Below are 72,089 nucleotides of genomic sequence, written 5' to 3'. Positions count from 1 at the left end.
GGGTTAGCTTCACCCGATATAAAGGAAGTGAACCCTGTTGCGCCACAGGGCTGCGATACTGCACAGAGAGCACAAGTAAAGGGTCACAGAACTCTGTCCCAAGACACCGGGAAAGAGTTCCTCAAGACCTCTTACGCTTGACACCGTTACTGTGGTGTCAAGGGTAGAACTGAACTAAAAATAATAATTTATTGTACAAGAGTCCATACAACGCTGCTCTGGCGGACGCCACTAACCGCCCTAACCAGTGCCCGGAAAACGCACTAAGCGCACGGCGCCGCACTGGTGGTCGCTGCTGAGAGATGCTGATTTGTGTGCTGGATGTGCAGAGTAGCACTGTCTGGCGTTAGGTACCTTCCACCATTTGCGAGCAGGCAACACTAGTGATGGGAATGATTCAGAGCTTTCATCCATCGACAGGCATTCATCTACACACACACAAGTAAATAAGTTTACACTAGCGCATGGCCGAGCGGCCATGCAAACCTTTTATAGAAGTAGCGCTCCAGGACCTTCCTGTTGGTCCAATAGGAGCAGAAACAGGACCTGAGCATGTGACCCCCGACCTCCAATGGGAGGTCGTCCTATGGGCATGTCAGTATGGGAAAAGCAGGACTTAGTCCCAGAAAGGCCTGCTTGCTGCTGATCAGTGCTGGCTACAAAGTCAGAGCCTGGAAAGGCAGCAGTAACCATTCGCACAGTATCAGCTTGAGCCAGATGTTGGGACTGATGTCTCTGCTGAGCAGGTTCCACTGTGGCTGGAGGAGAATGGGAGACCACAGCGGACATGGTTCGAGATTCCCCCTGTGCAGTGGTAGGAACTCGACTCCTAACACATACAGTAAAAATGGTGCTACATACAGTATAATGGGCCCCACATAGTGCTTCATACAGTATAATTGGCTGCATATATTGCTCCATTCATTATAATGGACCACATATATTGCTCCATACAGTATAACGGGCTCCATATATTGTTTCATACAGTATAATTGCTCCATACAGAATAATGGCCCTGTATATTGCTCCCTACAGTATAATGGCTATATATTGCTACATACAGTGTAATGTTCCCAATATATTGCTCCATACAGTGTAATGGGCTCAATACAGAATAATGTCCCTACATAGTGCTACATAAAGTATGATTGGCCCTATATAATGCTCCATACAGTATAAAGGAGGAATTAGCGTTTTGGAATAGAGATAAAATTACAATTTCAATGCTTTATTAGATATGTTTAAAAAACTTACCGTAATCAACGAAGAGGTGTACGAACACAAACAAACAGTTAAACATAGGCATTAGGGTTACTGCACTAAGGATACAGGATATCTAGGGCTCCTAAAGATCCCCAAACCAAGCTGGTGTAGTCAAGAATCAGTGTTTATGTGCAAACAATAAAGAGAGAGGTCACAGGTGTCTGACACAACCCTGACAAAACACCATTTAACATCCCAGAAGGTGGGTGTCCTGGTTTGTCTGGGTCAGTTTTTCTAGGGTTAATTCCTGTAGCCTCACACTGATCCTGGGTGGACTTTTTATAGCCTCCATCTGGGAGTTTCCTTTGTCAGTGATACCTCTGCCCTTGGCTAAGTGTATTGACCCCTGAGTGAGTTTTGTGCTGTGTGCTGGTTTGCTTGATCCCTTGGCTTTTTGACTCGGTCTTTTCTCTGGATACTCTTTGTTGAATTCCGTCTCTGTACTTTCTTTGTCCATTTTGTATTGACCTCTGCTTGGACCCTACGATCCTCTCTGTCTAGTCGCTTGGTGCCATTATGCTATCCCGTGCTCTGACCATGGACTGGAGTTGAGAAATACTGCTTTAAACAATTCCACACTTGGGAATCAAGCATTTGATCTGTGATTGCCAAAATCAGTCTCTATCAAGATCATGTGTGACAAGAAAAATGGAACAATCTCATCAGTATTTAGAATCTATGGTGGACCCCATTCTCTTTGATGTCTTCCCTCTTCTAATGAGGATGCATATATTGTTTTGCATCATTATATAACTTTTTAACACTCTATTAGGCCTAAAGGTACCGTCACATTTAGCCACGCTGCAGCGATATAGACAACGAGCCGATCGCTGCAGCGTCGCTGTTTAGGTCGCTAGGAGACGTCAAACACCGTCAACAGCTGAAAGATGCAGGAGCAATCCAGTGATGTACTTATCGTTCTCGCTGGTTGCTCGCTCCATGAAAAACCATTGCAGGCATCGTTGCTTTTGCTGTCAAACATGACGAATCACGCCGACCTGACGACCAAATAAAGTTCCGGACTTTCAGCTACGACCAGCGATGTCACAGCAGGATCCTGATCGCTGCTGCATGTCAAACACAACGAGATCGCTATCCAGGACGCTGCAACGTCATGGATCGCTGTCGTTCTCGTTGGAAAGTTGCTCAGTGTGAAGGTACCTTAACTGCAATAGAATAACCAGGAGATCTAAGCTCATATGGCTATTTGAATCTAGCAGAATGCCTATGTGTATGGGGACTGTTAAATGGTGTTTTGTCAGCTTTTGTTTAGACACCTTTGACCTCTCTCTTTATTGTTTGTATATAAGTACTGATTCTTGACTAAACCAGCTTGGTTTGGGCATCTTTAGGAGCCCTAGATATCCTGGATCCTTAGTGCAGTAACTAGTGTTGAGCGATACCTTCTGATATTTGAAAGTATTGGTATCGGATTGTATCGGCCGATATCTGAAAAATATCGGATATCGCCGATACCGATACCCGATACCAATACAAGTCAATGGGACACAAATATCGGAATGTATCCTGGAATGGTTCCCAGGGTCTGAAGGAGAGGAAACTCTCCTTCAGGCCCTGGGATCCATATTCATGTAAAGAATAAAAATAAAAAATATGGATATACTCACCCCTCCGGCGGACCCTGGACCTTAGCGGTGTAACCGACAGCCTCCGTTCCTAAGAATGAGCGGGTGAAGGACCTTCGATGACGTTGCAGCTTGTGATTGGTCACGTGACCGCTCATGTGACCGCTCACGCAACCAATCACAAGCCTCAACATCATCGCAGGTCCTTCACTCGCTCATTCTTAGGAACGGAGGCTGCCGGTTGCAGCGGTTACAACCAGGGCGCATCCGAGGGTGAGTATATTCATATTTTTTTTTTTTATTCTTTATTTTACACATAAATATTCATCCTGATCCCGATTACCGATATCGCAACAATATCGGAACTCGGGATCGGAATTCCGATACTGCAAATATCGGCCAATACCCGATACTTGCTGTATCGGAATGCTCAACACTAGCAGTAACCTGAGGCCTAGGTTTAACTGTTTGTTTGTGTACGTGCACCTTTTCGTTGATTAAGTTTGTTAAAGCATATCTAATAAAGTATTGAAATTTTAATTTTATCTCTATTCCAAAATGCTAATTCCTACTTACTCTAATTGAAATACAATCTAGCTAATTTATTATTATACAGTATAAAGGCCCCGCATAGTTTAAAATACAATATCATGGGCCCCATATAGTGCTCCATACAGTAAAATAGGCCCCATGCATTGCTCCATACAATATAATTTACACAATATAATGGCCCACATAGTGCTACATACAGTCTAATAGGCCCCATACATTGCTCCATACAGTATAATGGCCCCATATAGTGCTCCATACAGTATAATTGGCCCCAAATATTGCTTCATACAGTATAATGGGCCTCATATATTGACCCATGCAGTGTAATGGCCACACATATTGCTGCATATAGTGTGATGAGTCCTATATAGTGCTCCATCCAGTATCATGGGCCCCATATATTGCTCTATACAGTATAATGGCCCCACATAGTGCTACATTCAGTATAATGGACCTCCTATATTACACCATGCAGTACAATGGGGCCTAAATATTGCTCCATACAATATAATAGGCCCCAAATAATGATCTATTCATAAAATAATGAAATGCTCACTTCTCCCCATTCCTTGCTGTTACCGTCTATACTGCTCCGATCTTCTCAGCGTCTTCTTACTGCCTGCACAGAGATTGCGCTGTATTGACGTCATCACGCCCTCTGCACTCAGAAGACGTAAAGATTTAGAGGATGCAGAGGAGACCAGAACAGCAATGACCATAGCATCAGGGAAAGGGGAGAGGTGAATTTTTTAAACAGTTTAAGGTGTGGTTAGGGGACCCGATGCCAGCGCTGGCACCAGGCCTCCCAACTCAATGGACTCATAGCATGCCAGTGTTCCCATCGATGATCAGGGACCCTTCTTTCCAGTGCTCCAGCACTTTCCCGAGTGTGACAGTTGAGGATGTCGGCTCTGAAGTGACATTACTTTTGCTGAAAGCGGCAGTCTTCCTTTGGAATGTTTCACATCAGTGCAGCCTGCCAGCTTGAAGTATATGTTAAACTATATAATCCTAATAGAGACCCTAATTTACTCTGGTGACAGATTTATAGACCTGTGCCATTCTGTCAAGCAGCTTCATCAAGTAGTCACCTTGAGTGGTTTTCCAACAGACTGCAAGGAGTTCCCAAAATGCTGAGCATTTGTTGGCTGCTTTGCTATTACTCTGCAGGCCAACTAACAACTAATCCCAAATTATCTCAATTAGGTTGACATTGGGTTATTGTTGAGGCCATGTCATATAATGCAACACTCCATTTTTTTTCTTTTTGGATCCTTAGTCTGTAGGTGTGTTTTGGGGAACTGTCCTGTTGATGCTCCCACTAACTTCAAACCAGATTGGATGACATGTTGTTGCAGAATACTGTTGTAATCACACTAGGTGTTTTGAATTTTGAATAAATCACCAACAATGTCACCAGCAAAGCACTCTGACACCATCACATATACTTTTCTATGCTTTATGGTGAAAATCACAAAAATAGAGACAATTCGCTCCCTTTTTTAGTGCCACATAAAAACATCACGGTTGGTACCAGAAATCTCAGATTTTCACTGAATTAATTTCTAGTTCTTATGTTGCTTGGTATAAACACATCTCGTCTTCTTGCTTGCATTCCTTAATAGTGGCTTCTTTATAACATTTTGATCAGAAAGGTCTTCCTCTCAGTCTCCTTTAGACAGTTGATGTTGATATGTTTCTGCTTTGATTTCTGTGCAATATTTATGAGGGATGTTATTCGAGTTGCTGTCAATTTTTAGTTGCTGAGATGAACTCTGATGAACTTATTCTCTTTAGATGAGGTAATTTTTGGTCGTTGAGCGCAATCATGTAAGTGAATTTCATGAGAGCGAGTTTCATCATAACAATTGATGATTTTCATGACCGCACTTGCCAAGGTTCTGGCAAATTTTTAGATTAACTGACATTAATGTCTTATAGTAATGATGGACTGTCATTTCTCTATACTTAATTGAGTTGTTCTTGCAATATTCTGTCTTAGAACATTTACAAATCACATTATATGGAACTGTGTACTAACAATATTGTAGAACACACCAGTGGGTTGCAAACACTTCCTATGTCCTCCATCACATGTCCGTGTAAGGGGTACGGGGGCCAGTTCAATGCCCTGCACTGGATACATACATCCCTAGTAGAATGACATGTGGCATGTAAATATGTTCCTGATAGAAACAGTGTATTTCTTATGTCATGTAACATATATATATATATATATATATATATATATTGCAAATATACTGATGTTCATGTGCTGTATAGATATAGGGATAGCGTAGGACTTAGCCCAGAAGGGGGAGCACAATAGAATAGAGTAAGAAAGGAGTAGGTTAGACCGATAGGATTTAGTGAGTTGGGGGGGGGGGCAACTGGAAGTAGCTGGGGAGCTTCCTGGAGTAAGTCAGTAAGAGCTGGGAGCCAGGACAGGACAGTTGTGTCCCGTAACGTTTGAGCTGGGGAGCCACACTATAGTCACACAGCAGTGGAGGAATACAGGGCAGCATCAAGATGGTAGCAGCTAACTTTGTTGGAGCAACCCTAAACGTCTGGGGTCTGCGACCTAGCAGGGAATGGAAGAGCCATACTTGTACTTCAGCTCTGGAGAGGGAAGCGGACTTCTGAAGCGGATTAGTCTGACCAGTCAGGAAGCTGCGGTACCAAAGGTGACGGTACAACCCTGCGATCTATTGTGAAGAACCTTGTGTTGCTTCGGTGACTAAACTGGACGAGCTGAGTAAAGTTGTTTTGTTGAAACTGAATTTGGACTCTGACTGTCACTGTGTAGTACTGAAGGAAAAAAAGGCCTGCAGTCCAAGGAGGACCCTGCCTTACAATTAAGTGCACTACAGAAGGGACAGTGTGCTTATGTGACAGAGGGTCAGGGTGCGACAAAGCAGCCATTGTTAGCCACGAATACCCCCCTGGCCTCCATTTCATCTGTATAAAACATGTACATGAAAAAACAGCACCGGTGTCATTAGTGTTTTCCAAAAGTGTGTCATCAGTGTGCCATCAGTATGTCATCAGTGTGCCATATGTATTTTAATTTTTAACTTCATTATGATATTAATGTGCTTCCAGTATGGATAAAGAAAGAATGAAATTACAAAGCTTCTCCTATACTTTGCAATGTTAAACACTATCAGCAAACGGATGGCACACACATACAGGTCCTTCTCAAAAAATTAGCATATAGTGTTAAATTTCATTATTTACCATAATGTAATGATTACAATTAAACTTTCATATATTATAGATTCATTATCCACCAACTGAAATTTGTCAGGTCTTTTATTGTTTTAATACTGATGATTTTGGCATACAACTCCTGATAACCCAAAAAACCTGTCTCAATAAATTAGCATATTTCACCCATCCAATCAAATAAAAGTGTTTTTTAATAACAAACAAAAAAACCATCAAATAATAATGTTCAGTTATGCACTCAATACTTGGTCGGGAATCCTTTGGCAGAAATGACTGCTTCAATGCGGCGTGGCATGGAGGCAATCAGCCTGTGACACTGCTGAGATGTTATGGAGGCCCAGGATGCTTCAATAGCGGCCTTAAGCTCATCCAGAGTGTTGGGTCTTGCGTCTCTCAACTTTCTCTTCACAATATCCCACAGATTCTCTATGGGGTTCAGGTCAGGAGAGTTGGCAGGCCAATTGAGCACAGTAATACCATGGTCAGTAAACCATTTACCAGTGGTTTTGGCACTGTGAGCAGGTGCCAGGTCGTGCTGAAAAATGAAATCTTCATCTCCATAAAGCATTTCAGCCGATGGAAGCATGAAGTGCTCCAAAATCTCCTGATAGCTAGCTGCATTGACCCTGCCCTTGATGAAACACAGTGGACCAACACCAGCAGCTGACATGGCACCCCACACCATCACTGACTGTGGGTACTTGACACTGGACTTCAGGCATTTTGGCATTTCCTTCTCCCCAGTCTTCCTCCAGACTCTGGCACCTTGATTTCCGAATGACATGCAAAATTTGCTTTCATCAGAAAAAAGTACTTGGGACCACTTAGCAACAGTCCAGTGCTGCTTCTCTGTAGCCCAGGTCAGGCGCTTCTGCCGCTGTTTATGGTTCAAAAGTGGCTTTACCTGGGGAATGCGGCACCTGTAGCCCATTTCCTGCACACGCCTGTGCACGGTGGCTCTGGATGTTTCCACACCAGACTCAGTCCACTGCTTCCTCAGGTTCCCCAAGGTCTGGAATCAGTCCTTCTCCACAATCTTCCTCAGGGTCCGGTCTCCTCTTCTCGTTGTACAGCGTTTTCTGCCACATTGTTTCCTTCCAACAGACTTACCATTGAGGTGCCTTGATACAGCACTCTGGGAACAGCCTATTTGTTGAGAAATTTCTTTCTGGGTCTTACCCTCTTGCTTGAGGGTGTCAATGATGGCCTTCTTGACATCTGTCAGGTCGCTAGTCTTACCCATGATGGGGGTTTTGAGTAATGAACCAGGCAGGGAGTTTATAAAAGCCTCAGGTATCTTTTGCATGTGTTTAGAGTTAATTAGTTGATTCAGAAGATTAGGGTAATAGGTCGTTTAGAGAACCTTTTCTTGATATGCTAATTTATTGAGACAGGTTTTTTGGGTTATCAGGAGTTGTATGCCAAAATCATCAGTATTTAAACAATAAAAGACCTGACAAATTTCAGTTGGTGGATAATGAATCTATAATATATGAAAGTTTAATTGTAATCATTATATTATGGTAAATAATGAAATTTAACACTATATGCTAATTTTTTGAGAAGGACCTGTACAGTACCAACCATGTGCTGTAAATGTATTCACATACCCAAAGACTTTTATTGGCCCCTGTCATCCATGCTAACAGAAAAAACGGACATGTCTCTGTGTGTTTTCCACAGACATATGGTCCATTTAAAAACATGGACAAGTACATAGCAGTGTAGTTTATAATAGGTACATGTAGTGTCCGTGAAAAAAATGCATATCACACATACTGTAAACACGGACGTGTGGAGGAGGCTTTAAAAAATGTGATTCTCAACAGATTAACTCTTGATGAGGCACACTTGTTCATTGGGGCCCTATTCAAGTGACTAAGAGATGATGCTGCATGAGAGAATGCTAAGGATATGTACAGCCATTATAAAAGTATAAAGTGATTATTCTGAGGAATCTACATTTTAAGGCTATATTTCCATCTTTAATATTTGGTCAGAATTTTACCTCAGTATTTGTAGCCAAAACCAGGAACGGGTGATACATACAGAAGTGGTGACGTGCTTCTATTATACTTTTTCTCTGATTGCTCCATTCCTGGTTTTGGTTTCCAAGCCGTGTTACTGTTCATGTTCGGCTGCCTGAACACCAGGTGTTAGTCATGCATGTGACAGCGCAGCAAACACTGATTCTGATAGGCGGTAAAATCGTCACTGCCGGTCAGAGACCCGCAGCTCCCACGCTGTCAAATGACATCGTGAGCCCACAGCTATGATCGGAGGTATAAAGTTTACCTCCTGTCACTGATGTTGGCTGATGGGACTACTGCTCCCATCAGCCGATGCCTGCTGCCGCTAATAACAGTGAGAGCAAGAGCAGGAGCAGCTGATGGGAGTATGCACCATTCACATGATATCATGGCAAACACTGGATATTCGGGCCCCCCTTCAAGTGAATGGTGTCTGGGTTTGGGTACTGTTCTGGTACCCAAATCCGAACTTTTTGAAACTGGCCAAACCCACCTGACCCAAACATCCAGGTGTCTCTAGTAGCCTATCTCCTAACAAGTAAGTGACGTGTTCTATCGATATTGTGTATGTCGCAGATTTTTTTGGTCTGCATGCTCACAGGGCATCATATGAACAGGTCCATAGTCTTTTATGCTTTGTGTCCATACAACAGCTATTCTTCCTGTAAGTTGCATTTTATTTCTGGAGAATATCAGTCTTATAATAAACATAGATGTGCTGATTTGATATTTTTGTAACAGGGATCAGGCAACACTAGCCTGTAGCTGAATGTATGTTCCAAGAATGGTCCTTATAATGAAAAAAGATTGCCATATAGCATTTTTGTGCTGAATGTGTGCCTTAAACAGAGAGAAAAGCTCTTGTAGTCAGCAAACCTGTCAGCATTGTACACGACAATGAGGTGATAGGAAAAGATGGTAATTCCACTGCAACAGATCTTGCAGCAAAATTTGTTTATTCACACATGTGAAGACATAATTACAAGTTTCCAGACCTCAGAGGTGATTTCTCAAGCAAGACATAACACATACTGTACCAAGTGATAAACACTCTAGATAAAGGAAGTGTGACATGATTGAAGGTATAAAGCATAAAGTGGTTATAGGTGAAAGATGGGTAAACATAAAATTTTCCTATCAAGAATATAGTTAAGAATAAATTGAAAATTGTAATAACTTTTATTTACATTGGACAACGGTAAAAATATATATAGAAAAGAGTTTATTTGTAACAACAAAAATTGGCTTTAGGGTGAATTTAATTGTATCATTTCATAGAAATAATATTTTTGTTTGTTGCATTTTTACAGCATTTTTAAGGATGTTTTATCGTCTGTGTTCAAAAGTTACAGATGGGCCCATCCTTACCTCTACTCTTGGCTCAACGTATGATAAAATGTGCGGCTCGAGATGACTAGATTTGAAAAAAGTATTAAATTAAAATATACTGTTATAAGACTTCTACTGTATACTGTACATGCCCTTTTGTGGACACCAGGTATTTTGTTTTTTAAGCGTATTGAAGAATGTTAATGATTTTAATTGCATATTCTGAAATTGCATCAATTTTGTTTAATGAGAAATTCAAGAAAAGAATAAAAGCAAACAGACATGTACAGTATGTTCAAGTCTGTAATGCATTCTAAAAAGTATTACATGGAAAATGTTTTGGATTGACATTTGTTGGCTTTTTTGAGTTAGTGGTTTCTTAAAGTTGACTTAGTTTTCTTAAGGCACAGCATGATTTTTCACAAAGGCTTCTTTAAAGGTCTTTAAAAAATGCCAGCCAGCCATTCCACTAAAAATACCTTGAACATACTTGTTGTACATAAAATGCTGCCTTAAAGTTGTAACATTTTTCATTTATTGTAAGGTGCAAGAAAACAAGACTTTGAATGAATCCTAAAAAAAACCCTACAGAATAGAACAGAGAAAAATCAATACGTATTGTGGAAGGAAGATTTATCATGACAGAACTTTTTTAAACCAGTTTTGCTTGAAGCTGACTTGATGCTATTTGCGCAAAATTTGTTAATACGGCACATGATATTCAATAAATGTTAAGATGCGTCTAAATATAACATATCTGACAAGGGTTATGTCCCCACATTTTATGCTATCACCCTACTGGAGTTAAAATTGCCAATTTTATTGGCCCTTTTTTCCATTAATGCCTTTTTGCTAAACAGTAAAAACAAGATATAAATTGGCATACAGGTTACAGATAGTAAGAAAAATATGGATAACTACCAGAGACATGTTAAGACATTGGAGAGTTACAACGTGAGGTCTAGTAGGTTTAGTAGGTAGATGTCATTATGCCAGTTGTAGCTTGTATAATAAACTACATAAGGAAATCAGTGTAAGAGAACAATTCAACAATCTAAGTCACAATTCATAAATTCATATTCTTGGTACCCATTTATTCTGCTGGCTTTGTCCCGCCGTGTACAATTTATATCATAAAAGTATAAAAGTTAAGTGTACAATAAATAAAGTCACACATTTTTTTCATTTGTACCGACACATTTCGCCTAAAATTATATTCTCGAATTGCTGAAAAATGTAAGGTTCACGTCTGCTACACCCGTAAATAGTAAAAGTATGTTAATGTGTGATTCACAGGACATCTATTTGTATATAATGCATAATGGACAAAAATTTAAGACAAATCTTGAAGAGATATACAGCTCTGGCAAAAATTAAGAGACCACCACATCAAAACCCTGTCATGGGCAGCCCAATCTCCATATTTGAACCCCATTGAAAACCTCAGGAATGTAATCAAGAGGATGATGCATAGTTACAAGCCATCAAACAAAGAACTGCTTAAATGTTTATTCCAGAAGCAGTGTGAAAGACTGGTGGAAAGCATGCCAAGACGCAGGAAAGCTGTGATTAACAATTATGGCTATTCCACAAAATATTGATTTCTGAACTCTTCCTGAGTTAAAACATTAGTATTGTTGTTTCTAAATGATTATGAACTTGTTTTCTTTGCATTATTCAAGGTCTAAAAGCACTGGATTTTTTTTGTTGTCATTTTGACCATTTCTCCTTTTCAGAAAAAAAAATACAAAATATATTGCTTGGAACTTCGGAGACATGCTGTCAGAAGTTTATAGAATAAATTAACAATTTACATTTAACTCAAAAATTAACCTATAAAGAGAAAAATCAGACAAACTGAACATTTTGCAATGGTCTCTAAATTTTTGCCAGAGCTGTATATACACCGCTCAAAAATGTTAAGAAACACTTGTGCTTCACAACATATTGCATAGTCAATTAAACTTTAGGGACATCAAACCATCCAGTTAAGAAGCATCAGTGATTGTATATTACTTTCGCATGATTTGGTGCAGCTGAAAGTGACAGACCTGAAGAGACATTAGAAAGACACTGACAAAAAATAAAAGATTTTCAGGTACCAGCCACATACAATTACTCTCTTTTTATACTTCTGACTGATTCTTCTCTAGTTTGACATTTTACCACTGTCCCTGTCACTACTGATAGCATGAGACAGGTCATAAAGCCCATTCAGGTTTCAGAGGTAGTACAGTGTAGCTATCATAGAGGGTGGAGCGGCACTAGGACTCTTGTTGTGGTTCTATGCCCCTATGCTCATTCCATGGGTTTCTACCACTTGCGGTTCCCAGAATAGCCACTTTTGTCCACCTTCACTCCCCGCACCCTCATAATCACCTGCAATGTGTCTGTACAACCTGTAACATGGACTGAGGATACATTAAAGACACTATTTTCAGCAAACTGGTGAGTGCCACTACTTTTTTTTATCTTTTTGAGTATGAAGAGGTAGTACAGTTCCTACAAGATGGCACATCGTTATATGCTGGGGCAAAATGGTTTTCTGTGTATCCCAGCAAATTCTCAAGATCATGGAGCAAATAACAAGACTCAGGCCATTGCAAAAGAAAGTCTGACAAAGTAGTAGACTTTTGTGTGAGGGGGAATAGGAAGAGCACTCCCAAAACTTTACAAAATGTCCTCCAAGTACTGAGCTTGTTTCTAAACAAAATTTCAGAAACAGACTCTTTGAGGTTGGTATGATGACCTGACATGCTATAGTGAGACCTGTGATCAAAGCACCATGCAGCTACATTGGTATTTCACTTATTCATTCTCGTCTGGACTATTGTAACTCTCTACTAATCGGCCTCCCTCTTACCAAACTCTCCCCTCTCCAATCTGTCCTGAATGCTGCTGCCAGGATCATATTCCTCACCAACCGTTACACCGATGACTCTACCTTGTGCCAGTCATTACACTGGCTACCCATCCACTCCAGAATCCAGTACAAAACTACTACCCTCATCCACAAAGCACTCCATGGCTCTGCACCACCCTACATCTCCTCTCTGGTCTCAGTCTACCACCCTACCCGTGCCCTCCGCTCCGCTAATGACCTCAGGTTAGCATCCTCAATAATCAGAACCTCCCACTCCCGTCTCCAAGACTTTACACGTGCTGCGCCGATTCTTTGGAATGCACTACCTAGGTTAATACGATTAATCCCCAATCCCCACAGTTTTAAGCATACCCTAAAAACTCATTTGTTCAGACTGGCCTACCGCCTCAATGCATTAACCTAACGATCCCTGTGTGGCCTATTTATAAAAAAAAAAAAAAAAAAAAGGTTCCTCGCATCATGTTCTCATACACTTTATGCAGTATTAGCCCTCTGTGTATGTACTGCTACATACTTAGGCAGTTAACTGGTTCATGCAGCTTTACATGAACACCTGAGCCTTACACTATGGCTGGTCCGAATAACTAAAGCAATTGTTACCATCCACCTCTCGTGTCTCCCCTTTTCCATATAGTTTGTAAGCTCGCGAGCAGGGCCCTCACTCCTCCTGGTATCTGTATTGAACTATATTTCTGTTATGCTGTAATGTCTATTGTCTGTACAATTCCCGTCTATAATTTGTAAAGCGCTGCGGAATATGTTGGCGCTATATAAATAAAAATTATTATTATTATTATATATTATTATTAAAAGGGCAGCATCTATTTTGGTGTACCGACATGCACTTATGTAGATGTTTTGAATCTTGAACTGGTCCGACCAATCGGGAGCTCATTTGTTTAATTTGAATTCCGGCTCTGATCATGTGATCACAGAGCCGACCATGACGTTTATGGGCCAGGTCACCATCTGTTTCTGCTTACCGGAAACGATGGGTGCACTCCCAAACACCCGCCTACCTTGGCTTTGCAGTGTCATGTGGCACGGCAAAACGTGCGGCATACAGCGCGCGCTCGAATGGCCGGAAGTGATTTGCCGGCGACCGGAAGCGCGCAGCTCCGAGATGCACAGGGTGGTTACGTCACACAAGCTTCACAGTGCGATAGCAACAGGAGCTGGAAATGAGTCACCGGCGTCCACGTGCACGCTGCACAGAAGAACATATGGAGTCTATTTAAGACAGGTGAAAGACACATGGTTTAGCAATGCTCGTACATGCGGTAGTACGTATATCATCACTCTCCTGATGAATCAAAAGAGGAAAGGCATCGGGAGACATAGGCACTAAACGGGATCAGTGGATAGAACTGCATGATCCGCATCTAGATCCCGGACTCTCTGAGGAGGCACCGCTGACAGTATCGGTCCCACAGATGAGTATAAACCAAGACGCTATAAATAAATGCACCCACGCATAAACACCTGCTGAACATATCCTGATATGCACAAATAGGTTTGTGAGGCATATATGTATTCCGGTGTTATCGGTGGTTTAAATAAAACAGGACGGGGTTCGGCCTGCTCCATATTTTTGCTGAGCTTGCTCATTTTTTGTTAAACACCATATGCATAAAACCCTTGAGACATATGAGTGGTTTACAAATACTGTTCCATTTGGTTTTTACCTGTGTTCTGCTTTGTGGTTGTTTTCTGTTTTCGTTGTTGGTTTTAAACACTGGCACTTTGTTCACCTATGGTCACTATTGTGATTTTAATTAATGAAAGTAAAAGTTAAGTTTTAATATTTAATCTCTAACCAGCTGCTAAGATTTAGGAATATATTGGTTATTGTGAGTTTTGTACTTGCTGGTAAAACATTAGCAGAGAGGCGGCAAGTGGAGGAGAGGGTGCGGGGAGTGAGGAGAGGACGAGGGCTGTTTCGCGCAAATGCGCTTCTACGGGTCCAGGTGCAAAATTAAGAATGTAATTTCCTTCCTCTCTGCTAATGTCCATTACTGCATATCTACTATATAGGGTCACTTCCGTCTGTCTGTTTGTCTGTCACAGATGTCTGTCATGGAAATCCAAATTGCTGATTGGTCGTGGCAAAACAGCCATGACCAATCAGCGATGGGCACAGTCCGGAAGAAAATGGCCACTCCTTCCTCCCCGCAGTCAGTGCCCGTCGTCCGCATACTCCCCTCTGATCAGCGCTCACACAGGGTTAATGGCAGCGTTGACCGCGGTGTAACGCACTCGGTTAACGCTGCTATTAACCCTGTGTGACCAACTTTTTACTATTCATGTGGCCTATGCAGCATGAATAGTAAAAAGATCTAATGTTAAAAATAATAAAAAAATAAAAAATAAGTTATACACTCTCCGTCCGTCGTCCCCTTGGATCCACAACAGGTCTTTCCCGCTCACGATGCTCCGGTAAACGGTGCATGCTGTGATCTCGCGAGATGATGACGTAGCGGTCTCGCGAGACCGCTACCTCATCATCTCGTAAGACCGCAATGCACTCTTGGGACCGGAGCGCATGAGGACCATCGGTAACCGGGCGCTTTGATCGGGAGGCTCCAGAAGGTGAGTATGTAACTATTTTTTATTTTAATTCTTTTTTTTTAACAGGGATATGGTGCATACTAGGTGACTGGCCAAAATACTATGTGACTGGGCAATATACAACGTGTCTGTGCTGTATACTACGTGACTGGGCAATATACTACGTGACTGAGCAATATACTATGTGGCTGGGCAATATACTATGGGGCTGGGCAATATACTACGTGACTGGGCAGTATACTACATGGCTGAGCAGTATACTATGTGGCTGGGCAATATACTATGTGGCTGGGCAATATACTACGTGTCTGTGCTGTATACTACGTGAATGGGCAATATACTGCATGACTGGGCAATATACTATGTGTTTGGGCAATATACTATGTGGCTGGGCAATATACTATGTGGCTGGGCAATATACTACGTGGCTAGGCAATATACTATGTGGCTGGGCAACAAAATACGTGACTGGGCAGTATACTACGTGACTGGGCAATATACTACGTGGCTGGGCAATATACTACGTGGCTGGGCAATATATGACGTGGCTGGGCAATATACTACGTGGCTCTGTGCTGTATACTACGTCACTGGGCAATATACTACGTGGCTGGGCAATATACTATTTGGCTGGGCAATATACTACGTGGCTGGGCAGTATACTACGTGGCTGGGCAGTATACTACGTGTCTGCGCTGTATACTACGTGACTGGGCAATATACTACGTGACTGGGCAATATACTATGTGGCTGGGCAATATACTATGTGGCTGTGCAATATACTATGTGGCTGGGCAATATACTATATGACTGGGCATTATACTATGTGTCTGGGCAGTATACTACGTGACTGGGCAATATACTATGTGGCTGGGCAATATACTATGTGGCTGAGCAATATACTACGTGGCTGGACAATATACGACGTGGTTGGGCAATATACTACGTGGCTCTGTGCTGTATACTATGTCACTGGGCAATATACTATGTGGCTGGGCAATATACTACGTGGCTGGGCAATATACAACGTGGCTGGGCAATATACTATGTGGCTGGGCAATATCCTACGTGGCTGGGCAATATACTATGTGGCTGGGCAAAATACTACGTGGCTGGGCAATATACTACGTGGTTAGGCAATATACTACGTGGACATGCATATTCTAGAATGCCCGATGCGTTAGAATCGGGCCACCATCTAGTGGGTGAATAACAGACATTGATTCCAGCATACTTTGGGTGAGTGCCACGTCTGTTTTATCTCAGCATAAACAATGGAAACCCCTTAAAGTGACCCCATTTTGAAATCGACACATATTGCAGAATTTTTTTTAAGGGATAGTGAGTAATTGTAACCCTCAGGCAACTCACAAAATTGTATAGCATTAGGGTGAGTAAATTTAAAATGACTATTTTTCCACTATTAAAATTTGGTTTGACTTCAAGTTTCAAGAGATAATTGAAGAAAAATAAAGGTATAATTTGTTACGCAATTTCTCCTGTGTACGCCAAAACTACTTTTTCAGCACAGTGCAAAACTCATAAACGAAGGAACACTTTATTATACTGCAGATTTTCCTGCACTGGCTTGCTAATGCCATGTCACAAAAATATTTTCTTTCAAAATTATTATGGATACAGTACAATCAGATACAGTTAAGCTGTATGTACAGATACATACAGTTTAACAGTTATTGTTGCATTATAGTAGTATGTGAAACTTACAAAAAGTTTAGAAAAATATTTCAGGATTAGATTACACATCCTTAGAGTATTATGTGCTTTCGATCCCATTTTGGTTATTTATAACAGTACAAAAAAGCATTTGAGAATTTAGCTTGTTTGTTCACATTTCTTACCCATACTCTATTCTGTGTTCTGGGGTACATTTTTGTGATATATAAGACTCAAAAAAACAAAAAATTTTTAAAAAAATTTGGGTTACATTTCTCAGCCATACAGTATTATGTGTTCTTGGGTACGTTTCATTGGTATGTAACCCTCAAAAACTTGTTCAAAATTTTATTGCTATTATATTGATCATCACTAATAGACTATGCCATGGTCTGGAGTACATGTCCTTGTTTTATAACCATCAAAAAATTTGTTGTTATTATATTGCTCATCCATAGGGTATTACATTGTCTTGGGTACATTTCGTGGTAATATAATCCATAAAAAACTTGCTAAAAATGTTTTGGTATTGTATTGTTAACTCAGAGACTAATCCGTGGTCTGAAGTCCTTTTTGTTGTTATAAAAGCCTCCAAAAACGTGTTAAAAAATGTATTGTATTATATTGCTCACCCATAGCCTATTACATTGTCTGGGTACATTTTGTTGGTATATATCCCTCCAAAAATTGTTCAAAAATGTATTTGTATTATATTATCACCCATAGACTATTCCGCCATTTGGAGTCCATTTAGTCAGTATAAAAGCCTCCAAAAACTTGTTCAAAATGTTATTGGTATTATATTGCTCATCCATAGACTATTCCATGGAGTACATTTTCTTGGCATATAACCCTCACAAAATGTGTTCAAAATCAGCACATGTTGCTGATTTGGTGCATGTTTGTCTAGTTTTTTCTGCTTGGATTTGTCACAAAACCTGATGCCAGGAAAGTGTATGAGAAACCTGAGATGTCATGCACACGATGAGTATTTTTTTACTTCCAGATTTGGTGCAGAAAATAATCTGCAGCATGTCAATTGTCTGGGTTTTTTTGCCCTGCGTTTTTCACCATTGACTTCACTCAAATCAATAAAAAACACAGGCAAAAATGCACCAAAAATGAACGTTTTTGAAGCTAGGCTTTTCCTGTCAAGAGATGCAGAAATTTGACTCTACGTGTGCACATACCATTATCGGTGTCAGCCCACATTCACACATTCAGTATTTGGTAAATATTTTACATCAGTATTTGTAAGCCAAAACCAGGAGTGGGTGATAAATACAGAAGTGGTGACGTATTTCTATAATACCTTTCCTCTGCTTGTTCCTCTCCTGATTTTGGCTACAAATACTGATGTAAAATACTGACCAAATTATTATTATTATTATTATTATTATTATTATTTATTTATATAGCACCATTGATTCCATGGTGCTGTACATGAGAAGGGGTTACATACAAGTTACAAATATCACATACAGTAAACAAACTAACAATGACGGACTGATACAAAGGGGCGAGGACCCTGCCCTTGCGGGCTTACATTCTACAGGATTATGGGGAAGGAGACAGTAGGTTGAGGGTTGCAGGAGCTCCGGTGTTGGTGAGGCGGTAGCTCCGGTGTTGGTGAGGCGGTAGCTCCGGTGTTGGTGAGGCGGTAGCTCCGGTGTTGGTGAGGCGGTAGCTTCGATAGTGATGAGGCAGCAGCGGTGTCAGTGCAGGCTGTAGGCTTTCCTGAAGAGATGAGTTTTCAGGTTCCGTCTGAAGGATCCGACTGTGGTTGATAGTCGGACGTGTTGGGGCAGAGAGTTCCAGAGGATGGGGGATATTCGGGAGAAGTCTTGGAGGCGATTGGATGAGGAGCGAATAAGTGTGGAGGAGAGAAGGAGGTCTTGGGAGGACCGGAGATCACGTGAGGGAAGAAATCGAGAGATTAGTTCAGAGATATATGGAGGAGACAGGTTGTGGATGGCTTTGAAGGTCAGTATTAGCAATTTGAACTGGATACGCTGAGGGAATGGGAGCCAGTGAAGAGATTTGCAGAGGGGGGAAGCGGAGGAGTAGCGAGGAGAGAGATGGATTAGTCGGGCAGCAGAGTTAAGGATGGACTGGAGAGGTGCAAGGGTGTTAGCAGGGAGGCCACAGAAAAGGATGTTGCAGTAGTCAAGGCCGGAAATGATGAGGGCGTGCACAAGCATTTTAGTAGATTGGGGGTTGAGGAAAGGACGGATCCTGGAGATATTTTTGAGCTGGAGGCGACAGGAGGTGGAAAGAGCTTGGATGTGTGGTTTGAAGGACAGGGCAGAGTCGAAGGTTACTCCGAGGCAGCGGACTTCGGGTACAGGGGAAAGCATGATGTCATTGACTGCGATAGATAGGTCAGGTAAGGAAGATCTATGGGATGGAGGAAAGATGATGAGTTCAGATTTGTCCACATTGAGTTTGACAGTGTGAACGTCACCTTATATTGTTCACCCACAGACTATTCCATGGTCTAGAATACATTTCCTTGATATATAACCCTCAAAAGTGCATAGCCTTTATGAGTCTAGGAGTACCAATACATGACAATTTGAGCAGAATGTGTATAATGCCCTCCTTTGTGTCTAATACAGGACGTGTCCCTTATTTTTTGTAGTTCTTGCTTCCATCATAAATTACACTGAAATTTCCTTTTTTTAATTAAAAAAATAATTTTGGTTTACTTTACTCCTGAACAACCAGAGGTATTTTTTGTTTTTGCATTATCGTTTTTTGCTTCCCTTTTGACAAAGCAGTAACTTTTTTTTATTTTTTGTCCATATGAGAGCTTTTTTTGCAGGATAAGTTGTACTTTTGAAGAGCACCATTGGTTTTAACATATCGTGTACTGGAAAATGGGGAAAAAAAATCAAACTGCAGTGAAATTGCAAAAGTGCAATCCAACAGTTGATATTTTTTTTGCCATGTTCACTAAATGCTAATAATGACCTGCCATTATGTTTCTCCAGTTCATTACGAGTTCATTGACACTAAACATGTATAGGTTCTTTCTTATTTAAATGGTGAAAACAAATTCCAAAGTTTAAAAAAAAAAACAATTGCTCCATTTTCCGATACCCATAGAGTTACCATTTTTCGTGATCTCAGGTCGTGTGAGGGTTTATTTTTAGTGTGCCGCGCTGATGCTTTTAAAAACACCATTTTGGTGCAGATATGATATTTTGATCGCCTGTTATTGCATTTTAATGGTTAATTCTTTTTTTATATTGATAGATCGGGCGATTCTGAAAGCAGCGATACCAAATATATGTATTTTCGATTTTTTTTTATTGCTTATTTTGAATGGGATGAAGAGGGGTGATTTGAACTTTTATATTTTTTTATTTTTTCAATATTTTTAAAAACTTTTTTTTTACTTTTTGCATTCTTTAATAGAATCCATGGGAGACTAGAAGCTGCAATTGTCTTATCGGCTCTGCTACATGCAGACAATGATCAGATCGCCTGTGTGTCGCAGAAATGCTCACTTGCTATGAGCGCTAACCACCGGGTGGCGCTCATAGCCATGTGGCTATTACAACGATAGAGGTCTGCTGGAGACCTCTGTTTGTCATTCCAACCCATAAGTGAGCCGCGATCATGTAATGGGTCACCGATGGGTGGGTTTAGTATCGGCTTCTAGTAAGTGCAAGTTAAATGCCGTTGTCAAACTAATTAACAACAGCGGGTTGATCGCGATTCCACCTGAGGCTGTTGCAGGTACATGTCAGCTGTATACATCAGCTGTCATGTGCCTGTAAAGGTGCAGGCTCAACGCTGGAGCTCGCATCAAACATGGGGAGTCCGGCATTGGCATACTATTACATCTGATGTCGGAAAGGGGATAAATTATATTTTTTTAAATCCTTTTAAAATATTGCCTTATATACGTCGTTATACATGAAAAAATGATTAACTTTTTTCACTTTAAAATACAATTCCTCATCGGTTTGGAATGTTTTATTGTCTCTCCTTAACCCCTTAAGCCCCAAGGGTGGTTTGCACGTTAATGAACGGGCCAATTTTTACAATTCTGACCACTGAACTTTTATGAGGTTATAACTCTGGAACGCTTCAACGGATCCTGATGATTCTGACACTGTTTTCTCGTGACATATTGTACTTCATGAGAGTGGTAAAATTTCTTCAATAAGACTTGTGTTTATTTGTGAAAAAAATGGAAATTTGGTGAAAATTTGGAAAATTTTGCAATTTTCCAACTTTGAATTTTTATGCCCTTAAATTACAGAGATATGTCACATAAAATACTTAACAAATAACATTTCTTACATGTCTACTTTACATCAGCACAATTTTGGAACCAAAATTTTTTTTGTTAGGGAGTTATAAGGGTTAAAAGTTGACCAGCAATTTCTCATTTTTACAACACCATTTTTTTTAGGCACCACATCTCATTTGAAGTCATTTTTAGGGGTCTATATGATATAATATACCCAAGAATATACTATTCTAAAAACTGCACCCCTCAAGGTGCTCAAAACCACATTCAAGAAGTTTATTAACCCTTCAGGTGTTTCACAGGAATTTTTGGAATGTTTAAATAAAAATGAACATTTAACTTTTTTCACAAAAATTTACTTCAGCTCCAATTTGTTTTATTTTACCAAGGGTAACAGGAGAAAATGGACCCCAAAAGTTGTTGTGCAATTTGTCCTGAGTACGCCGATTCCCCATATGTGGGGGTAAACCACTGTTTGGGCGCATGGGAGAGCTCGGAAGGGAAGGAGCGCTATTTGACTTTTCAATGCAAAATTGACTGGAATTGAGATGGGACACCATGTTGCGTTTGAAGAGCCCCTGATGTGCCTAAACATTGAAACCCCCCACAAGTGACACTATTTTGGAAAGTAGACCCTCTAAGGAACTTATCTAGCTGTGTGGTGAGCACTTTATCCTACCAAGTGCTACACAGAAGTTTATAATGCAGAGCCGAAAAAATAAAAATCATATTTTTTCACAAAAATGATATTTTCGCTCCCAAATTTTAATTTTCCCAATGGTAAGAGAAGAAATTGGACTGCAAAAGTTATTGTGCAATTTGTCCGGAGTATGCTGATACCCCATATGTGGGGGCAAATCACTGTTTGGGCGCATGGCAGAGCTCGGAAGGGAAGAAGCGCCATTTGACATTTCAATGCAAAATTGACAGGAATTGAGATGGGACACCATGTTGAGTTTGGAGAGCCACTGATGTGCCTAAACATTGAAACCCCTACAAGTGACACCATTTTGAAAAGTAGACCCCCTAAGGAACTTATCTAGAAGTGTTGTGAGAGCTTTGAACCCCCAAGTGTTTCACTACAGTTTATAATGCAGAGCCGTGAAAATAAAAATTATTTTTTCCCACAAAAATTATTTTTTAGCCCCCAGTTTTGTATTTTTCCAAGGGTAACAGGAGAAATTGAACACCAAAAGTTGTTGTCCAATTTGTCCTGAGTATGCTGATACCCCATATGTGGGGGGAAACTACTGTTTGAGCTCATGGCAGAGCTCAGATGGGAAGGAGCGCTATTTGGAATGCAGACTTAGATGGATTGGTCTGCAGGCATCACATTGCACTTGCAGAGCAACTAATGTACCTAAACAGTAGAAACTCCCCACAAGTGACCACATATTAGAAAGTAGGCCCCTCAAGGAACTTATCTAGATGTGTTGTCAGAAATTTGAACCCCCAAGTGTTTCACTACAGTTTATAACGCAGAGCCATGAAAATAAAAAAATCATTTTCTTCCCACAAAAATGTTCTTTAGCCCCCCAAATTTTAATTTTCCCAATGGTAACAAGAGAAATTGAACCCCAGAAGTTGTTGTCCAATTTGTCCTGAGTACGCTGATACCCCATATGTTGGGGTAAACCCCTGTTTGGGCGCACGGGAGAGCTCGGAAGGGAAGGAGCACTGTTTTATTTTTTCAACGCAGAATTGGCTGGAATTGAGATGGGATGCCATGTCGCATTTGGAGAGTCCCTGATTAGCCTAAACAGTGGAAATCCCCAATTCTAACTGAAACCCTAACCCTAGCCCCAACCCTAACCCTAACCCTAGCTCTAACCATAGCCCTAACCCTAATCCTAACCCTAGCCCTAACCCTAGACTTAACCCTACCCCTAACCCTTGTCCTAACCCTAACCCTAGTCCTAACCCTAACGCTAGACCTAACCCTACCCCTAACCCTAGCCCTAACCCTCCCCCTTAACTCTCGCCCTAATCCTAACCCTAGCCCTAACCCTAGCTCTAACCCTAATGGGGAAAAGGAAATAAATACATTTTTTTTAATTTTATTATTTTTCCCTAACTAAAAGACAGCTATAAATAGTAAATCAAACCCCCCTTCATCACCCCGATGAAGGGGGGTTTGATTTACTATTTATAGCTGTCTTTTTTAGCAGATTTTTATGATTGGCAACCGTCACAGACTAAAAGACACTTTTTATTGCAAAAAATAGTTTTTGCGTCTCCACAGTTTGAGAGCTATAATTTTTCCATATTTTGGTCGAAAGAGTCATGTGAGGTCTTCTTTCTTACGGGACGAGTTGACGTCTTTATTGGTAATATATTCGGGCAAGTGACATTTTTTGATCGTTTTTTATTCCTATTTTTGTGAGGCAGAAAAACCTGCTATTCATGAATTTCTTTTTGGGGGGACGCTTATACCGTTCCACGTTTGGTAAAATTGATAAATTGATAATTGATTGATAAAGCAGTTTAATTCTTTGGGTCAATTCGATTACAGCGATACCTGATTTATATCATTTTTTTATGTTTTGGCGTTTTTATACCATAAAAACTATTTTATAGAAAAAATAATTACTTTTGCATTGCTTTATTCTGAGGACTATAACTTTTTTATTTTTTCACTGATGATGCTGTATGGCAGTTCTTTTTTGTGGGACAAGATGACATTTTCAGCGGTACCATGGTTATTTATATCCGTCTTTTTGATTGCGTGTTATTCCACTTTTTGTTCGGCGGTATGATAATAAAGCGTTGTTTTAGGGAAACATGCAGGGAGCCACCTCCCTGCGCAATGCTTCCCTATGCCACCGGAACACTATGATCATGTTTGAGCACAGTGTGCCGGGGTTAATGTGCCAGCAGCAGTCCGTGACTGCTCCTGGCACATAGTGCTGGATGTCAGCTGCGATAGTCGGCTGACACCCAGCCGCGATCGGCAGCGCTCCCCCCGTGAGCGCGGTCGATTGCATATGACATACTATCCCGTCACTGGGAATTAAGTCCCAGGTCACCTTGACGGGATAGTACGTCATATGGGATTAAAGTGGAGTAAAAGTGTGACACCATTGTTCTCAGCAACGATCTGGGAGGCACAGATGCTTCCAGGGGTCTTCCCCAGGCTGTGCTTCTTCTATTCAGCACTATTCACATCTATTTGAAGATTTTCACTGCCCCCAGACCTCTTTGTAGGGTCTCCCAGAAAAACAATCTTAGCTTTCCCATTAACTCCAATTATACTCGTTATTTGAAGCGAGCAGCGAGTATTAGGAATTGTTCGGTTTAAGTAACGAGCACCAGGGGCGGATTATCAGAGGGTCAATCTGGGCGGTAGCCCAGGGCCCAGTGGTGTGGGGGGGCCCTGGGCTTCCGCACAGATTGCCCGCCGGCCGCCGCCATCATCATATACTACACAGTGTGGTATACTGGAGTCTGGCACCCACCAGCCGCCTGCACCGGTCAGACTGGTGGTGCCGGCGCCGCGGCGTTATTATCTCCTGTCCTGATTTATGTGCGGCCGTGCCCCTGCCGTGCCATCACTGCCGTGCCGGGAGCCCCCCCCCGGACCCGGTGGGCAGAGAGAGGGGGCCCGCATCGGGCCCCGTCTCATCTGCTCACCGAGCCCCTACCGGCGCTGCCTGCGGCGGTTTCCTATTGCCGTGCGGGCGCGCCCGCACGGCAATAGTTAACAGCCTCCAGCCAATTGGAGGCTGGCGGCCGAAGTCGGCCGCAGGCGCCGCGCAGCGCACACGTCGCCGGCGTCTGACGTCATCAGTCGCTGGCGAGTGCGCGCTGCTTGGAGAGAGCTCATCGCCTGGATCGCTGGTAAGGTGAGGAGAATTTTTTTTTTTTTTTTTATAACCTAACGGTACCGTGGAGATGGAGCGGAGGAGTCGGACACTGGGGCAGGCTGGGGGGCAGATTGCTGTACACACTGGGGGCAATGCTGGGCCTAGGAGCAGGACACAGTCTCTGGGGGCCTGGGCAGTCTGATTTCTGGACAGTGGACACACTGGGGCAGGGGCAATGATGCTGGAAGAGGACACAGTCTGGGGACTGGGGGGGACTGGGGCAAATGATTGCATTTGCTGGACACACTGGGGCAATGCAGGAGACACTGGGGGGGGGGGGGCAATGCTGGGGGACACAGTCTGTGTACACACTGAGGGCAATGCTGGGCCCGGGAGCAGGACACAGTCTCTGGGGCAGTCTGATTTCTGGACACACTGGGGCAATGATGCTGGAGGAGGACACAGTCTGGGGACTGTCTGGGGCAAATGATTGCATTTGCTGGACACACTGGGGAAATGCAGGAGACACTGGGGGGGGGGCAATGCTGGAGGACACAGTCTGGGGACTGGGGCAGATGATTGCTGGACACACTGGGGCAATGCTGGAGGACACAGTCTGGGGACTGGGGCAGATGATTGCTGGACACACTGGGGCAATGCTGGAGGACACAGTCTGGGGCAGATGATTGCTGGACACACTGGGGCAATGCTGGAGGACACAGTCTGGGGCAGATGATTGCTGGACACACTGGGGCAGATTGCTGGACAAACTGTGGGCAATGCTGGACAATTGGACATACTGGGGCATATTGCTGGACAGGACACACTGGGGGCAATGCCTGGACATACTGGGGCAGATTGCTGGATACACTGTGTGGAGGCAATATGCTGGACACACTGGGGGTAATATGCTGGCCACACTGGGGCAGATTGTTGAACACCCTGTCATGGGACAGGATGGAGACAGATGTGGCAGGATGGGGAAATCATATGGGGTAGAATGGATACTCATGAGGGCAGGATGCGAGAACATATTGCAGGAGCTAGGAATGAGATAAACGGGGGCCAGGATGGGGAATATTATTTCCGTAGGGGCTAATTAAGGGATATTATTACTGCAGTGATGTATTTATTTTATTTTTTGAGTATACTGTTTTAATTGGGGGGGTGGTCCTGTTACTGTGCAGAGTGACACTTTATCGTCTTTTTTTCTTCATGTGGTGTAATGTTGAAATTGGGAAAAATTAAGTAATGTGTTCTGCAAGCGGAGCTCGAGATAACTGTGTTATTTCCTGCAGAAACAACAAACAAGCCCTGGCTGGAATAAATGATGGCGGTCTGTGCTTCATGACAGATGAAGGACTTCACCTAGAGACGTCACTGGTGAGTCAGTGTTATCTATACTGACACTATACACTGTAAACCAGGGGTGTCAAACTGCATTCCTTGAGGGCCTCCGCTCAGACCATGAGTGTTTTCAAGATATCCTTTGTATTACACAAGGTGCTGGAATTATTCTGTGCAGGTGATTAAATTATCACCTGTGCAATACAAGGAAATCCTGAAAACATGACCTGTTTGCAGCCCTCGAGGAATGCAGTTTGACACCCCTGCTGTAAACCATATACAGCGGTCCTGTGTATAATGTCGCCAGTGATCGCTGTATTACCTCTACACAGACACTGCATACCAATTACAGATCTCCTGTGAATACTGGCACTTATGGTGACAGTATTTTGTTGTTTTATTTTTTTATTACTGATCAGTATTGTGGTACTCAGTCACTATGTGGTGGTGGTAAAATGTGGTCTGGAAATGGTGTTGTGGTATTTGTCCCTTGTATGTGCTATTTGGTCACCAAGTGGTTGTAATTTGTGGTCTGGTCATGGTGCGGTGTTCCTTGTATGTGATATTATTTGATCACTGTGGTTGTAATTTGTGGTCTGGTCATGGTAGGGTGGTATTTGTTCCTTGTATGTGATATTATTGGTCAAAATACACCTAAATTGTATTGCAGATTTTAACAAATATTTAATAGGTTACAGTAGAGTAGGGCCCGGCCATTTTTCTGGAGTAATCTGGTTCGGGTATATCATGACCCCCGTCACATGACCCCCGTCACATGACCCCCGTCACATGACCCCCGTCACATGACCCCCGTCACATGACCCCCGTCACATGACCGGGGGGGCCCACAGTGTCTGAACAGCCCGGGGCCCTGGCTACCCTTAATCCACCCCTGACGAGCACACAAGCATTTTAATGCTTGCTTATTCCTACACATTAGATTTGCAAAGAATAACTTCTAAGTGAATCGAATTTCCTGGGAAAGACCACAAATACAAATAGGTATGCTTTCTCCCTGATCAGCTCGTCTCTAGATACCACATAACTATGGGTGGCATCTCTGACTGCACCCATAAAACTGACACGGAAGCATAGCTTTATCAGACCAGCAGGAATCCTGCTAAAAATTACTTTTCTTGTACTGCATTTTATCTTAAGCATTTTTCAACCATTTTCAATTTGCCGTTTAAATGTTCTACCATCATTTTCGCTATTAAATGTGATTGTTAAATTATTTTTCATGTTCTGCCTGAGTATTAATAACTTAGCAATTATGGATTATTCTGCTCATTTCTTTTTATGCGATTCCTTTTTATGTATTTGCCTTGTAATATCGTGTCACTAAGATAAAAACAGTGCCATCTTTTATGGCGTATAATGCTAATAACTCATTTTTAATTAAGAATGGTAGAACTACTAAAAGATAAAGAGGGAAACGGTAAACAGAAGAATTAAGTGTTTAAAACCCTATAACATGCTTGCTATAATGACAAATATAAGCAGAGCTATACTAAGTACTAAATATGTTTACAGATAATAATGTCAAAATAATAGCAGCAATGGCCACACATGACATCTATCATCGGATAAATATCCTATTCCAATATGGAGCAGGTGTAATATTAATGTGGTAGAAATGTAGTATAGTTCTTCTGATTTGCTAAGTCCCAAACTCCATGTGCAAGGAATTACAGTTTATTAGTTAGTTGTTATTGGTTATAATCATGGATACCTAAGTTACTGCAATACCCCGCACATGGGGTAAGTGACTCAGCGAATCAGAAGAACTATACTATATTTCTAATATGTGCACACGTTCAGGAATCTCTGCAGAATTCTCCTGAACAAAACCAGACTTTTTCTGCAAGAAATCCGTTCAAGGATTTTTTTTTTTGCGTTTTTACGGCTTTTTTTTTCACTTTTTTTCCGGAGCTTCCCCAATGCAATAATATAGCATAAAAAACGCGAATGATAGCAAAACGAATGAACATGCTTGCGTTTTTTTACCGCAATACGTTTTTTTCACAGAAAAAAAACGCATCATGTGCACAAAAATTGCGGAATGCATTAAAAATGATGGGATGCTTATGTAAGTGGTTTTTTTTAGCATTTTTTCCCAGGGAAAATGGCCGAAAAAATGCAGAAAAAACGCAAAAAATCCTGAATGTGTGCACATAGCCTTACACCTACTACAGATATTTGCTATACTTTCCCATAGAGAAACATACACATTAACAACTTGCATTTCTAGAAAGGCCACAAAACTCTTTGTTATTTTCAGTTCATATCTGCACTGTGAATTCTGTATTTTTTGCTCCATCATAACGGATTAAAAATATCACACCTTTGGACCCAGTGACATGGAATGGTCTGCGTCATGTTTTGCCAAGGTGATAATTGTTTTGCTGAAATACGAAGCTCCTGACTTTGTTTCCGACACATACTGTATATGAATGTGAAAGTAGGTTAAAAAAAAGTCCGGCTGGCAGCATGTTATCAAGAAAGCAACTCAAACATTTATGGTCCCTACAGTTGTGTTGTAGATTTTCATCTTTCTTTGCTATAGGTAGTCCTTGATGTGACATAACCTGGCTACCTAGGTAGCTTTATTACTACGTATTTGTCATTTTAATGTATTTATGTGCCATTATATGCTAGTTTATGTGTTGCTGCACAATATTATATGTAAAAAAAAGCAAAAACACAAAATTGAGCTTAACTTAAGTTGGTATACATGCAGAGGTTAAACGCATGTTCACAATGGCCACAAAACATTAAAACCTACAAGAGAAAAAAGTAAACGAAAACCCTGATGTAACTAAGTACAAAAGCAAAAGTGCATTTAAATAACACAGAGTTTTTAGTAATACTAAATAATAATATTATATGTGCTGTGTATTACCTGCTGAAATTTACTATTATATCCTTCTAGTTAGGTATTCTGATGATACAGAATTTACATATAAAATTACCACTTTATTACCCAATAATGAATGGTTAACCTTTTAACCCTGCTGTACTGTAATTATTTTTGAGATCCTGTAGATTTTGTTATATGAGGATTTGAAACTTGTGGTACCTTGACTTCCCCTCATTTGTGGAGCTCTATATATTTTTTTTGTTGTTGTTTACTTTTTGCTACACGCTGATTGTTACACTTGTACTGTTTGGGTCAATATGACCCGATAGCATTTTATGCTGTTCTACAGGTCTCTTATTATTTCTGACTGCAAAAGTTATGTTTTTTTTATGTGTACTTCATCTCAAAATGGTGGTGGTTTCACTGTTCTTATCAGTAAACAAGTAATTATCTAGTATTATCCATTTGCTGTTTGTGAGAGAGGAGACTGGTTGTCTATCATTCAAAGGCTGGGGGTTTCACGGTCATCAGTAATCAAGTATTTATTTAGTCAAATGCATTTTCAGTTTGTGAGAGAAGACACTGTTGTCTTATAAATTGGACACCAGTCATTTGACTTACACCCTGAAGCTAAGTCCTGTGAAAGAGACACTGGAATCTGTGAGAGAGAGAGCACTGAGCTGTGAATACACATCTTTACAGGTATTCTTTTTTTTCAAAACTTGGATAAAAATGTTTCTAAAATGTCTATTGACTGACGCTGTGAATACATATCTTTACAACTATTCTTTTCTTTTCCAAACTTAGGTAATTCTAATGAGCACAATGCACCATGACAATACCCTAAGTGATAGAGAAGACAGAAAGCCTGACATTATTTTGGATTATAATGCCACAAAGGGAGCAGTTGATTCTTTAGACCAAGCAATATCAACATATCCATGCAAACGCCAAACCAATCGGTGGCCAATGATTTTATTTTATAACATACTGGACGTTTCTGCATACAATGCATTTGTCTTATGGAGAGAAATCGACCCCGATTGGAACCGGAATAAGCTGCATAAAAGAAGATTATTTCTTGAGGAATTGGGCAAATCCCTGGTTAGGCCATATATTGAGAGCAGAAAAGTGACCCCCAGAAGTGAAGGAGCAACAGCCATTGTAACAAGTGTCCAGCATGCTCAAGAAAGAGACTCCACATCCACGGCCTCCACCAGCACAGCTACCAGCAAAAAAAGGAAGAGATGTAGCTTCTGTCCATCTTCCTGTGACAATAAGACTAATCTGACATGTGCTGGATGTTCAAAATATCTGTGTAAAGGACATGTGTCTTATTATTGTGTTCAGTGTAAAAACGCATGAACATGTTCAGTTCTTCTTTTTTCTTTCTAAAAAGGTTGAAATTTTTATGATTTTTCATTTGTTGATTTATAAATATTGTTTTCAAAAAGTTATATGTCATGTTTTAGTAACAGTAATGTAAAGCTTCTTTGTTATTTGTGTGCAGAATGCCAACAATCAAAGAAAATTGTAAAAAGCCTGTGTAACCTTTTTATGAAAAAAATAAATCATTAAGTTTAAATTTAATTTTTTCATTTGTTTATGATCAACCATGTTCACATACAGCATAATAATGAAAAAAGTATTCAAATAAAACACTTAGGCTACGTTCACATTTGCGTTGTGCGATGTTGCGTCGGCGACGCAACGCACGACGCAAACAAAAGCGCACAAAAACGCACGCTAAAACGTATAGTTTTGCGACACATGCGTCCTTTTTTGCCGAATTTTTTGCGGCAAAAAAACGCATGCATCGCAAAACGCATGCAAACGCATGTCCATGCGCCCCCATGTTAAATATAGGGGCGCATGGCGCATGCATCGCCGTGGCAGCGCCCGACGCAGCCAGGCAGAACGCAAATGTGAACGTAGCCTTAGAGTATCTAAAAATCAAGAATTAATAGGTCGGGTCATATTGACCCAAGAACAGTACAAGTGTATAGCAAATTCGAACAGTACAGCAGGGTTAATGAAACAGTCTGTTATAGACATTGGGGTAAGTGCAATTCACAATTTTAAAATCTGACAGACGTTTTTTCATGATACATTATACTTCAAATTAACTCCCTCTTTTATTGCATCCCTTTATTTTTTTTTTGGCTGCAGCTGCATGAGTTTGCTGTCCACCCACATACCACAAACCTTTTTACCCAGTGTTCTGTAATTTATTACATTATTGTATGTTTTATTCCCGTAACCTAAATGCATTACCTTACATTTACCTACATTAAACTTAAATTGCCATTTTTCTGCCCAAGCCTTGAACATACATAAATCATTCTGTAATTCTGTAGTATCCTCCTCTGAGTTGATTACCTTGCAGAGTTTAATATCATCTGCAAATACTGACATTTTACTACGCATTGTCTCTACAAGGTCACTAATAAATATATTAAAAAGAAGAAGGCCCAATCCTGATGCCTGTGGCATCTTGCATACTCTCGGATACTTGTCTGGAGCGAGGCCATGCCCTCTAGTCGAAAATAATTTGCTTCATAGATTTTCCTTTTCCATCATTTTACACAATTTATATTTAGAGGGCCAACACTATTTTTAATCTCTTAATGTTTATGTAGTTGAATCATTTTGGATTATTTTTACTTTCTTTTGCAACAAGATTTCCTGTGTCATTTTTTTTTTAAAACAAGGACACGCTCCCGGAAGAGACGAGCAGCGAAAGAGACCTGTAGAGAGGTAATGAAGAGAGCAGGCTGGAACATCACCTGACAGCACACAGCCCACCCTCTTCATTATCTCATCACAGGTCCTGCAGGCACTACACTAGAAACAGTGCAACTTCCTCTTACAAGACCTGTGGTGAGGTAAGGGAGGGGGGCTCTGTGCGGTCATGTGATGCTCCAGCCATTCATTACCTCGCCCAGGAACTGTAAGCTGTAGAAAGAGACACTTTTGGTTTTCTATTGTGGCTGGTTGCAGGACCTGCACTGAGCACAGTGAGCACAGCCTGTACAAGTAAGAATTAATTAAAAGTTTAGTAATTACAACACATAAAAAAGCACTCTGACACTCTTGTGGTGAACTATAACTCCCAGCATGCCATAGGATCTGCAGGACATGATGGGAGTTATAGTTCTCCCATGGGATCTTAAAGCAGCAATCCAGTATTATTTTTCAGTGCTGGAGTGGTGCTTTAAATATAAGCCCTGTGCCCCCATTGTTATACTCACCCTCCAGCGTCTTCATTTAGTACTTTACAGACACCACACTGATCCCGCTGCACCATTTTCTACCCGTAACTTCCAACATAATAACACACTATTATATATAATAACACCACATATAATAGTATGTTATTTATGTTATTAAATATTTTACCACATTTTTTGCTTCAAATATTTTTTTCCCTGTTTTCCAGCTCTAAAACCTGGGTGCGTCTTATAGTCCAGTGCGTCTTATAGTCCGAAAAATCCATTTTTTTTTTTCATTTGTACTTTTCTGGTTAAGGTCTATTAGGTCTATTAGGTCTAAGAACGTTTTTTGCTTTACTATGCATTCGTATGTACCTACTCTCTGGCTTAATATATAATATAGTGTAATTATCTGTATTCTTCATCATTTTATTGATTTAACTGCTGTGCAACCCCCTTCTTTGGTGGCCTTTTTTCGCCCTGTCTTTTTAAATATGTATTTTTTTATATCTATAATCAATAAAATATCATGTTTTAGTTTTTCTAGTTAGAATCTCTTCATATCTGATGGCTTATTGCTATGATGGATTATGGTGTTTAACACTAGGACTACTGGTATAGTCATTTTGACTACTTACTTGTAGGGTTGAGCGAAACGGATCGTTCATTTTCAAAAGTCGCCGACTTTTGGCAAAGTTGGGTTTCATGAAACCCGACCCTTGTGTGGGATCGGCCATGCGGTACGCGACTTTCGCACCAAAGTCACGTTTCGTATGATGCGCTTGGCGCCATTTTTTCAGCCAATGAAGGAGCGTGGGCAGAGTGATGACATAGGTCTTAGGGGCGTGGACGCCTATCATCATCTTGTCGCTTGTGCGCTGTAGCGATTTGAAATGTGTAACACCAGCTTTTCTGTTCAGGGACGGAGGAGGGAGGGAGAGAGAGAGAGACAGAGAGAGAGACAGAGAGAGAGAGAGGGAGAGAAAAAAAAAAATCCCATTGACTTTGCATTGGGTTTTGTGTTTCGGTCGATCCCCGACTTTTCGCCATAATCGGCCGATTTCACTCGACTCGACTTTAGAGATAGTCGAGTTTCGCGAAACCTGACTCGACCCTAAAAAGTAAAAGTCGCTCAACCCTACTTACTTGCAGTAGTTCTAGTCAGGGTTAACGAGTCCAGTAGTCCTAGTGTTAATCAAAGTAAAAGTGTCTAATAACATATTGTTTTTCGACATAATGGTGAAACTCAACCTTTCCATCCTTGATTTTTTTCTTACACAATCTACCGTATTTGTTTATCTATAATTATCTAATGCCTCATCACTACCCTTTTTTATTACGTTCTTTAAGGCTTTCTTTTTGTCGTTTACTATAGTTCTAATTAGCCAATGTGGTTTTCTCTTGTTTCCAACTTGTTTATTCCTATAAGATATTCTTGGGCTTATTAAGAATTTTTATAAATTTCTCCCATTGGCTTTATGTGCTTTCATTTTCAAAGACATTGTCCTAGTTCATTGCAATAAAATCCCGTCTGTCATTAGAAATGTGCCTTTTTGTCTCCCTGTAGCCTCTCTACTATACATCTTATTAAGGATAAGTCAAAATATATAATGTAGCAATCACTCTTATCCAAATGGCTCCAACCCATACATTTGATATTCTGTCTGGCCTACTGGTTAAAATTAGATCCGGCTCAATTCTCAAGGTCAAAAAAACAAAATCTGCGTACTCCTTTATCTTAGGCCAGTCTCACACGTCCAGATAATTCCGGTACCGGAAAAATCGGTACCGGAATTATCCGTGTCCGTGTGTCCGTGTGCTTACCGTGAACATCAGTGTGGCACACGTGCGGCAGCCGTGTGCTGCCCGTGTGCCAACTGGGTACCACACGGACCGTGCAGGAGACAGCGCTACAAGTAAGCGCTGTCCCCTACATCTGGTGCTGAAGCCGCCATTCATAGCTTCTTTCCAGCAGCGTTCGCTGGAGAGAAGATATGAAAACTCCTTTTTTTGTATTTTTCGTGTTTAAAATAAAGATCCCTGTCCCTATGGGAGGTGGAGCCGCATATTCATGACTGTAATCTGCGGCACCACGTGACCGCTCATACGGGAGAAGCTGGCGCTGAGAGGACGCTGCGAGGGAGCCGGGTGAGTATTTTATTAACAGCGGGCGGGCGCACAGGGGGTGGGAGGGGGAGGGGACAGGGATCTTTATTTTAAATACGAAAAATAAAAAAAAAGGATTTTTCATATCTTCTCTCCAGCGAACGCTGCTGGAAAGAAGATATGAATGGCGGCTTCAGCACCAAGCAGAGGGGACAGTGCTTACTGTAGCGCTGTCTCCTGCACGGCACACGGACTGCACATGGACAGCGTCCGTGTGCGGTATGTGTTTTACATGGACCCATTGACTTTAATGGGTCCGTGTAATCCGTGCGCTCTCACGAACACTGACATGTCTCCATGTTTTGCACACGGACACACGGTCGGTGAAAACACGCTGACATGTGAAGAGACACATTGATTTCAATGTGTCTACATGAGTCAGTGTCTCCGGTACATGAGGAAACTATCACCTCATGTACCGGAGCCACTGACGTGTGAAACCGGCCTTACTGCCATCTTTAAGTAGTGAACCACTATGCCACCAACACCACTACATAATTCATTATAAATTATAGGCATAATGTATTTTGTATGATACTACATGGTAAATTGGTATACTTTATTAAAGTCTATTTTTCTATTTATTTTATAATGCTTCTTACAATATGTGTACATTGTTATTGTATATAATACAATGGATTTTCTTTAACAAATGGATTTGAGATATTTTAGCTGTGAGGACTAGGGTTGAGAGAAACGGGTCGAACATTTTCAAAAGTCGACGACTTTTGGCGAAGTCGAGTTTCATGAAACCCGATCCGACCCCTGTGCGTTGTCGGCGATGCGGTACGAGACTTTCGCGCCAAAGTCGCGTTTCAATGACGCGAAAAGCGCCATTTCTCAGCCAATGAAGGTGAACGCAGAGTGTGGGCAGCGTGATGACATAGGTCCTGGTCCCCACCATCTTAGAGAAGGGCATTGCAGTGATTGGCTTGCTGTCTGTGGCGTCACAGGGGCTATAAAGGGGCGTTCCCGCCTACCGCCATCTTACTGCTGCTGATCTGAGCTTAGGGAGAGGTTGCTGCGGCTTCGTCAGAAGTAGGGATAGCGTTAGGCAGGGTCCATTAACCACCAAACCGCTTGTGCTGTAGCGATTTCCACTGCCCAACACCACCTTCGGTGTGCAGGGACAGTGGAAGCTACATTTTTTTTTTTTCCTCAGCGCTGTAGCTCATTGGGCTGCCCTAGAAGGCTCCCTGATAGCTGCATTGCTGTGTGTACGCCGCTGTGCAAACCAACTGCTTTTTTCAAAGCACAAATCCTCTTGTTCCTTCCTTTCTGCACAGCTATCTTTTTTGTTTGTCCACACTTTTTATTTAATTTGTGCATCAGTCCACTCCTTATTGCTGCCTGCCATACCTGGCTGAGATTACTGCAGGGAGATAGTAATTGAAGGACACTCCCTGTTTTTTTTTTTTTTTTTGTGGGAGATTAAGATTGGCATTTCTGCTAGAGTGCCATCCCTGTGTGTGCCATCTCTCACTCAGTGGGCCATAGAAAGCCTATTTATTTTTTTGCTTGATTTGGGTTATAAAATCTACCTGAAAAAATCACTACATCAATCAGTGGGAGAAAGATATTGGCCTCAGGGCTTGTGTGCCACTCCTGACTCCTGTGTGTGCCATCTCTCACTCAGTGGGCCATAGAAAGCCTATTAATTTTTTTGCTTGATTTGGGTTCTAAAATCTTCCTGAAAAAATCACTACATCAATCAGTGGGAGAAAAATATTGGCCTCAGGGCTTGTGTGCCACTCCTGACTCCTGTGTGTGCCATCTCTCACTCAGTGGGCCATAGAAAGCCTATTTATTTTTTTGCTTGATTTGGGTTCTAAAATCTACCTGAAAAAAATCACTACATCAACCAGTGGGAGAAAAATATTGGCCTCAGGGCTTGTGGGCCACTCCTGACTCCTGTGTGTGCCATCTGTCACTCAGTGGGGCATAGAAAGCCTTTTTTTTTTTTATTGGTTTCTAAATTGTCATTGAAAAAATCATTTTATTTTATTTGGTTTCTAAATTATTCCTGAAAAAATCATTTTATTTTATTTTGTTTATAAAGTCTCCCTGAAAAAAAAAAATGGGAGATTTATATTGACATTTGTGCTTGAGTGACAGTCCTGCGTGTGTGGCATCTCTGTGATTTGGTGCCACAGAAAACAGAGTGTGTAACATTGTGCCTGATTTTCCTTGTGGTATCACCAACCTGTAAAGGGATATTGAAATCAAACAGAAGTTATAGCTCACCGTGTAAGTTGTTTGACAGCAACAAATAAAGTTACGTTGGTTAAGTTTATAAAATAATGAGGAAGTCTGGTGCAAGAGGTCGTGGCCGTGGGCATTCATTGTCAGCTGGTAATGATGGTAGTGGTAGTGGATCATCAGGTGGTCGTGGGAAAAAAAATATTCCACCTAAGTCTGGAGCTGTGGAGCCAGGTTCGTCGTCTGGCTACACAAGGCCTCGAACGCTCTCTTTTCTGGGAGTAGGAAAACCGCTTTTAAAGCCGGAGCAGCAACAGCAAGTTTTGGCTTACCTTGCAGACTCAGCCTCTAGCTCTTTTGCCTCCTCTTCTGAAACTGGTAAATGTAAAAGCAGCGCGTCGTTTGTGGATGTTCACGGTCAGGGACAAGTCGATTCCTTGTCCTCTTCAGCAAAAACAACAACAAGTGAGAAGGATGCAGCAGGCGACACAACGGGTTACTCCATGGAGCTCTTTACACATACCGTCCCTGGCTTAGAAAGTGAAACAGTTGACAGGCCATGCCCATTACAAGTAGATTCTGACATGGAGTGCACTGATGCACAGCCACAGCCAGACTACTATGCTGGTCCTTTGACTCAGACCACAACATTGCCCTTTCAGGGTACTGATCCACAATCAGACCCTGATGAGACTATGTTGCCTCATCACGAACGCTATACCACCGACCGACACGGTGACACAGACGAAGTTGCACACGAGGTAGAAGAGGAGGTAATAGATGACCCTGTTGTTGACCCCGATTGGCAGCCATTGGGGGAACAGGGTGCAGGCGGCAGTAGTTCTGAAGCGGAGGAGGAGGGGCCGCAGCAGGCATCAACATCGCAACAGGTTCCATCTGCCGGGCCCGTATCTGGCCCAAAACGCGTGGCAAAGCAAAAAACTGTTGGAGGACAGCGTGTCCATCCGGTTAAAGCTCAGACTGCAATTCCTGAAAAGGGATCCGATGCTAGGAAGAGTGCAGTCTGGCATTTTTTTAAACAACATCCAATTGATCAGCGCAAAGTCATCTGTCAAAAATGTTCAACTAGCTTAAGCAGAGGTCAGAATCTGAAAAGTCTCAATACAAGTTGCATGCATAGACATTTAACCACCATGCATTTGCAAGCCTGGACTAACTACCAAACATCCCTTAAGGTTGTAGCACCCTCGGCCAATGAAGCTAGTCAGCAACGCAACATCCCTTCCGTCACTGTAAGGCCACCATTTTCCGCACCACCGGCAGTATCTGTGCAGGTTTCTTTGCCAGCCCAAAGCAGTCAGGGTCAGGGAATCACCAGTTTTGTAGGAGGAAATACTGCATCTAGGGCACCGGTGGAAACAATACCGTCTCCAACAGTCTCTCAGTCTGCCATGGCCACCGGCACACCCGCTAGTTCTCCAGCTCTCCAGTCCAGCTCACCCTACATGAGACTCTGGTTAGAAAAAGGAAGTACTTATCCTCGCATCCGCGTACACAGGGTTTGAACGCCCACATAGCTAGACTAATCACGTTAGAGATGATGCCCTACCGGTTAGTTGAAAGCGAAGCTTTCAAAGCCCTGATGGAGTACGCTGAACCACGCTACGAGCTACCCAGTCGACACTTTTTTCCAGAAAAGCCATCCCAGTACTGCACCAGCATGTTAAACAGCGCATCGTCCATGCACTCAGGCAATCTGTGAGTACAAAGGTGCACCTGACTACAGATGCATGGACCAGTAGGCATGGCCAGAGACATTACGTGTCCATCACGGCACACTGGGTGAATGTGGTGGATGCAGGGTCCACAGGGGACAGCAATTTCGGGATAGTTGTGCCTAGCCCACGGTCTAGGAAGCAGTTGGCTGTAGGGGTTCGCACCCCCTTCTCCTCCTCCTCGTCCTCCTGCAGAAGCGAGAGCTCTTCCACAGATCGCAGTCGCCAAACCACTCCATCGACAGCTGTCACTGTTGCACACCAGTTGTCCCATTACGGGGCAGCTATTGGCAAGCGTCAGCAGGCTGTATTGGCTATGAAGTGTTTGGGCGACAACAGACACACCGCGGAAGTTCTGTCCGAGTTCTTGCAGGAAGAAACGCAGTCATGGCTGGGCACAGTAGATCTTGAGGCAGGCAAGGTAGTGAGTGATAATGGAAGGAATTTCATGGCTGCCATCTCCCTTTCCCAACTGAAACACATTCCTTGCCTGGCTCACACCTTAAACCTGGTGGTGCAGTGCTTATTGAAAACTTATCCTGGTTTCTCCGACCTGCTCCTCAAAGTGCGTGGACTTTGCTCACATATCCGCCGTTCGCCTGTACACTCCAGCCGTATGCAGACCTATCAGCGGTCTTTGAACCTTCCCCAGCATCGCCTAATCATAGACGTTGCAACAAGGTGGAACTCAACACTGCACATGCTTCAGAGACTGTGCGAACAGAGGCGGGCTGTTATGTTTTTGTGGGAGGATACACATACATGGGCAGGCAGTAGGATGGCAGACATGGAGTTGTCGGGTGTGCAGTGGTCGAAGATGCAAGACATGTGTCAAGTCCTTCAGTGTTTTGAGGAATGCACACGGCTGGTTAGTGCAGACAACGCCATAATAAGCATGAGCATCCCCCTAATGCGTCTGCTGATGCAAAGTTTGACGCATATAAAGGATCAGGCGTCTGCACCAGAGGAAGAGGAAAGCCTTGATGACGGTCAGCCATTGTCTGGTCAGGGAAGTGTACAGGACGAGGTAGCGGGCGAAGAGGAGGTGGAGGACGAGGAGGATGATGGGGATGAGTATATTTTTAATGAGGAAGTTTTCCCGGGGGCACTGGAAATTGGTGGCGTGACAAGGCCGGGTTCTGGTTTTTTGAGGGACACAAGTGACGTAGATTTGCCTGCAACTGCACCTCAACCAAGCACAACCGCAGATTTGACAACTGGAACTTTGGCCCACATGGCGGATTATGCCTTGCGTATCCTCAAAAGGGACACACGCATTACTAAAATGATGAACGATGACGATTACTGGTTGGCCTGCCTCCTTGATCCTCGCTATAAAGGCAAATTGCAAAATATTATGCCACATGAGAACTTGGAACTAATATTAGCAACAAAACAATCAACTCTTGTTGACCGTTTGCTTCAGGCATTCCCAGCACACAGCGCCCGTGATCGTTCTCAGACGAGCTCCAGGGGGCAGCAGACCAGGAGTGTTAGGGTTGCACACATCAGAAGTGGCGTTGGACAGAGTGGTTTTCTGACCAGGTTGTGGAGTGATTTTGCTATGACCGCAGACAGGACAGGTACTGCTGCATCAATTGAAAGTGACAGGAGACAACATTTGTCCAGTATGGTAACAAACTATTTTTCATCCCTTATCGATGCTCTCCCTCAACCGTCATTCCCATTTGATTACTGGGCATCAAAATTAGACACCTGGCCAGAATTGGCGGAATATGCATTGCAGGAGCTTGCTTGCCCGGCAGCTAGTGTCCTATCAGAAAGAGTATTCAGTGCTGCAGGTTCAATATTAACCGAAAAAAGGACTCGTCTGGCTACACAAAATGTTGATGGTCTAACATTCATTAAAATGAACCACAACTGGATTTCTAATTCTTTTGCCCCACCTTGCCCGGGCGACACCTAGCTTTCCTTAGAAAAGCTCTTGCCTGTGGACTACTGTGAATGACTTTTCAAATATCTTAATTTGCAGCAGCTGATTGTCCAGCATACGACATGTTTACACCTCCCTAAATGGCCAAACTCCCCACACGGGGCCGTGGTATCGCGACTTGGCGCAAGCACCCGTGAGAGTGCTGTTTGTCTGAAGAGGTGGGTGTGCCCGCTTTTGGTCGACAGCACTGCCACTGGGTCCCTCATAGTACACTAAACTGTCTCTGGCGGTGGTGGTGCGCACCCAACGTCAGACACACTGTTGTAACATGAGGGGAAACACACACAAAATTTCAGCTCACCCTTTTTGAGTAATCTCCATGGGATTTGTTCAGTTCGAGCACGGAAAGAGCTTCTGCCAAGGCTCTCTGGAAACGATGAGAATGAAAGAGGAATCCAGCTCAGGAAAGTATATAAAATCAAAAGTTTTTATTCCAAAATATTTTAAAAAAGAGGAAACACTGCATGTCAAAAATCAGCAATATCCAATGAACGGAAGGACGACCATGATACAGCTGAACGCGTTTCGAACACTAGGTGTTCTTAGTCCACAGCAAGTGATCCAAGTGAAAACTTCACATATAAAAGCATCCATCACAGGTGAAATGAATACATGACATAATTGAAAAGACACACCTACTGCAATACAAAAAATGGTATATGTGATATAAAAAAAAAAAAAAAAACACCATTTTTTTTTTCTTTTTCCCTTTGCAAACGTAACATGAGGGGCCCTGGGCCTCTACCGCCGTCCACAAGAGAGTTCACCCACCCCCAGGTCAAACATTGCTCTGCCACTTCCACAATTATCTCTCACACTTCCACCAATGTTTAGACTATGCGCTGACATCCTTCCATTCCTGCCACTGACAATACCATTGTGTTGACATGTATAATGGTACTTAACATAGTCAGGGGCAGTGTCCTCTATTTACCAAAGTAAAAACTTTGCGCCAAATTAGTAGGTCAGAAACAACGCAGAGGATCCCACCCCTGTACCTAAAGATTGCACCCTTTAGTGTTTTCGCTGGATTTTAATGTGAGACATTCACATTTATGTATTGTTTTGGACTACTAACTGGCAGACACTCATTACAATCATCCTCCGCTGACCAGGCCACTGCTGGCCGTGTTCACCTGGAACCAATTTAAAATTGCCTACAGCCATCTGATATTATGTTAGGCCTTCGATGCCTGTCTGCGGTCACTCCTTCCACTAGGCCTCCACTGACCACACCACTGCTGCCCGTGTACCCCTGGAACCAATTTAAAATTGCCTACAGCCAGCCCAATTTTTTTATGTTAGGCCTTCGAAGCCTGTCTGCGGTCCGTTCTTTCTACTACTACTACACTGACCAGGCCACTGCTGCCCGTGTTCCCCTGGAACCAATTTAAAATTGCCTACAGCCATCTGTTATTATGTTAGGCCTTCGATGCCTGTCTGCGGTCACTCCTTCCACTAGGCCTCCACTGACCACACCACTGCTGCCCGTGTACCCCTGGAACCAATTTAAAATTGCCTACAGCCATCTGTTATTATGTTAGGCCTTCGATGCCTGTTTGCGGTCACTCCTTCCACTAGGCCTCCACTGACCACACCACTGCTGCCCTTGTACCCCTGGAACCAATTTAACATTGCCAACAGTCAGCCCAATTTTTTTATGTTAGGCCTTCGAAGCCTGTCTGCGGTCCGTTCTTTCTACTACTACTACACTGCCCAGGCCACTGCTGCCCGTGTTCCCCTGGAACCAATTTAAAATTGCCTACAGCCATCTGTTATTATGTTAGGCCTTCGATGCCTGTTTGCGGTCACTCCTTCCACTAGGCCTCCACTGACCACACCACTGCTGCCCGTGTACCCCTGGAACCAATTTAACATTGCCAACAGCCAGCCCAATTTTTTTATATTAGGCCTTCGAAGCCTGTCTGCGGTCCGTTCTTTCTACTACTACTACACTGACCAGGCCACTGCTGCCCGTGTTCCCCTGGAACCAATTTAAAATTGCCTACAGCCATCTGTTATTATGTTAGGCCTTCGATGCCTGTCTGCGGTCACTCCTTCCACTAGGCCTCCACTGACCACACCACTGCTGCCCGTGTACCCCTGGAACCAATTTAAAATTGCCTACAGCCATCTGTTATTATGTTAGGCCTTCGAAGCCTGTCTGCGGTCCTTCCTTCCAATAGTTCTCCACTGACCAGACCAATGCTGGCCGTGTACCCCTGGAACCCAGCTGAAAGTGCATGTAGCCTCCTTTTTTTCTTTGTTTTATATTTAGAAAGCCCAGATGAACTACGCTGTACCACGGTTCAAGCTACCCAGTCGACATTTCTTTTGCGAGAAAAGCCATCCCAGCCCTCTAGCGGCATGAAAAAGTCTGCATTGTCATAGCACTCAGGCAATCAAACAGTAGAAAGGTGCACCTGACAAGAGACGCATGGACCAGTAGGCATGTCCACAAAAAGTTACGTGTCCATTACGGCGCACTGGGTTAATGTGTTGGATGCATGGTCCACAGGGGACAGCCTACAAAGTCTGTCTGCAGTCCCTAATTCCAATTTTCCTCCGCTGACCACACCACTGCTGCCCGTGTACCCCTGGAACCAATTTTACAGTGTCTACAGCCTAATTTTGTTATGTTAGGCCTACTATGCCTGTCTGCGGTCCCTCCTTCCAATACTCGTCCACTGACCACACCACTGCTGCCCGTGGACCCCTGGAACCTATTTTTAATTGCATAGAGCATCCTTTTTTTAATAGTAGGCGTACAAAGTCTGTCTGCGATCCACTATTGAAATTGTACTCCACTGCCCAGAGCAATGCTGCCTGTGTACCCCTGTAACTTTTTTAAGCTGCAGTGAGCCACATTTTTGGTTTAAGTCCTACTACCTGTGTCTGTCTGCGCCACTCAATTCAGCTGTGTTCCTTTGAAAAAAGCTGAGCGTCAATAGTCTTGTTTTCAGCCTCTAGGAATTTTAAAACTGCATTATGGGTACAACTTTGGTAGGGCCTACTAACGGTGTCTGCCTCCCCAAGGTGTGCCCCAGGTTTCCTCTCCATTGCTTCGATCTTCATGCTCTCGTTTAGTAGTTGTTGGAAACTACACTGCATTAGGCCTACAAATTGGGTATGGGGTGTAGAGAGATGGTGTGTTACACTCCAAGGTGTTCCCTAGGTTTCCTCTCCATTGCTTAGATCTTCATGCTCTCGTTTAGTAGTTGTTGGAAACTACACTGCATTAGGCCTAGAAATTGGGTATGGGGTGTAGAGAGATGGTGTGTTACACTCCAAGGTGTTCCCTAGGTTTCCTCTCCAGTGCTTGGGTCTTCCGACTCTCGTTTAGTAGTTGTAGAAAACTACACTGCATTAGGCCTACAAATTGGGTATGGGGTGTAGAGAGATGGTGTGTTCCACTCCAAGGTATTCCCCAGGTTTCCTCTCCATTGCTTCGATCTTCATGCTCTCGTTTAGTAGTTGTTGGAAACTACACTGCATTAGGCCTACAAAATGGGTATGGGGTGTAGAGAGATGGTGTGTTCCACTCAAAGGTGTTCAACAGGTTTCGTCCACATTGCTTCGGTCTTCCGACTCTCGTTTAGTAGTTGTAGAAAACTACACTGCATTAGGCCTACAAATTGGGTATGGGGTGTAGAGAGATGGTGTGTTACACTCCAAGGTGTTCCCCAGGTTTCGTCCACATTGCTTCGGTCTTCCGACTCTCGTTTCGTAGATGTAGAAAACTACACTGCATTAGGCCTACAAATTGGGTATGGGGTGTAGAGAGATGGTGTGTTCCACTCCAAGGTGTTCCCCAGGTTTCCTCTCCATTGCTTCGATCTTCATGCTCTCGTTTAGTAGTTGTTGGAAACTACACTGCATTAGGCCTACAAATTGGGTATGGGGTGTAGAGACGGTGTGTTCCACTCCAAGGTGTTCTCCAGGTTGCCTTTCCTGAGCTTCTATCTTCAGGCTCTCGTTTAGTAGTTGTTGGAAACTACACTGCATTAGGCCTACAAAATGGGTATGGGGTGTAGAGAGATGGTGTGTTCCACTCCAAGGTGTTCCCCAGGTTTCCTCGCCATTGCTTCGATCTTAATGCTCTCGTTTAGTAGTTGTTGGAAACTACGCTGCATTAGGCCTATAAATTGGGTATGGGGTGTAGAGACGGTGTGTTCCACTCCAAGGTGTTCTTCAGGTTGCCTTTCCTGAGCTTCGATCTTCTGGCTCTCGTTTAGTAGTTGTTGGAAACTACACTGCATTAGGCCTACAAATTGGGTATGGGGTGTAGAGAGATGGTGTGTTACACTCCAAGGTGTTCCCTAGGTTTCCTCTCCATTGCTTGGGTCTTCTGACTCTCGTTTAGTAGTTGTAGAAAACTACACTGCATTAGGCCTACAAATTGGGTATGGGGTGTAGAGAGATGGTGTGTTCCACGCCAAGGTGTTCCCCAGGTTTCCTCTCCATTGCTTCGATCTTCATGCTCTCGTTTAGTAGTTGTTGGAAACTACACTGCATTAGGCCTACAAAATGGGTATGGGGTGTAGAGAGATGGTGTGTTCCACTCCAAGGTGTTCCCCAGGTTTCCTCTCCATTGCTTCAATCTTCATGCTCTCGTTTAGTAGTTGTTGGAAACTACACTGCATTAGGCCTACAAAATGGGTATGGGGTGTAGAGAGATGGTATGTTCCACTCCAAGGTGTTCCCCAGGTTTCCTCTCCATTGCTTCGATCTTCATGCTCTCGTTTAGTAGTTGTTGGAAACTACACTGCATTATGCCTACAAAATGGGTATGGGGTGTAGAGAGATGGTGTGTTCCACTCCAAGGTGTTCCCCAGGTTTCCTCGCCATTGCTTCGATCTTCATGCTCTCGTTTAGTAGTTGTTGGAAACTACACTGCATTAGGCCTACAAATTGGGTATGGGGTGTAGAGAGATGGTGTGTTCCACTCCAAGGTGTTCTCCAGGTTGCCTTTCCTGAGCTTCGATCTTCTGGCTCTCGTTTAGTAGTTGTTGGAAACTACACTGCATTAGGCCTACAAATTGGGTATGGGGTGTAGAGAGATGGTGTGTCACACTTCAAGGTGTTCCCTAGGTTTCCTCTCCATTGCTTGGGTCTTCCGACTCTCGTTTAGTAGTTGTAGAAAACTACACTGCATTAGGCCTACAAATTGAGTATGGGGTGTAGAGAGATGGTGTGTTCCACTCCAAGGTGTTCCCCAGGTTTCATCCACATTTCTTCGGTCTTCCATCTCTCGTTTAGTAGTTGTAGAAAACTACACTGCATTAGGCCTACAAATTGGGTATGGGGTGTAGAGAGATGGTGTGTTCCACTCCAAGGTGTTCTCCAGGTTGCCTTTCCTGAGCTTCGATCTTCTGGCTCTCGTTTAGTAGTTGTTGGAAACTACACTGCATTAGGCCTACAAATTGGGTATGGGGTGTAGAGACGGTGTGTTCCACTCCAAGGTGTTCTCCAGGTTGCCTTTCCTGAGCTTCTATCTTCAGGCTCTCGTTTAGTAGTTGTTGGAAACTACACTGCATTAGGCCTACAAAATGGGTATGGGGTGTAGAGAGATGGTGTGTTCCACTCCAAGGTGTTCCCCAGGTTTCCTCGCCATTGCTTCGATCTTAATGCTCTCGTTTAGTAGTTGTTGGAAACTACGCTGCATTAGGCCTATAAATTGGGTATGGGGTGTAGAGACGGTGTGTTCCACTCCAAGGTGTTCTTCAGGTTGCCTTTCCTGAGCTTCGATCTTCTGGCTCTCGTTTAGTAGTTGTTGGAAACTACACTGCATTAGGCCTACAAATTGGGTATGGGGTGTAGAGAGATGGTGTGTTACACTCCAAGGTGTTCCCTAGGTTTCCTCTCCATTGCTTGGGTCTTCTGACTCTCGTTTAGTAGTTGTAGAAAACTACACTGCATTAGGCCTACAAATTGGGTATGGGGTGTAGAGAGATGGTGTGTTCCACTCCAAGGTGTTCCCCAGGTTTCCTCTCCATTGCTTCGATCTTCATGCTCTCGTTTAGTAGTTGTTGGAAACTACACTGCATTAGGCCTACAAAATGGGTATGGGGTGTAGAGAGATGGTGTGTTCCACTCCAAGGTGTTCCCCAGGTTTCCTCTCCATTGCTTCAATCTTCATGCTCTCGTTTAGTAGTTGTTGGAAACTACACTGCATTAGGCCTACAAAATGGGTATGGGGTGTAGAGAGATGGTATGTTCCACTCCAAGGTGTTCCCCAGGTTTCCTCTCCATTGCTTCGATCTTCATGCTCTCGTTTAGTAGTTGTTGGAAACTACACTGCATTATGCCTACAAAATGGGTATGGGGTGTAGAGAGATGGTGTGTTCCACTCCAAGGTGTTCCCCAGGTTTCCTCGCCATTGCTTCGATCTTCATGCTCTCGTTTAGTAGTTGTTGGAAACTACACTGCATTAGGCCTACAAATTGGGTATGGGGTGTAGAGAGATGGTGTGTTCCACTCCAAGGTGTTCTCCAGGTTGCCTTTCCTGAGCTTCGATCTTCTGGCTCTCGTTTAGTAGTTGTTGGAAACTACACTGCATTAGGCCTACAAATTGGGTATGGGGTGTAGAGAGATGGTGTGTTACACTTCAAGGTGTTCCCTAGGTTTCCTCTCCATTGCTTGGGTCTTCCGACTCTCGTTTAGTAGTTGTAGAAAACTACACTGCATTAGGCCTACAAATTGAGTATGGGGTGTAGAGAGATGGTGTGTTCCACTCCAAGGTGTTCCCCAGGTTTCATCCACATTTCTTCGGTCTTCCATCTCTCGTTTAGTAGTTGTAGAAAACTACACTGCATTAGGCCTACAAATTGGGTATGGGGTGTAGAGAGATGGTGTGTTCCACTCCAAGGTGTTCTCCAGGTTGCCTTTCCTGAGCTTCTATCTTCAGGCTCTTGTTAAATAGTGGTTAAATGGAACAACTGCATTTGGCGTACTAGTTGGTTTGGGGCCTACTAACAGTGTCTGCCGCTCCTTGCTGTTCTCCTCCACTGAACAAAGCTGTGCCGCCTGTTTACTACGGTTGCCAATTTTGAACTGCATTTTGACTACTTACTGATTTGGGCCTACTCTCTGTGTCAGCCTTTCATTCCAGTTGTCCTCCACTGCAATGCCCCCTGGTTAGTCCTGTGTTACCAATTTTGAACTGCATTTAGCCCACTTTATTCTTTGGGCCTATATCTGTGTTTCCTCCTCATCCTGCCCATTGCCCAGCCAGTGATAGATGAGTCTGCTGGGACATTGACCCATAACGCAAAATTCCCTGTGCATGCTACACAGCAAGATTGTGACCCTGCTGAAAGTCAGGTTCCTCTTCCCGCATACCATACCACCTTACACGGGAACAAAGAGGAAGGTGCAGATGAAAGTGCAGGTTCCTTCATCAGGTGGGGGGAGGAATACTAGTTGGCGACGTCACTGGCACAGGGCCTCTCATAGTATGCAAAAGTGTTGCTGCCGGTGGGAGGCGCCCCCGCCGTGCAAACACACCGCTGTACTTTGAGGGACCCTGTGCCAGTGCCAATGCCAACTAGTGGGCCCTTCCTGCTTGCTCAGGATCACAGCACTTGCAAAGTTGAAATACTTACCTCTCCCTGCTCCACTGCCGTGACGTGCTCCAGATTTCCTGGGCCCACTAATTACTTGAACCAGCCCTACCCCCCACAACTTTAGCCAAATGACCCCCAATTTCAAATGCCTTCAAATTATTATAAGCTAAATTACGATTGACAAGCTTCAGTAACAAGAATCGATGTTTTTGCCATTAAAATGGGCAGTGTAGATGTTTTCCTGGCCTCCACTCACTGCCGACTATGCTCCCCCATTGACTTGCATTGGGTTTCGTGTTTCGGGCGATACCCGACTTTTCGCGATAATCGGCCGATTCCACTCGACTCGACTTCTAAGGCTGGGTTCCCATTGCGTTATGGGACCGCGTTTAACGGACAGCGTTGCACGGCGAAATTAACGCCGTGCAACGCGTCCGTTAACGCGCCCATTGAAGGCAATGGGAACGCGCTTCACTAGCGCGTGCCATGTTCGGCATGCGCTAGCGACGCGCCGGTGATTCCTGGCGCGCCGCGGACGCTGCTTGCAGCGTCCGAGGCGCGCCCGCGGTCCGTTCCCCGCTCTCGCAGATCGGGGATCTGCGAGAGCGGGGACGTTACCGCGACCCCGACCGCAGCCCCATAGAATACATTGCCTTAGCGCAATCCGCTAGCGTTAGCGCTAAACGGATTGCACTAACGCAATGTGACCCTAGCCTAAGATAGTCGGGTTTCGCGAAACACGGCTCGACTCCAAAAAGGTCAAGGTCGCTCAACCCTAGTGAGGACAAAGCTATCGGTAAACCAATGGTCAGTTGAGTCACTGTTCTAAGTTCTCTGACTAATCCTTATAAGAAATAAAACTAATTTTACTCTCACTAGGTTTTAGAATTCTCTTCCATAGACTCAATTGAAATGTTTTACTTGAATCGCAGCTCCCGTGACCAGAAGATTTTAATCATCTCTCAATTACAAGTAGATGTTGAAGGTTGTTGTATCAGGAGATTATCTTGTACGTACATTGTGCTAAACCGATCAAATTTAGAGGTGTAGCATTGATGTACTATTTAAATAATTTTACTGCATGCCATCATTCATCAAAAAAACTTAACGAAACACGAACTCCATGAATCACCTCACACAATGAGTCTGTCATTTGCTATTTTCATTTAATACATTTTCTTTTATATAAAAATGTTATTGTCACAGTGAAATATTAGACTAGATTCTCCTAACATATAGGTGCAAACTTGTAATTAAACCAATAAAAGCTTTTATTGATGGAACCGAGCGCTAAAATCCAATTAAAAAGCTTAGAGCTAAAAGACTAAGTTAGATTTCTTTTGTAAAAATTAAAAAGAAATCAAAGCCATGCTTTTTCATAAGAACGTTATACCTACAGGCTTCACATTATTCAAGGCAGCAGCATGTTCTCACAGCAAGCGCCAAATCATAGCTCAAAAATGACTTATTAAATGACGGAGCAGTAAAACATTGAAAGCACCAATTCCTTGAACTCATATCAGTGAAAGGCATCAAAAATCATTTCGACAACGAAACAAGTATGCAACCAGAAAGGACTCCACAGCGACAGTAACGCCTATATAGAATTATATTTTGAAGGCTACTTCAATGAACAGGAAAAAAAATGCAAGGACTTTCCTCTCATTCTAAATTTGATAAGGTGACTTGTGATTTTTGATCTTTTGTAAATTTTTCTTTACATTGATGTTAACCCCTTAATCCCATATGACGTACTATCCCGTCCAGGTGACCTGGGACTTAATTCCCAGTGACGGGATAGTACGTCATATGCAATCGGCCGCGCTCACGGGGGGAGCGCGGCCGATCGCGGCCGGGTGTCAGCTGCCTATCGCAGCTGACATCCGGCACTATGTGCCAGGAGTGGTCACGGACCGCTCCCGGCACATTAACCCCCGGCACACCGCGATCAAAGATGATCGCGGTGTGCCGGCGGTGCAGGGAAGCATCACGCAGGGAGGGGGCTCCCTGCGGGCTTCCCTGAGACGATCGGTACACGGTGATGTACTCACCGTGTACCGAGCGTCTTCTCCCTGCAGTCCCCGGATCCAAAATGGCCGCCGGGCTGCATCCGGGTCATGCAGGGAGCACTTCCGGGTCAGGATCAGGCTGCAGCTGCAGCTCTAATCCTGCCCGGCTGTATGTCAGATCACCGATCTAACAGAGTGCTGTGCACACTGTCAGATCGGTGATCTGTGATGTCCCCCCCTGGGACAAAGTGAAAAAGTAAAAAAAAAAATTTCCACACTTGTAAAAAAAAAAAAAAAAAAAAAATTCCTAAATAAAGCAGAAAAAAAAAATATATTATTCCCATAAATACATTTCTTTACCTAAAAAAAAACAAAAAAACAATAAAAGTACACATATTTAGTATCGCCGCGTCCGAAACGACCCGACCTATAAAACTGGCCCACTAGTTAACCCCTTCAGTGAACACCGTAAGAAAAAAAAAAAAAAAACGAGCCAAAAAACAACGCTTTATTATCATAACGCTGAACAAAAAGTGGAATAACACGCGATCAAAAAGACGGATATAAATATCCATGGTACCTCTGAAAACGTCATCTTGTCCCGCAAAAAACGAGCCACCATATAGCATCATAACCAAAAAAATAAAAAAGTTATAAGCCTCAGAATAAAGCAATGCCAAAATAATTATTTTTTCTATAAAATAGCTTTTATCGTATAAAAGCGCCAAAACATAAAAAAAATGATATAAATGAGGTATCGCTGTAATCGTACTGACCCGAAGAATAAAACTGCGTCATCAATTTTACCAAACGCGGAACGGTATAAACGCCTTCCCCAAAAGAAATTCATGAATAGCTGGTTTTTGGTCATTCTGCCTCACAAAAAATCGGAATAAAAAGCGATCAAAAACTGTCACATGTCCGAAAATGTAACCGATAAAAACGTCAACTCGTCCCGCAAAAAACAAGACCTCATATGACTCTGTGGACCAAATTATGGAAAAATTATAGGTCTCAAAATGTGGAGACGCAAAAACTTTTTTGCTATAAAAAGCGTCTTTTAGTGTGTGACGGCTGCCAATCATAAAAATCCGATATAAAAAACGCTATAAAAGTAAATCAAACCCCCCTTCATCACCCCCTTAGTTAGGCTAGGTTCACATTGCGTTAATTGGTTAACGCTAACGGACAGCGTTGCACGGTGAAAATGTCACAATTAACGCCATGCAACGGGTCCGTTAGCACAACCATTGACAGCAATGTGATTTTCGGGTGTAGCGCATCGCTAGAGCGTGCCATTTTCGGCTCGCGCTAGCAAGGTGCCATTCTTTTGTGGCGCGCCTCAGACACTGCTTGCAGCGTCCGCGGCGCGCCCGAGGTCCGATCCCCCATCTTACAGAGCGGGGACGTTAACGCGACCACTAAACACGACACCTAAAAAGACATTGCGTTAGCGCAATCCGCTAGTGCTAAACGGATTTCCCTAACGCAATGTGAACCTAGCCTTAGGGAAAAATAATAAAATTAAAAAAAATGTATTTATTTCCATTTTCCCATTAGGGTTAGGGCTAGGGTTAGGGCTAGGGTTAGGGTTTGGATTACATTTACGGTTGGGATTAGAATTAGGGGTGTGTCAGGGTTAGGTGTGTGGTTAGGGTTACAGTTGGGATTAGGGTTAGGGGTGCGTTTGGATTAGGGTTTCATTTATAATTGGGGGGTTTCCACTGTTTAGGCACATCAGGGGCTCTCCAAACGCGACATGGCGTCCGATCTCAATTCCAGCCAATTCTGCATTGAAAAAGTAAAACAGTGCTTCTTCACTTCCGAGCTCTCCCGTGCGCCCAAACAGGGGTTTACCCCAACATATGGGGTATCATCGTACTCGAGACAAATTGGACAACAACTTTTTGGGTCCAAGTTCTCTTGTTATCCTTGGGAAAATAAAAATTTGGGGGGCTAAAAATCATTTTTGTGGGAAAAAAAAGGATTTTTTATTTTCACGGCTCTGCGTTGTAAACTGTAGTGAAACACTTAGGGGTTCAAAGTTCTCACAACACATCTAGATAAGTTCCTTGGGAGTTCTAGTTTCTAATATGGGGTCACTTGTGGGGGGTTTGTACTGTTTGGGTACATCAGGGGCTCTGCAAATGCAACGTGACTCCTGCAGACCAATCCATCTAAGTCTGCATTCCAAATGGCGCTCCTTCCCTTCCGAGCTCTGCCATGCGCCCAAACAGTGGTTCCCCCCCACATATGGGGTATCAGCGTACTCAGGACAAATTGAACAACAACTTTTGGGGTCAAATTTATTCTGTTACCCTTGTAAAAATACAAAGCTGGGGGCTAAAAAATCATTTTTGTGAAAAAAAAAATAATTTTTATTTTCACGGCTCTGCGTTATAAACTGTAGTGAAACACTTAGGGGTTCAAAGTTCTCACAACACATCTAGATAAGTTCCTTGGGAGGTCTAGTTTCTAATATGGGGTCACTTGTGGGGGGTTTGTACTGTTTGGGTACATCAGGGGCTCTGCAAATGCAACGTGACTCCTGCAGACCAATCCATCTAAGTCTGCATTCCAAATGGCGCTCCTTCCCTTCCGAGCTCTGCCATGCGCCCAAACAGTGGTTCCCCCCCACATATGGGGTATCAGTGTACTCAGGACAAATTGAACAACAACTTTTGGGGTCCAATTTATTCTGTTACCCTTGTAAAAATACAAAGCTGGGGGCTAAAAAATCATTTTTGTGAAAAAAAAAAGAATTTTTATTTTCACGGCTCTGCGTTATAAACTGTAGTGAAACACTTAGGGGTTCAAAGTTTTCACAACACATCTAGATAAGTTCCTTGGGAGGTCTAGTTTCTAATATGTGGTCACTTGTGGGGAGTTTGTACTGTTTGGGTACATCAGGGGCTCTGCAAATGCAACGTGACTCCTGCAGACCAATCCATCTAAGTCTGCATTCCAAATGGCGCTCCTTCCCTTCCGAGCTCTGCCATGCGCCCAAACAGTGATTCCCCCCCACATATGGGGTATCAGCGTACTCAGGACAAATTGGACAACAACTTTTGGGGTCCAATTTATTCTGTTACCCTTGTGAAAATACAAAACTGGGGGCTAAAGAATAATTTTTGCGAAAAAAAAAAATTATTTTAACCGCTCTGCGTTATAAACTGTAGTGAAACACTTGGGGGTTCAAAGCTCTCAAAGCACATCTAGATAAGTTCCTTAGGGGGTCTAGTTTCCAAAATGGTGTCACTTGTGGGGGGTTTTAATGTTTAGGCACATCAGGGGCTCTCCAAACCAACATGGCGTCCCATCTTAATTCCAGTCAATTTTGCATTGAAAAGTCAAATGGCGCTCCTTCCCTTCCGAGCTCTGCTATGCACCCAAAAAGTGGTTTACCCCCACATATGGGGTATCGTCGCACTCAGGACAAATAGCACAACAACTTTTGTGGTCTAATTTCTTCTCTTACCCTTGGGAAAATAAAAAATTGGGGGCGAAAAGATCATTTTTGTGAAAAAATATGATTTTTTATTTTTACGGCTCTGCATTATAAACTTCTGTGAAGCACTTGTTGGGTCAAAGTGCTCACCACACCTCTAGATAAGTTCCTTAGGGTGTCTACTTTCCAAAATGGTGTCACTTGTGGGGGGTTTCAATGTTTAGGCACATGAGGGGCTCTCCAAACGCAACATGGCGTCACTTCTCAATTCCTGTCAATTTTGCATTGAAAAGTCAAATGGCGCTCCTTTCCTTCCGAGCTCTGTCATGCGCCCAAACAGTGGTTTACCCCCACATATGGGGTATCGTCGCACTCAGGACAAATTGCACAACAACTTTTGTGGTCTAATTTCTTCTCTTACCCTTGGGAAAATAAAAAATTGGTGGCGAAAAGATTATTTTTGTGAAAAAATATGATTTTTTATTTTTACGGCTCTGCATTATAAACTTCTGTGAAGCACTTGTTGGGTTAAAGTGCTCACCACACCTCTAGATAAGTTCCTTAAGGGGTCTACTTTCCAAAATGGTGTCACTTGTGGGGATTTAAATGTTTAGGCACATAAGGGGCTCTCCAAACGCAACATGGCGTCCCATCTCAATTCCTGTCAATTTTGCATTGAAAAGTCAAATGGCGCTCCTTTCCTTCCGAGCTCTGTCATGCGCCCAAACAGTGGTTTACCCCCACATATGGGGTATCAGCGTACTCAGTACAGATTGTACAACAATGGTTGGCATCCATTTTATCCTGTTACCCTTGGTAAAATAAAACAAATTGGAGCTGAAATAAATTTTGTGTGAAAAAAAGTTAAAGGGTTAATAAACTTCTTGAATGTGGTTTTGAGCACATTGAGGGGTGCAGTTTTTAGAATGGTGTCACACTTGAGTATTTTCTATCATATAGACCCCTCAAAATGACATCAAATTAGATGTGGTCCCTAAAAAAAAATGGTGTTGTAAAAATGAGAAATTGCTGGTCAACTTTTAACCCTTATAACTCCCTAACAAAAAAAAATTTTGGTTCCAAAATTGTGCTGATGTAAAGTAGACATGTGGGAAATGTTACGTATTAAGTATTTTGCGTGACATATCTCTGTGATTTAAGGGCATAAAAATTTAAAGTTGGAAAATTGCAAAATTTTCAAAATTTTCGCCAAATTTCCGTTTTTTTCACAAATAAACGCAAGTTATATCGAATAAATGTTACCACTAAAATGAAGTACAATATGTCATGAGAAAACAATGTCAGAATCGCCAAGATCCGTTGAAGCGTTCCAGAGTTATAACCTCATAAAGGGACAGTGTTCAGAATTGTAAAAATTGGCCCGGTCATTAACGTGCAAACCACCCTCGGGGCTTAAGGGGTTAAAGGGAAGTTGCCATCAAAATTGTTTTTTTCCAGCGAAAAATGTAAAGAATTAATGTTTAAATTTTCTTAAAAAATATTATAATTTGTTCATAATTTAGTATAATATGAAACATTTTTTTAAAAGGTTTGGCATTTCAACTTTTAAACACGAGGGGGAGCAGCTACTGAAATTTGACAAAAACCTAGTGCACAACTAGCTCACATTACTGCACTGCAGTAATTATGGGCGGAGTCTGCTGACATGGGTGTGAGGTCTCCTCTCGTCCCCTCCTGGGTGCTTGCTAAGGGATTAGAGAGGATGATATTCAGGAACCCAGTGAGCAGCCATTTTGTTGGTTACTGCAGAGTTATACTGACAAGTAGACAGTCACCGAGGATGGCAGGCAGCAAGGATTCTGGGAGATATATGGTGGAGGGAGCAGGGTGACAGCAGCACAGAGTATTTCAGGAGAGCAGTGTGCTGGTGTATGGAGGCACCATGTTTGGTGCGCGGAGCAGCCAGGGATTGAATATAGAGCGCTGTCTTTTATACACATGGATGAACCGACTGCTCCACAAAAATCCAGGAAACATTTCTGTGGATTGACGGCATGTTCAAATCAGACATTGCATGCAGACCCCATTCCCCTCCTCAGCTCCTGTCCTGGCGATGTGTGAAAGCGAGGCGACAGGCGCAGTCAGGGTGACGCTGGGAAGGAAATGTTGCCATATAGTAACGATAAAAATTAGACCCCTCTCTTCAGCTGCCTCACCAACCCTCCCCTGACTACACCTAACTGGAGGTCATGCTGCACCCCTATTAATAACAAAATAGAAAAAATGCGGCTAATGAAATTCATCTGGGACCAAGACGAGTGGTAATTGCAGCTGAAGAAAGGAAATGTTCCAGCTCCATAAGTGTCCATAAGGGAACTCTCATTGTGACACTTCAGCATTCACATTTATGCAAGGATATTTTGTACTAAGATTTTAAAGGGACACTGTCACCTGAATTTGGAGGGAACAATCTTCAGCCATGGAGGCGGGGTTTTTGGGTTTTTGATTCACCCTTTCCTTACCCGCTGGCTGCATGCTGGCTGCAATATTGGATTGAAGTTCATTCTCTGTCCTCCATAGTACACGCCTGTGCAAGGCAAGATTGCTTTGTGCAGGCATCTACTACGGAGGACAGAGAATGAACTTCAATCCAATATTGCAGCCAGCATGCAGCCTGCGGGTAAGGAAAGGGTGAATCAAAAACCCAAAACCCCGCCTCCATGGCTGAAGATTGTTCCCTCCAAATTCAGGTGACAGTGTCCCTTTAATGGAAAAATAAAGCATTGACATTTTATGGAGCTGGAACATTTCCTTTCTTCAGCTGCAATACCCCCTCTATTGCCCCAGACCCGTGTGCAGCTGCTCAACCAGAACCACCCTAGATTGGGTCCCCTTTCTGAAAAGAATACTGCCATAGTAGTGTTCTCACATATTACCGCCATATAGATCAAACATAATACTGTCCTATATTTCTCACATAATACCATCATATAGATCGCAAATAACGACGCCACAGTGTTCTCACATAATACCGCCATATAGATCACACATAATGCCGCCATGTTGAGCACACATAATGCCGCCATATACTTCACACATAATACCGCCATATATTTCACACATAATACTGCCATATACTTCTCACATGACACCATATAGATCTCACATAATACCGCCAATGTTCTCACATAATACCGCCATATAGATCACACATACTACCACCATATAGATCAAACATAACAGCGGGGGAGAGGAGTGCATAGGAGAGGATTAGATACACAGCTCAGCAGTCAGTATCACACAGGGCAGTATTAGATACACAGCTCAGTATCATACAGGATAGGATTAGCTACATATTTCAGCACAGTATCACACAGGATAGGATTAGATACAAGGCTCAGCACAGTATCACACAGGAGAGGATTAGATACAAGGCTCAGCACAGTATCACACAGGATAGGATTAGATACATGGCTCAGCAGACAGCATCACACAGGAGAGGATTAGATACACAGCTCAGCAGTCAGTAACACAGGATAGGATTAGATACATGTCTCAGCACAGTATCACACAGGGTAGGATTAGATACATGACTTAGCATAGAGTATCACACAGGAGAGGATTAGATACAAGTCTCAGCACAGTATCACACAGGGTAGAATTAGATAAATGACTTAGCATACAGTATCAGACAGGAGAGGATTAGATACACGTCTTAGCACACAGTATCACACAGGGCAGGATTAGATACACATCTCAGCACAGTATCACACAGGGTAGGATTAGATACATGGCTCAGCAGACAGTATCACACAGGAGAGGATTAGATACACAGCTCAGCACACAGTATCACACAGGATAGGAATAGATACACATCTCAGCACAGTATCACACAGGAGAGGATTAGATACACAGCTCAGCAGACAGTATCACACAGGAGAGGAGTAGACATACAGTCAGCACAGTAACACACATGAGAGGAGATACACTACTCAGAGTCAGCATCACAAAGGATAGGATTAGATTACCTCTCCCCCTCCCCGCTGATGCTTGCTTCACTGCTCCACTGCTGAGTCCTTTCTCCCTCCCATCCTTGGTCTCCTCCTCCTCCTCCTATAACCGCAGTGCTCCTGTGATTATGCTGGGAAACTGGAGCTCACAGACACACTGTGAGCTCCAGAAAGTTGTTTCCGATCTCCTGCCCCTGGTGTGATGTGGACGGCTCAGAGGCATGGCCAGATCACAGCAGGGAGCAGCTCAATGTAAAGTATAGGTTCGGATGCCAACCGCTGATGTCTATGCCCAGGGCAGCCGTACTTGTAGAGTGTAAGTGTCGTGCAGCTACACTTAGGCTATGTGCATACGAAGCGGATTTGCTGCAGATCCACAGGGAATTTTTCCGTGCAGAAATGCTGCAGATCCGCACTGTGATGTACAGTACAATGTTATTCAATGGGATTAAAAAAAAAGCTGTGCAGTGGGGCAGAAAAATCAGTGCGAAACTGCTGCGGATTTCAAAGAAGTGCATGTCACTTCTTTTGTGCGGATCTGCAGCGTTTCTGCACCCCTCCATGTTAAAATTCTGCAGAGGCAAAAACCGCTGAAAATCCGCATCAATTCCGCACAAAATCCGTATAAAAACCGTGGCAAATCCGCTGCTGCGGATTCTGCCAGGAGATGCGGATTTTGTGCAGAAAATTCTGCACCTCTTTTCCTACGTGTGCACACAGCCTAACACTCCTGCAAAGCAAAATGGCAGCGCCCGGTGGTTGAAAAAAAAAATAATAAAAAAAAAAAGTTGTAAATTTGCATAAAAAAATAATTGTTTATATAAACAATCATTTTTTAATGCAAAAAATAAAATGCGGCACCTTCCCTTTAAGTACCAGATTGATAACTATAAGCTACATGCAGTGGTGTAACTTAAAGCTTGTAGGCTCCAAAGCAAAATCTCGATCAGAGCTTCCAACTACCACGGGTCTCTTAAACAGTAATAGACTATTCATGTGTGTTAGAGACCTTTTGTCCCCACATAGTTTTCAGGATCCGGGGACAATTGCAACCCCAGAACCTACTGTTACTCCTTTGGTGAAGCTGAAGTCTCAGTTTATCATTAACATTTGTTGACTAAATTCAATATATTCAACTAATGAAGTAACTATCATAGACTATTAATTAAAAAAAAAAAAAATTGTCATATTGCACAAGGCCTTCATGTAGAGCTGCATAGTTCTATGTAATCAAGCATGTAGCTGGGGGTCTAGCAGTATGATAGGAATTTAATGGTTATTCTAATATGGGTGAAAGCCTATCTTCATCCCTGCCCAGGAATAGAGGGAAGTGAATAAATAAATAATCTTTATTTTTATATAGCGCTAACATATTCCGCAGCGCTTTACAGTTTGCACACATTATCATCACTGTCCCCGATTGGGCTCACAATCTAGAATAAGAGAACCATATCATATATAAAGCATGCTAAATTTGACTGTGCAAGTTTTCAGCAAACCAACGACAAAATATGTGTGTAGTCTGTATACATATATATATATACACAGTGGCATGTAAAAGTTTGGGCACCTCTGATTAAAATTACTGTTATACTGTAAAACAGCAGCAGTGGGCTCCTCTAAGCAGCTGCCTAGCACTCAGAAAATGAAAATGGTGGAGGCCCACAAAGCAGGAGAAGGTTATAAGAAGATAGCAAAGTGTTTTTAAGTTGCCTTTTCCTCTGTTTGAAATGTAATTTAGAAATGTCAGTTAGCAGGGACAGTGAAGGTCACGATAAGGTCTGGAAGATAAAGAAAAATGTCAGTAAGAGCTGCTCTTCGGATTGCTAGAGAGGCAAATCAAAACGTCCACTTGACTGGAAAAGAGCTTCAGAAAGATTTAGCAGACTCTGGAGTTGTGGTACATTGTTCTACTGTTCATGGAATAGTCAACAGAAGAAAACCTCTCCTCCATTATAAAATTCAGTCTCAGAAGTATGCAAAATAACATCTAAACAAGCCTGATGCATTTTGGAAACAAGTCCTGTGGACGAAGGAGGTTAAAAAAGCCATAATGATCAACAGTATGTGTGGAGGAAAACAAGCACAGAATTTCAGTAAAAGAACATCTTGCCAACCATTAAACAAGGGGTTAGATCAATCATGTTTTGGGGTTGTGCTGCAGCCAATGCCACAGGGGACATTTCATGGGTAAGGGTAAGAATTAAATCAATGACAATTCAATAAATTCTTCATGCAAACATAACACCCTCATTAAAAAAAGGTGGCTTTTTCAAATGGATAATGATCCCAAACAAATGTCAAAATCCACAATAAATTACCTCAAAAGAAGCAATCTAATGATTTCACAATGGGCCTCATATCCCCCTCATCAGAATATCATTGAAAATCTGGGGCTAGGCTTCAAAATAGCAGTGCATGCAAGACAACCCAAGAATCTCACAGAACTTGAAGAATTTTCCAAGAAAGAATGGATGAAAATCCCTCAAACAAGAACTGAAATACTCTATGGCTCCAAAGCTGTGATACTTTCAAAAAGAGTGCTCCTAGGTACTATTCAGAAAGAGTGCCCAAACATTTGCATATGCCCATTTTAATTTTTCTTATTTTTAAAATGAAAAGATGAAAAAAAAAAATATATATATATACATATATACAGTTAGGGCCAGAAATATTTGGACAGTGACACAAGTTTTGTTATTTTAGCTGTTTACAAAAACATGTTCAGAAATAGAATTATATATATAATATGGGCTGAAAGTGCACACTCCCAGCTGCAATATGATAGTTTCCACATCCAAATCGGAGAAAGGGTTTAGGAATCATAGCTCTGTAATGCATAGCATCCTCTTTTTCAAGGGACCAAAAGTAATTGGACAATGGACTCTAAGGGCTGCAATTAACTCTGAAGGCATCTCCCTCGTTAACCTGTAATCAATGAAGTAGTTAAAAGGTCAGGGGTGGATTCCAGGTGTGTGGTTTTGCATTTGGAAGCTGTTGCTGTGAGCAGACAACATGCGGTCAAAGGAACTCTCAATTGAGGTGAAGCAGAACATCCTGAGGCTGAAAAAAAAGAAAAAATCCATCAGAGAGATAGCAGACATGCTTGGAGTAGCAAAATCAACAGTTGGGTACATTCTGAGAAAAAAGGAATTGACTGGTGAGCTTGGGAACTCAAAAAGGCCTGGGCGTCCACGGATGACAACAGTGGTGGATGATCGCCGCATACTTAATTTGGTGAAGAAGAACCCGTTCACAACATCAACTGAAGTCCAGAACACTCTCAGTGAAGTAGGTGTATCTGTCTCTAAGTCAACAGTAAAGAGAAAACTCCATGACAGTAAATACAAAGGGTTCACATCTAGATGCAAACCATTCATCAATACCAAAAATAGACAGGCCAGAGTTAAATTTGCAGAAAAACACCTCAAGAAGCCAGCTCAGTTCTGGAAAAGTATTCTATGGACAGATGAGACAAAGATCAACCTGTAGCAGAATGATGGGAAGAAAAAAGTTTGGAGAAGAAAGGGAACGGCACATGATCCAAGGCACACCACATCCTCTGTAAAACATGGTGGAGGCAACGTGATGGCATGGGCATGCATGGCTTTCAATGGCACTGGGTCACTTGTGTTTATTGATGACATAAGAGCAGACAAGAGTAGCCGGATGAATTCTGAAGTGTACCGGGATATACTTTCAGCCCAGATTCAGCCAAATGCTGCAAAGCTGATTGGACGGCGCTTCATAGTACAGATGGACAATGACCCCAAGCATACATCCAAAGCTACCCAGGAGTTCATGAGTGCCAAAAAGTGGAACATTCTGCAATGGCCAAGTCAATCTCCAGATCTAAACCCAATTGAGCATGCATTTCACTTGCTCAAATCCAGACTTAAGACGGAAAGACCCACAAACAAGCAAGACCTGAAGGCTGCGGCTGTAAAGGCCTGGCAAAGCATTAAGAAGGAGGAAACCCAGCGTTTGGTGATGTCCATGGGTTCCAGACTTAAGGCAATGATTGCCTCCAAAGGATTTGCAACAAAATATTGAAAATAAAAATATTTTGTTTGGGTTATGTTTATTTGTCCAATTACTTTTGACCTCCTAAAATGTGGAGTGTTTGTAAAGAAATGTGTACAATTCCTACATTTTCTATCAGATATTTTTGTTCAACCCTTCAAATTAAACGTTACAATCTGCACTTGAATTCTGTTGTAGAGGTTTCATTTCAAATCCAATGTGGTGGCATGCAGAGCCCAACTCGCGAAAATTGTGTCACTGTCCAAATATTTCTGGCCCTAACTGCATATATATATTTTTATATATATACAGTATGAGTTTAAGTTTTTGTATTAACTTTTTGATGATTTTCTAATTTTGTTAAAAGCACCTGTAGGTATAGTGCAATGCCAAAGATGTCACTTGTCACATTATATAAGTGATATCTATTGTAAATTCTACAATAGGTCAGAAACCGGACAGTATAGTCCTCCATACAGTATTATGGGCACAACATTACGCTGTATGCAGAATAATAAGCCCCATATATTATTCCATACAGAATAATGAGCCCAATATTTTGCTCCATGCTGTATTATGGACACCACGTAGTGCTCCATACAGAATAATGAGCACAAAATGAAAGTCATTTCAAATGGCAACTTTCTGGCTTTAAGAAACACTAAAAGAAATCAAGGAAAAAAATTTGGTAGTCAGTAATGTTTACTTTTTTTAACCAAGCTTATGGAAAAATTATGGAGTCACTCAATTCTGAGGAAAAAATAATGGAATCATGAAAAACAAACAAATAAACACTCCAAAACATCACTAGTATTTTGTTGCACCACCTCCGGCTTTTATAACTGCTTCCAGTCTCTGAGGCAGGGACTTAATGAGTGTCAAACAGGACTCTTCATCAATCTGGCTCCAACTTTCTCTGACTGACCATTTTCTTCAGCTTCCACCAAAGATTTTCAATTGGATTGAGATCCGGACTATTTTCAGGCCATGACATTGGCCTTATGTGTCATTTTTCAAGGAATGTTTGCACAGTATTTGCTCTATGGCAGGATGCATTATCATCTTGAAAAATGATTTCATCATCCCCAAACATCCTTTCAATTGATGGGAAAGGAAAAGTGTCCAAAACATCAACATAAACTTGTGCATTTATTGAAGATGTAATGACAGCCATCTCCCCAGTGCCTTTACCTGACATGCAGCCCCATATCATCAATGACTGTGGAAATTTGCATGTTCTCTTCAGGCAGTCATCTTTATAAATCTCATTGGAACGGCACCAAACCAAAGTTCCAGCATCATCACCTTGCCCAATGCAGATTTGTGATTCATCACTGAATATGACTTTCATCTAGTCATCCACAGTCCACGATTGCGTTTCCTTAACCCGTTGTAACCTTGTTTTTTTCTGTTTAGGTGTTAAAGATGGCTTTCATTTAGCTTTTCTGTATGTAAAATCCATTTCCTTTAGGCGGGCAGATCTAATTTGATACAGGTGTTATTTTGGGGTATGAAAATTTACAGGGTGATTCCATAATTTTTTCCTCAGAGTTGAGTGATTCCATAATGTTTTCCCAATGCTTGGTTAAAAAAAGTAGCCATTACTGACTTAATTTTTTTGTTCTTGATTTATTTTAGTGTTTCCAAAAAGCCAGAAAGTTGCCATTTGAAATGACTTTAGTTTTGTGCCATGTCTGTGATCTGCTTTTTTTTCTACAAAATTAAACAACTGAATGAACATCCTCCAAGGTCGGTGATTCCATAATTTTTGCCAGGGGTTGTATTTTATTTTGTGTGGGTATACCATATATTATACAAACATCCATCTCAAGTAACAGTCCTTCTGAGGACTAACATAGCTGCAGAGATATCAGTGCTAGGCAGGCAGTGTATGTGGCAGATTGCAGTGCATATAGCAAGAGGGTCCATTCCAGTTCTGTCTGCTGCTGCTGCTATTACAGACATTTCTTGAGATAGCCCCAGGTATCAGGGGCCAGGAATACTTTTTTAACAGGCCAGCTATTTAAAACTGTGGTTTGTCCATCAAACATGGATCAGAGATAAACGTGCGCTCCAAATTCTGCCATTTCTGGCCTCCCTTTAAATTTTGTTGCAGTGTGTTAGCAAAATTATTGAAACAGATTGCTGGTGAAATTATATACTTACAGGCCAGCTAATTAAAACTGTGGTTTGTTTGTCACACATGGATCAGAGATTAAAAAGTGTGCTCCAAATTCTGCCATTTCTGGCCTCCCTTTAAATTTTGTTGCTGTGTGTTAGTGAAGTTATTGAAATAATTTGTGGTAAAAATAGTTACCTACAGGTCAGCCATTTAAAATTGTGGTTTGTTCATCACATAACACACGGATCAGAGATAAAAAAAAAGTGCACTCCAAATACTGCCATTTCTGGCCTCCCTTTAAATTTTGTTGCAGTGTGTTAGCAGTTATTGAAACAGATTGTTGGTAAAAATAGTTAACTACAGGCCAACTATTTAAAATAGTTATTTGTCCGTCACATGGATCACGTATAAGTTTTCTCCAAATTCAGCAATTTTTAGTGATGGTGATGGTGATGGTGCATGCAGAGGCTGAGGCCATGGCGGTTGGCAAGCTGAAATTGTGCCACAACAAACACCCACATCTTCTCACCCGACCTTTCTGTACAAATTACTAGGGGACCGCAGCACACCATTGTTGAACCCAGAGCAGTGTCAAAAGGTTGTTGGTTGGATAGCGGAAAATGCTTCCAGTCACTTTGCCACCGCCACCACCATCCTGTCTTCCACACGTTCAAGTCTCAGTAGCCATGAGTCTGGACCACATATTTCTCACCATGATCCTTCTTCCTCCCACCATGCCGAGTGCCCAGAGACAACTGATCCCACATTTGGACACTCCGATGAGCTGTTCACTGTTCCATTAATAGATTGGGACCTCTCGCACAGTCCACTTGAAGGGGATAAGAGGAGATCGCGTGTAGCAATGGCCAAATATTTGATTAGCTGTCACAAGAAGTGGACTATGATGACACACAATTGCCAGAAAGTCCGGAGGAAGGAGGACCAGAGTGCCGAAGTGGAAGACGAGGTGGTGGATGATATAGTAACTGACCCAAGCTGTCAGGAGGACATGCAGAGCGAGCACAGCAGCACACAGGGGGAGGGAGGTGTAGTACCCCAACAGGCAGGAAGAAGCAGTGTGGTGGCCGCAGACAGAAGGTGGGCAACCGTTCCCCGTAACACCAACACAACGGAAGTTGTCAGTCCAACTGTTAGGTCTTCCCGAGTCTGGTTGTTTTTTAAAAACTCTGCTGATAACCCTAAATAGGCCATTTGCACCACCTGCCAGGCTAGCATCAGCAGTGGTAGCAAAACTACCTGCCTGACCACCACCAGCATGATCAGGCACATGGCAGAAAAGCACCCAACTTTGTGGGCCGAACCCCAGGGTCCTTGAACAGTGTCTGCGGGTGACACCACTGCTTCTTCTGTTGTTATGCATGCAAGCCAATCCCCTTTCCATGGTGCATGTGAATATGCCTCATGCCTTGCACCTGTCATTGCACACACTCAACTAGCATCATCAGCAAGTATGTGTACATCCTTGTCCCAGCGCAGCATTCAGTTGTCCATACTGCAGTTCTTGGAATGCAAGCACAAACACGCAGCCAATGCCCCACAGGCCACGCTACTAAATTCACACTTTTTGCCGCACCCATTGCCACCCTTCTCCTCTGTAAATAGTAATGGTAATTAAATACAAAATAATTGTTTAATATGACATATTCCTAAAGATCATGAATAACTCAATGAGAGATTCATCCAATCCACGGTCCGTTAAATAAAATCACTGGCAGAGAATCCAAGTTCATGTGAATAACAGATGCATAATGATTCTACATCACATGTAGCTAAAAATATTTCTCAATCCATATGGACACCATCTAATCTTTGCAGGACCTCAGTGTTTTAGGACTGAAACCCAGACCCAAAGTCAGAAACAAAATTTGATTAATGTGGCTTTGTCCTGATGAAGAGACTTGAAACCTTGAAACATGTCTACAAATAAACATGCTTCACTTTCCGTGTGTGATCGCAATTTTGGAACCTTGGGCAGAGCAGACTTTGAACCACCATATTCCACATTTAATACAAACTATTTAAGAGAGATTTACCCATTGACTCTGGAGATTGAGAACAACTTTTCTATACAAACTGTCCTTCACTGGAAACTGCTGATCTACAATGACCCAGGTATTGACCCACATTGTTCAAGTTATTATAATGCGTAAGATGTCACATCTGTAGGGCATAGTGGGGTGACCACATTGAATTGGAAAATGACATTAGCCCACTCTTTTATGTTTCATTAGCATTTGAAATATTGCCAGGCGGCAAGGGTTTTTCAGTGAATCTCTAACTGAATCTCACAATGTGTGAATACACGTGAACTGAAAATAATATGAAATTTAACTCGAAACTCGATCCTCTGAGAATCAAACCATTCTCTAGTCAGCACCCTTGGCACATATCCCATTAGTCCTTTCCCAGTTATCACATACAGTTGATAAATCATATCTTACAGAATCTATAGTTATCCAGATGATATCAAATAGTGAGAAGGGTTTTAGCAAAAAATTATAGCTCTAAGGAACAGGAGATGAAACTGGAGAAGTTGCATATTAAGCCCTTTGCAGCACCAACATGTCAAAGGCTGTGTCTAGACTGTAGAGAAAAGCTTTAAAAATAATTAGCACAGTTAAAAATAATTCCCTTTAAATAATCAGTTTTTATAAAATAAGAAAACATGTTACCTTTACTTGGAAAAAAAACATTCTGAAAATAAGTTTTTTTGCACATTGTGCAGATTTTTTTTTATGTACAGACAGTCAAATTTTTATAGTCATACATTTCTCAACAGCAGTATAACAAGAATAGTATGATCGATTCAAAGTGATGACAGTAAATTAAATTACATTTTAAAAAAGGTAACCATTACTTATTGTATTTAATTTCTGCCTTATGTACTCACTTGAAGTCTACAAAAAAGTGTTTGCCTCCTTTTGGACCAAAAATAAATAAATGAAAATAGTGAGATTGTGGATTTGATCATAAATAATGTCACTGTAACAAGAAAAAACATGTTTAATGAGACAGAGTTGGGTTTACAAATTATACTACACACTACAGACCTAAAAACAAATAAATAGAATGCTAATTCTTCTCAAGATAACTTATTTGAAATTAGTGTTGACAGAATGAATTTAGGAAATTGTTTTCCTTCAAAGTAATCAAGCCTTTTCAAGCATGGCAGAGTTAGTAATGAAACAGCCAAGGCTCAGATCAGTAAGTGCTCATGCACACAACTTTTTAGTAAGGGCTTTCCTAATCACAAAGGACAGAATCAAGTCCTGACCTTGGTAATAAATACTGTAACAGGTTCATAATCTTATATTTCTGTTTTTCCTTTCTTTGTCCCTTGCCTGAATAATCATCTAACATATTTCAGTGAAAAATTAATTTACACATTAGTTTAATGAACAAGTAAAAAATTCTATTATTTAAACAAAAGTTATTGTAAACCTTTTTTAAACATCTTTAGTGGGTTTTTTTTTCTTTTTTTATGTGACCAATATGGATGAGTGTACATGCACGGTGATACTCGTATATCAATCAAGTATCTGGGTGCTCAGATGTTCTGGTTACTTAGCAAGCATTAGTCGGTGATTAGTCGGTGCCAAATCCCCACCCCACATATTTTGCACCTGTTTTAAAGCCAATAAGCCTGGGGGTTTGCCTGTGCAGTACTGCAATGTCATAGCCATCTTGGTAGTGGCATTACTGTGATTGGCTGACCATGGGACATCATCAGGGGATATAACAAGACAGATGCCACCAGACTTGGCACATTGATGCCATTGCACAGCTCTATGATAGTTATTGGAGGGAAAGAGTTATGGTCCAGGCATGTGTGTGTACAATTTAATGAATAAGAGTTCTGTAGTGTTGATACTTGTACAGAAGCTGATCCATCATACTAACAGCCTTTCTAAGAGCTAATCTTATACTTTGCTGTTTGTATCAGATTTGCATTTAGTCTAGGGAGGGAGTTGGAGGAGCAAGGAGAGTTGCTGAATACCAGTTGCTGAATTCCATCTGTAGGCAGTGATTTTCATTCTGTTGCTAAATATATAGCTGTGGCATAGATTTTTTTTTTGTTTTGCATGAATAAAATTAATATATTGTGCTCCATAGTGTATTACATGCTTTGTGGTACATTTTGTTATTATACAACACTCCAAAAAAGTGTTGTAAAGTTTTTCTGTATTCACATACCCATCCATACACTATTATGTACTCTGGGGTACATTTCTGTGCCATATAACACTCCAAAAAAAGTGTTAATTTTTTTTTGCTGGATTAAATTACCCATAGAATATTCTGAGCCCTGGGATACATTTCTGTGATATATAGCACTCCCAAAAAGCATTACATTTTTTTCTGTATTCACTTACTCATCCATAGAGTATTCTGTGCTCTGGGTACATTTTTTTCCACATAACACTCCGAAAGCACTGAATTTTTTTTCTTGATTAAATTACTGATCCATACAATATTCCATTCTCTGCTGTACATTTTTCTAACATACAACACTCCAAGAGCACAAAAATATTTTATGCATTAAATTACTCATCCATAGAGTATTGCATGGTATGGGGTACATTTCTGTGCCATATAACACTCTAACAAAGCATTGAATTTTTATCTGGATTAAATTACTCACTGATAGATTATTCTGCCAGGCTCTGTGGTACATTTCTGTGGCACATAACAGTCCAAAAAGTATTCAAAAAAGTGTATGGATTCCATTATTAATACATACAGTGTGATAACTGAGGGAGAGAGTGACTGGAGGAATGTTGGAGCCAAAGGAAGCTGGCGTGACAGTGGAGGTGACAGGACCCTGTGGTCTGGAATCAGCTACTTTCCTAGAGCTGCCAGGACCTGAACCCAGGGTGCAGCCATCACCGTTGGGGTTCTTGATGACTGCAGACGGAAATGTCAGGATTCAGGAACTGGTGAGTGGACTGAAGAACAATGCTTGTCGGAAGAGACAAAAAGGTGAGCAAGAACCATGGCTGGAGAAATGCTATTGGGTCGGCTAGCCGCAAAGTGCCGACAGTTGGCATCCTGTGGTAGGTCATAACATACGACCGTCAGCGAAGATGGAAGTCCATAGAAGAGTTTGAAATTTCAAAAAACTGACTGTCACATCCAAACGTAGACTAAGTGTGAACAGGTGCTGAACCTAGAGTCACCAAATAAATCTGCCAAATAAATAAGGCAGCACACTGCGGCGCTAACACATGCAAACATGAAACATGAAAATTGACCTGCATTACGGCACTAGAAATATGAAAAAATTAGAGCGTATAGCGCATAAATTGGCCAATTCATGTGTTCCTGGTAGCCACATTAAGGCATCTCTCGTATACCAGGTCCTAAACTTTCCTTTCCTCACTGAGAATAAACGTCTTCATCTGAATGGGAACTTGTGAATCCTCTTCTTAGACTCTCTCTTTTGCCAGAGCTTCAGGTCAAGGTAGGCCATGTCACCAAACATTTCCACAAGTCAGCTACAGCTGCCGCTGCTCTGGCAGCACTGCAGCTGCGCATGCAAGTGCCAGCTCACCAAATAGTGTGCAACATGACCATGCACATGCTGGCAAGGATTTGTGAGCAGCAGAGGCTAGTTGTGGAATACCAGCTCCTACAGGACTGTCAGCATTCTGGTCAGCCTCCACACATAACAACTGAAGAGTGGGCAAGGATATCTGACATTTGCTTGGTCCTCCAAGATTTTGAGGAGTCCGCAAAGATGGTGAGCAGCAATGAAGCCATCATCAGCACAATGATTTCACTTCTGTTTCTACCAAAACAGTCATTGCTGACAATTAAATAAGAAGCTTTGCATGCAGACAAGGTCGAGATGGAGACAGACATAAGACAGGTGTTACAATTATTATACTCAACTCCGCCGATCCTGGCTCTGTCTCCACCGACGCTGCGCAGGCAGCTCTTCCTCTTTTTCGGTCTGCGCTCCTGCGTCACTCCCTGCTCCTTCCTGGTCTGAGTCCCAAAGTGTGTCTCTTCGGGATCGTCAAATAAACAGGGCAGCACACTGCAGCGCCAAAACATGCAAACTTGAAAACACGAAATTTAAACTGCATTACTGCACTAGAAATATGAAAAATGAGAGCTTTTAGCGCACAAAAATGGCCAATTTTATGTGTACCTCGTAGCCACTTTACAGCATCTCTCCTACACGAGGTCCTACTCTAAACCCACCTCGCTGAGAATAAACGTCTCCATCTGAATGGGTACATGTGAAACCTCTCCTTGGACTCAAATTCTCTCTCACTGTGGAGGGGTATTGGACCTACTATAATTAAAACACCTGAAGCTAGGAGGCAGGGAGTGCACGATCAGAAGGCTAGAGAATACATTTCAAAAAACCTGATCTGCACATCCAAACATAGACTGAGTGTGAACAGGTGCTGAACCCAGAGTCGCCAACTCGTATATAGTTAAATAAACAGGGCAGCACACTGCAGCGCCAAAACATGCAAACTTGAAAACACGAAATTTAAACTGCATTACTGCACTAGAAATATGAAAAATGAGAGCTTTTAGCGCACAAAAATGGCCAATTTTATGTGTACCTCGTAGCCACTTTACGGCATCTCTCTACGAGGTACACATAAAATTGGCCATTTATGTGCGCTAAAAGCTCTCATTTTTCATATTTCTAGTGCAGTAATGCAGTTTAAATTTCGTGTTTTCAAGTTTGCATGTTTTGGCGCTGCAGTGTGCTGCCCTGTTTATTTAACTATATACGAGTTGGCGACTCTGGGTTCAGCACCTGTTCACACTCAGTCTATGTTTGGATGTGCAGATCAGGTTTTTTGAAATGTATTCTCTAGCCTTCTGATCGTGCACTCCCTGCCTCCTAGCTTCAGGTGTTTTAATTATAGTAGGTCCAATACCCCTCCACAGTGAGAGAGAATTTGAGTCCAAGGAGAGGTTTCACATGTACCCATTCAGAAGTAGACGTTTATTCTCAGCGAGGTGGGTTTAGAGTAGGACCTCGTGTAGGAGAGATGCCGTAAAGTGGCTACGAGGTACACATAAAATTGGCCATTTTTGTGCGCTAAAAGCTCTCATTTTTCATATTTCTAGTGCAGTAATGCAGTTTAAATTTCGTGTTTTCAAGTTTGCATGCTTTGGCGCTGCAGTGTGCTGCCCTGTTTATTTAACTATATACGAGTTGGCGACTCTGGGTTCAGCACCTGTTCACACTCAGTCTATGTTTGGATGTGCAGATCAGGTTTTTTGAAATGTATTCTCTAGCCTTCTGATCGTGCACTCCCTGCCTCCTAGCTTCAGGTGTTTTAATTATAGTAGGTCCAATACCCCTCCACAGTGAGAGAGAATTTGAGTCCAAGGAGAGGTTTCACATGTACCCATTCAGATGGAGACGTTTATTCTCAGCGAGGTGGGTTTAGAGTAGGACCTCGTGTAGGAGAGATGCCGTAAAGTGGCTACGAGGTACACATAAAATTGGCCATTTTTGTGCGCTAAAAGCTCTCATTTTTCATATTTCTAGTGCAGTAATGCAGTTTAAATTTCGTGTTTTCAAGTTTGCATGTTTTGGCGCTGCAGTGTGCTGCCCTGTTTATTTAACTATATACGAGTTGGCGACTCTGGGTTCAGCACCTGTTCACACTCAGTCTATGTTTGGATGTGCAGATCAGGTTTTTTGAAATGTATTCTCTAGCCTTCTGATCGTGCACTCCCTGCCTCCTAGCTTCAGGTGTTTTAATTATAGTAGGTCCAATACCCCTCCACAGTGAGAGAGAATTTGAGTCCAAGGAGAGGTTTCACATGTACCCATTCAGATAGAGACGTTTATTCTCAGCGAGGTGGGTTTAGAGTAGGACCTCGTGTAGGAGAGATGCCGTAAAGTGGCTACGAGGTACACATAAAATTGGCCATTTATGTGCGCTAAAAGCTCTCATTTTTCATATTTCTAGTGCAGTAATGCAGTTTAAATTTCGTGTTTTCAAGTTTGCATGTTTTGGCGCTGCAGTGTGCTGCCCTGTTTATTTAACTATATACGAGTTGGCGACTCTGGGTTCAGCACCTGTTCACACTCAGTCTATGTTTGGATGTGCAGATCAGGTTTTTTGAAATGTCTTCGGGATCGTCGACGTGCCTCCCCTCCGCTGCCTGTCACGCGTTCAGTCTCCTCCCATCTTCTCCTTAGGGACTGGGAGCATGCACACTCCTCCTCTTCACTCCAGGCTGCGACCTGACCCGGCAGCATTGCTGGGCCAATAGGAGGCAGCCACTTAGT

The sequence above is a fragment of the Ranitomeya imitator genome, chromosome 4, assembly GCF_032444005.1.
Source record: "Ranitomeya imitator isolate aRanImi1 chromosome 4, aRanImi1.pri, whole genome shotgun sequence".
NCBI classification, from domain to species: domain Eukaryota; kingdom Metazoa; phylum Chordata; class Amphibia; order Anura; family Dendrobatidae; genus Ranitomeya; species Ranitomeya imitator.
The sequence above is the reverse complement of the archived record's forward strand: the minus strand, read 5'-3'. Positions refer to the sequence as shown.